This window comes from Mustelus asterias, chromosome 2 (genome assembly GCF_964213995.1).
Source record: "Mustelus asterias chromosome 2, sMusAst1.hap1.1, whole genome shotgun sequence".
In the NCBI taxonomy this organism is placed as follows: domain Eukaryota; kingdom Metazoa; phylum Chordata; class Chondrichthyes; order Carcharhiniformes; family Triakidae; genus Mustelus; species Mustelus asterias.
Genome location: NC_135802.1, coordinates 3,950,619 through 4,011,566, shown reverse-complemented (window position 1 = coordinate 4,011,566; position 60,948 = coordinate 3,950,619). Strand labels below are relative to the sequence as shown.

At 44.9% G+C, this 60,948-nt stretch overlaps 1 protein-coding gene across 2 annotated transcripts; it reads left to right on the top strand.

Annotated features, from left to right (window-relative positions):
* Window positions 1–512: 512 nt before the first annotated feature.
* LOC144504669 (repressor of RNA polymerase III transcription MAF1 homolog) lies at window positions 513–50,526 on the top strand. 2 transcript variants are annotated; one of them, XM_078230371.1, is made up of 8 exons: window positions 513–963; window positions 14,863–15,003; window positions 32,517–32,645; window positions 34,570–34,738; window positions 36,058–36,179; window positions 42,934–43,053; window positions 47,209–47,334; window positions 49,640–50,526. In XM_078230371.1, the coding sequence occupies exons 2-8, from the start codon at window positions 14,921–14,923 to the stop codon at window positions 49,659–49,661; spliced, it is 771 nt and encodes a 256-aa protein (XP_078086497.1). In that variant the 5' UTR covers window positions 513–963; window positions 14,863–14,920; the 3' UTR covers window positions 49,662–50,526. The 2 variants fall into 2 exon arrangements, with proteins under 2 accessions (XP_078086497.1, XP_078086506.1); XM_078230380.1 differs by having other exon boundaries at window positions 523–963; window positions 14,889–15,003.
* The last annotated feature ends 10,422 nt before the right edge of the window (window positions 50,527–60,948 follow it).

Below are 60,948 nucleotides of genomic sequence, written 5' to 3'. Positions count from 1 at the left end.
TGTGGAGGTTGTTTGGAGGCTCTGTACTCACTAATCCATTGGGAAGGAGCTGTGTGAGTCTGGATGTTTTTCTGGATTAACTGTCCATCCGCCCCCTCCGCAACACCCACACAGCGGAGTGCCTGTGATTGACAGCGTCCTCAGCCAGTCAAAGGCGAGATAGCCATGTCAATCACAACAACTGGGGGCGGGCTCGGAGCCGCTAACCAATCGCCTCGTTGGGATCGACATAATGAGATGCAGTGGGCGTGGCTAACGGGCGTTGCGCGTGAGCGAATTCAAATACCCGCCTCGTCAACGGCCACCCGGGACCCCTGACTGACAGCTCTCCCAGCCAATGGGAGCCAAGCCCCGCTCCCATTCGCCCTGACCGACAGCTCTCCCAGCCAATGGGAGCCAATCCCCGCCCCCATTCACCTTGAGTGACGGCACTCCTGCCCAGTTAGCAGGCGGAGGGAAGGTGGGCCTCGCCGCCATTGGGTGGGGTGGGGTTGATGGTAACCGCCCTCTGTCTATAAAGGTGGGACAGCGGCTGGGGGTCGGAGAGGCCGATCGATCGGGATCGGTTTGAAGAGGGTTGTGAGGAGGAAAGGAAAGCGGAGGGAGAAGCAGCAGCAGCAGCAGCGGCACTCGCAGCAGCAGGGTTCGGTGATTGTGTGTGGAAGCTCGGGCTGTGATGGTTCCCCAGGCCGCTCCCCGTTCCCGCCGCCCGGCCTCTTCGTGTCGCTGCGCCCCGCGCTCGCTCTGTTTCCACCCGCGGCACTTCATCATCATCAGCAGCAGCAGCAACTCGAGAACGGCGGCCACCGCCTTACCCTGCAGAGACGGCGCTTCGAGTAGGCCCTCCTCCGCCTGAAGAGAGCCCCAGGACACCGAGAGAGAGAGAGAGACAGACAACAGAGACCCCGACCAGGGAGGAGGCCCAGGCCGGCCCTGCCACTGCAACCCTTCAGGGTCCGCCAGGTAAGGAGCCCCCCCCAGCCCCGCAGAGCCTCAGTGAGGAGCCCGGGGCGCAGACACTGCCCCCTCTGTCTGTCAGGGACTGTTTACAATGACACTGATAGAGGGGTATCTACAGGGGGTGGGGGGAGGCTGCAGCATACAGCAGGAGGCCATTCGGCCCATCCAGTCTGCACTGACTCTGACAGAGTATTTTAGCCAGCCTGCACATTCACCATGACTAATCTAATCCAATCTGCAGATAAAGGCAATTACTCTTTGGGTGCAGGAATCTGAAACCAAAACAGAAAATGCTGGCGAAACAGCCAGGGAACTGGGGTTTGATTCCAGCCTTGGGTGACTGTGCGAGCTCTGAACAGACCAGCGTTGTCATATATATTAATATACAGTGAAAAATATTGTTTCTTGTGTACTATACAGAAAAAGTGTACTGTTCATAGAGAGGGAAAGGATAGGGTGTAGAATGTACTGTTAGTCATAGCTAGGGTGTAGAGAAAGATCAACTTAATGTGAGGTAGATCCATTCAAAAGTCTGACAGCAGCAGGGAAGAAGCTGTTCTTGAGTCGGGTGGCATGTGACCTCAGATATTTGTATCTTTTCCCCGAAGGAAGTAGGTGGAAGAGTCCGGGTGCGTGGGTTCCTTTAATTATGCTGGCTGTTTTGCCGAGGCAGTGGGAAGTGTGGACAGAGGCAATGGATGGGAGGCTGGTTTACTTGATGGATTGGGCTACATTCATGACCTTTTGTAGTTCCTTGAGGTCTTGGGCAGAGCAGGAGCTATAGTCAGTTGTGATACAACCAGAAAGAAAACTTTCTATGGTGCATCTGAAAGTTGGTGAGAGTCGTAGCTGACATGCCACATTTCCTTAGTCTTCTGAGAAAGTTGAGGCGTTAGTGGGCTTTCTTAACTGTGGTGTCGGCATGGGGGGACCAAGACAGGTTGTTGGTGATCTGGACACCTAAAAACCTGAAGCTCTCGACCCTTTCTACTTCGTCCCCTTTGTCAGCAAGGGCATGTTCGCCACTACGCTTCCTGAAGTCGATGATAATCTCCTTCGTTTTGTTGACATTCTTTGTGTGGGTTTCCCCTGGGTGCTCCAGTTTCCTCCCACGGATGAGAGTTAGGTTGATTGGCCATGCTAAATTGCCCCTTAGTGTCAGGGGGGTTAGCGGGGTAAATTGTTGGGGTCTGACAACATCTGAGGAGAGAGAATAGAGTCAATATTTCAAGTCAGGATGACCCATCAGAGCCTTTTTCTTGGGTCATCCTGACTTGAAACATTGGCTCTATTCTCTCTCAGATGCTGTCAGACCCAAGACCATAAGACATTGGAGCAGATTTAGGCCACCCTCAGCCCATCAAGGGCTCTGCCATTCAATCATGGCTGATCTTTTTCTCATCCCCATTCTCCTGCCTTTTCCCCATTACCCCTGATACCCTTATTAATCAAGAACCTATCTATCTCTGCCTTAAAGACACTCAATGACCTGGCCTCCACAGCCTTCTGCAGCAAAGAGTTCCACAGATTCACCACTCTCTGGCTGACCTGAGTTTCTCCAGCATTTTCTGTTTTCCGTTTAACCTGTACATCTTTGGAGTGGGAAGAAACTGGAGCACCTGGAGGAAACCCATGCAGACATGGGGAGAAGGCTGGAATTGAACCTGGGTCCCAGGTGCTGAAAGGCAGCAGTGATACCCATTGCTGCCAATGTGTGGCAGGGGGGTGGGGGAGATGTGATGTGCAGGCAGGTTAGAGGTTGATGAATAAAGAACTAAGTTTATTTATTAGTGTCACAAGTAGGCTTACATTAACACTGCAATGAAGTTGCTGTGAAAATCCCCTAGTCTCCACACTCTGGTGCCTGTTCGGGTACACTGAGGGAGAATTTAGCATGGCCAGTGCACTTAACAAGCATGTCTTTCAGACTGGGAGGAAACCGGAGCACCCGGAGGAAACCCACGCAGACACAGGGAGAATGTGCAGACTCCACACACAGTGACCCACTGTGCCACCGTGCTGCCCCTAGCTAGTAATGATTTTGCTGTTTGTACACAATACAATGATTAGTGTTGGTGATCCCAAACCAAGAAAACTCTATTGGTCGTGGTCAATTGATTTGAGATGTGTTTGGGTCTCCCCAGATGGTTTTGAATTCTGCTGACTGCACTTTGCCTGATTTTTAACCTCCCGTCTGCAGAATAAATTGCTGATTAAGTTGAATAAGCCCATGTAAACAAATATAAACGAGCAAAACTGCTGTTGGAAATCTGGAATTGAAAAATGAACAAACAACTCAGCAGATTAAGTAAAATGCAGAGAATAGAAGGGTTAATATTTCAGAAATTGCTGACAATGACAGGAACTCCAATGGTGTCTGGAGACCTTGAACAAAAATAGGAACTGTCAGTAACACTTATTGTCAGTGTTTGGAGTTTTAACAAGCACTTGTAGAAATACTGTAAAGGTAAGTGAATATTCGTCACAAACTGCAGCTAATTGTGGGCCACGAATAACTGGACTGAACATCAAACTGCAAGTCTGGCAAGCCTGCATCATCTTCACACTCTACAGTGGGGAGACCTGGATATGTGCTAAGTGGGAGAAAAGGTTGATCAGTTTCTGCCTTGCTGTCTCAGATATATCCTTGACATCTTTAGTGGGAGAAGGTCACCAGCTAAAGTCCTGGAGCATGCAGATTCTACCAGTGTACAATCCTTGCTAGGCTCTTTGGATGATGGCTACACACACAGACCTCTTGTACAGTGAAGTGGCCAGTGGGCTATGACCTCCAGGGTGTTCACACCTCCAGTGCAAAGATACCTGCAAGCAAGATATGAAGATGGTGGACATTGAGACCAGTAACTGCCAAACAATTGTTGATGGCTAAGACCTCAGCAGGCTGGTGAGATATTGGAAGAGGCAAGCAGAAACAGAAGCTCACCTTTCCAAGAAGATGACCCAGTGAAAATATGCCTGCACAACCTTGCCCCATAATTTGATTTATTATTGTCACATGTATTGCTATACAGTGAAAAGTATGGTTTCTTGCGCACTATATAATCAAAGCATACCATTCATAGAGAAGGAAAGAGCAGAATGTAGTGTTATAGCTAGGATGTAGAGAAAGGTCAGCTTAATGCAAGGTAGGTCTGTTTAGAAGTCTGGCAGCAAGGAAGAAGCTGAGTCAGTTGGTACGTGATCTCAGACTTTCGTATCTTTTCCTGATGGAAGAAGGTGGAAGAGTGTATATCCAGGGTGTGTGGGGGACCTTGATTATCCTGACTGCTTTTCCAAGGCAGCGGGAAGTGTAGACGGAGTCAATGGATGGGAGGCTGGATTGCGTGATGGACTGGGCTGCATTCAGAGCCCTTTGTAGTTTCTTGGCGTCTTGGTCAGAGCAGGAGCCATAACAAGCTGTGATATATCCAGAAAGGATGCGGTCTATGGTGCATCTATAGAAGTTGGTGAGAGTTGTAGCGGACGTGCTGAATTTCTTGGCCTCCTGAGAGAGAGATGTTGGTGAGCTTTCTTAACTGTCATGTGGAGGGACCAGGACAGGTTGCAGGTGATCTGGACACCTAATCTTGAAGCTCTCGACCATTTCTACTTCATCCGTGTTGATGTATATAGGGGCATGTCCTCCTCTCAACTTCCTGAAGTCAATGATTATCTCCTTCATTTTACTGACATTGAGGGGAGAGATTGTCATCGCACCAGTTCATCAGCTTCTCTCTCTCTTTCTGAACTCTGCCTCATTGTTTGAGATCCGACCCACTGCAGCGTGTCATCAGAAAATCGAGTTGGAGGGAAATTTGGTCACAGTCATAGGTGTATAAGAGTATAGTAAGGGGCTGAGGGCACAGCCTTGTTGGGCTCCAGTATTGATGATCATGGAGGAGGTGTTGCCTATCCTTACTGATTGAAGTCTGTGGCTTAGTAAGTCCAGGCTCCAGAACTGGGGGTCATAGTTTGAGGATAAGGGGTAAACTTTTTAGAACTGAGGTGAGGAGAAATTTCTTCACCCAGAGGGTGGTGAGTGTGTGGAATTCACTGCCACAGAATGAAGTTGAGGCTAAAATGTTGTCTGATTTCAAGAAGAAATTAGATATAGCTCTTTAGGTTAGTGATATGGGAGGAAGGCGGATCAGGATATTGAATTTGATCTGCCATGATCAAAATGAATTGCAGAGGAGGTGCGAAGGGCTGAATGGCCTGCTCCTGCTTCTAGTCTCTATGTTGTCTACACATAACACCCCCACAATAATATGCCTTCCCAGTCCACTGTCTTGTGCAGCAGAGAATGCATGAGTGGGGCTCCTGAGTGAGACACAGGCAATGCTTAACGCAGAGTTTGTTGTTTTGCAAGATGGAAAGCTTTCCTAGGTAGAAATACTGAGTAAAATATTCATGATCCTGGCTCTGAATGTTTGGGATTTTTATCTAGATTAACAAACGCTAGGGTATGATTGTAATGCTGTCATACACAGCCTTGACCAGAGCTGAAAGCAGTGTTTTCTAGTGTGAAGGTGTTAATAATTAAACCACCAGGGAACGAATGTTAGCAGAAGCTGTTTGATCTGATCGTGCATTAATAGGAGGTGGTTGTAATTCTGTTGAAAAATGAAAACCATCACATTAAAAGTGGGCAATGATAATCAACAGGTGCTGAGATAATGTTCCTACAGGACATGCATTTATAGCGACTAATAATACTGTTTGGGGGGGGGGAAGGACAAGCAGTGATGTCTCCAGTGGCTTTGGGGCAGTAGTACGTTCGTAAATGTTCTGAAATTGTTATCAGAAGCTGGTACTTAGCTATTCTTGGCACAGTACTGCTGAGAATGACAGCAATAAAACAATAAATGAAGTGCAAGTGTAGTCCTTGATATGTTCCTGCAAGTGTATCAGTAGGTGCAGTCGGTTTAGCTCAGTTGGCTGGATTGCTGGTTTGTGATGCAGTGACATGGGTTCAATTCCCATACTGGCTGAGGTTATTTGTGAAGGCTCTGCCTTCTCAACCTTGTCCCTCACCTGAGGTGTGGTAATCCATGGGTTAAATTACCACCTGTCACAGACAATGGTCCTCTGGGACTTTGCAGCCCTATAAAGCTGCAGTGATTGGGGCTATAGTTCAGCTGATAAGGTGCATGGAATCCACGGTAATGACAGTAAGATTTTATTACTTGCTCTCTATTTGACTGACAGTTGGTATCGCTATACCCCTTCGCATTTGTGTTGACCTGCCCACTGAATATTTGAAATGATCTGAATACAAAGAATTATTCTTGTGTATTGTTGAAGCTTCTTGTTTTGCACTCATCAAGACAGGCAAAAAGGATGCTGATCAATTGAGAAGTCAACTGCTTGCATTGCCATGAAGACCACATGCGTTTCCCAAGTTCCTGGGTAATTCAAAGAAGGTGCAAGACTTATTCCTTTTGGTGGCAGAGAACCCTGCAGATGTCTTTTCCAGCATGTGTTAATGAGCGTGTTACAAACGCGACTGATTATCAGTTAATGGAGCTATTACACACCCAGGATTGGTTCAAGTGCCGTCCAATCCTGGAATCATATCTAATAAGACTCTGACCTGGTGGTGACCCAGTGGACCCCAACACACAGACCCAGCCACCGGCTCATTTGTGACCACAACCACAGGGATGTCATCCACTTACCGGCCTTTGACCTGTCCATGCCAGAGCATGGTCTGGGTATCCACCAACTGGCAAAGCCAAACCGCAGTCCAACAGCGACCCGGAATACCTGACCGTGCAGACCCATCTACCGACGCAGGAACCACAAGCAAAGCAACAAATCCTCCATCCACACACTGACCAGAGCAAATAACTTCAGTGGACACAACTATACCTTAACACAAACTACTCTCTCCGTCTCCCAGGCTCAAAAAAGCAGTCGCTCCAGGAAACATGGAGAATGTGCAGACCTGCACACAGTCCCAAAGTCCCCCTCCCCAGCTTGCTGCTTGCAAATGTCCACTCTCTGGCTAGACAGATTTATAGCCAAACTCACTTTCCAGTGGATAACCATCCAATATGCCATCTGAAGTTAAGTTTTTTTGTGATATTACACTGAGGAAGCATGGGAAAATATTTGGAACAGAAAGTATTTTCCCACACTTTGTTCTATTTACAAGCTGCAGAGACCTCCATGGGGACAAAAGATTCAGCACAATCTCCAAAGTATTTTAGTCTTATCAAGCCTCTGGGCTCTTGGTTACAGAGCTTGCAAACACCAAGGAACTACCATCTTCGGGATAACTGCCATGTAATGATATGCCATTGCTTGCCGACAGTTTTGTACACTGAGCTATTTTGCTGTAATGTGAGGTGGTGATTTTCTGTAAATGCTTCCTAATCCTAGCCTCCAATGCCAAAGCAAAATACTACAGTTGTTGGAAATCTGATCTCTAAGAAACAAATGTTGGCAATACTGAAATCAAAATAAAAACTGCTGGATAAACTCAGCAGGTATGGTAGTATCTGTGGAGAATCAAAGATATCCTTCTACGCAGTCTGGAGTCACATGAGTTAGTCCAAATTTCCAGCAACCGCAGTATTTGGCTTTTATTTTCGATGGCAATACTGAGCAGTTAAAGCAGCATCTGTGGAGTGGAGAGAAAAACGTTACCAGTTCATCAATAGTCATGGGTGAGGTACCTGAAGATTGGAGAGTGGCAAAAGTTGTGCCTTTGTCTGAAAAGGGCTGCAGGGAAAAGCCTGGGAACTACAGGCCAGTGAGCCTCACATCTGTGGTGGGTCAGTTGTTGGAAGGTATTTTGCGAGATAGGATCTACAGGCATTTAGAGACGCAAGGACTGATTAAGGACAGTCAGCATGGCTTTGAGAGTGGAAAATCATGTCTCTCAAATTTCATTGAATTTTTGAAGGGGTAACCAAGAAGGTAGATGAGGGCAGTGCAGTTGATGTTGTCTACATGGACATTAGCAAGGCCTTTGACAAGGTACCGCATGGTACGTTGTTGCATAAGGTTAAATCTCACGGGACCCAGGGTGAGGTATCTAAATGGATACAAAATTAGCTTCTTGACAGAAGCCAGAGGGTGGTTGTAGAGAATTGTTTTTCAAACTGGAGGCCTGTGACCAGCGGTGAGCCTCAGGGATCAGTGCTGGGTCCACTGTTTGTCATTTATATTAATGATTTGGATGAGAATATAGGAGGCATGGTTAGTAAGTTTGCAGATGACACCAAGATTGGTGGCATAGTGGACAGTGAAGAAAGTTATCTCTGATTGCAACGAGATCTTGATCAATTGGACCAGTGGGCTGACGAATGGCAGATGGAGTTTAATTTAGACAAATGCGAGGTGATGCATTTTGGTAGATTGAACCAGGGCAGGACTTGGGTTAATGGTAGGGTGTTGGGAGAGTTACAGAACAAAGAGATTTAGGGGTACATGTTCATAGCTCCTTGAAAGTGGTGTCACAGGTGGACAGAGTGGTGAAGAAGGCATTCTTCACCAAGCATGCTTGGTTTTATCGGTCAGAACATTGAATACAGGAGTTGGGACGTCTTGTTAAAGTTGTACAAGACATCGGTAAGGCCACACTTGGAATACTGCGTGCAATTCTGGTCACCCTATTATAGAAAGGATATTATTAAACTAGAAAGAATGCAGAAAAGATTTACTAGGATGCTATCGGGACTTTGGTCTATAAAATAATGAGGGGTGTAGACAAGGTAGATAGTCAATGTCTTTTCCCAAAGGTAAGGGAGTCCAAAACTGGAGGGCATAGATTTAAGGTGAGATGTGTTCAGAGGCAATTTTTTCACACAGGGTGGTGTCTGGAACAAGCTGCTAGAGGTAGTAGTAGAGGCGGGTACAATTTTGTCTTTTAAAAAGCATTTAGATAGTTACATGGGTACGATGGGTATAGAGGGATATGGGCCAAATGTGGGCAATTGGGATTAGCTTGGGAGTTTTAAAAAAAAAAATAAGGGCAGCATAGACAAGTTGGGCCGAAGGGCCTGTTTCCATGCTGTAAACCTCTGACTGAGTTCAGGGTTATGACCTTTTTCATAGCTTTAACCATATGCTGGAGAAATGCTAGAGTCTATAAAAGAGGTGAGAACTGAATATTTAGAAAATGGTAGGATTGGGCAGAATCAACATGGATTAATGAAAGGAAAATAATATTTGACAAATCTATTGGAGATTGAAACATAAACTAGAAGCAGGAGGAGGCCATTCGGCCCTTCAAGCCTGCTCCACCATTCACTTTGATCAAAAGTAGTCAGCACGGCTTTGTCAGGGGCAGGTCGTGCCTTACGAGCCTGGTTGAGTTCTTTGAAAATGTGACCAAGCACATTGACGAAGGAAGAGCGGTGGATGTGGTCTATATGGACTTCAGCAAAGCGTTCGATAAGGTCCCCCATGCAAGACTTCTTGAGAAAGTGAGAGGGCATGGGATCCAAGGGGCTGTTGCCTTGTGGATCCAGAACTGGCTTGCCTGCAGAAGGCAGAGAGTGGCTGTGGAGGGGTCTTTCTCTGCATGGAGGTCAGTGACCAGTGGAGTGCCCCAGGGATCTGTTCTGGGACCCTTGCTGTTTGTCATTTTCATAAATGACCTGGATGAGGAAGTGGAGGGATGGGTTGGTAAGTTTGCTGACGACACCAAGGTAGGTGGTGTTGTGGATAGTTTGGAGGGATGTCAGAAGTTGCAGCGAGACATAGATAGAATGCAAGACTGGGCGGAGAAGTGGCAGATGGACTTCAACCCGGATAAGTGTGTAGTGATCCATTTTGGCAGATCCAATGGGATGGAGCAGCAGTATAAAATGAAGGGTACCATTCTTAGCAGTGTAGAGGATCAGAAGGACCTTGGGGTCCGGGTCCATAGGACTCTTAAATCGGCCTCGCAGGTGGAGGATGCGGTCAAGAAGGCGTATGGCGTACTAGCCTTCATTAATCGAGGGATTGAGTTTAGGAGTCGGGAGATAATGCTGCAGCTTTATAGGACCCTGGTTAGACCCCACTTGGAGTACTGCGCGCAGTTCTGGTCACCTCATTACAGGAAAGATGTTGAAGCCATTGAAAGGGTGCAGAGGAGATTTACAAGGATGTTGCCTGGATTGGGGGGCATGCCTTATGAGGATAGGTTGAGGGAGCTTGGTCTCTTCTCCCTGGAGAGACGAAGGATGAGAGGTGACCTGATAGAGGTTTACAAGATGTTGAGGGGTCTGGATAGGGTGGACTCTCAGAGGCTATTTCCAAGGGCTGAAATGGTTGCTACGAGAGGACACAGGTTTAAGGTGCTGGGGGGTAGGTACAGGGGGGATGTCAGGGGTAAGTTTTTCACTCAGAGGGTGGTGGGTGAGTGGAATCGGCTGACGTCGGTGGTGGTGGAGGCAAACTCGTTGGGGTCTTTTAAGAGACTTCTGGATGAGTACATGGGATTTAATGGGATTGAGGGCTATAGATAGGCCTAGAGGTGGGGATGTGATCGGCGCAACTTGTGGGCCGAAGGGCCTGTTTGTGCTGTGGCTTTCTATGTTCTATGTTCTATAGCTAATCATTGAATTCAATATCCTGATTTCCGCTCCCCAAAATATCCTTGATCGCTTTAACCCCAAGAGCAACATCTAATTTCTTCTTGAAATTGCACTGTTTTGGCCTCCCCTACATTCTATGGTAGTGAATTCCACACATTCACCACCCTCTGGGTAAAGAAATCTCCTCTCAGTTCTAAAAGGTTTACCCCTTGTCCTCAAACCATGATCCCTAGTTCTGGACTCCCCCACCATTGAGAATGTTCTTTCTGAATCTACCCTGTCTAACCCTGTTAGAATTTTATAAGTTTCTATAAGATCCCCTCTCAACTCCAGTAAATATAATCCTAACTGATTTCGTGTCTCCTTGTATGACAGACCTGCCATCCCAGGGATCAGCCTGATAAACCTTCGCTGTACTCCCTTTATAGCAAGGGCATCCTTCCTCCAATAAGGACACCAAAACTGCACATACTAGGTGTGGGCTCACCAACACCCTGTACAATTGCAGCAAAACATTCCTTTACTCAATGTCCTCGCTATGAAGACAATATACCATTTGCCATAAGGGGAACCAATAGCTGTGGTGTGTTTAGATTTTCTGAAGGCTCCCAGTAAGATCCCACAAGGGGGGTTAGTAAGTCAGATTGGAGCATACGGCATAGTGGGTAATATACTGACAGATTGAATTGGTTAACAGATAGAAACCAGTAGGAATGAATGGGGAATTCTCAGGTTGGCAGGCTGTGACTTGTGGGGCACTGCGAGGATCAGTGCTTTGACCCCATCTATATTAATGATCTGGATGTGGGGACCAAATGTAAAAGCAAATTTGCTAATGAGATATTCTCTAATGGGTGCACTTTGAATAACAAATATTCCATTGGACATGCAACTGGTGATTTGTTGTAGACTTAAACGGATGAAAATTATATTGGATGGTGGCTTGAGGTTTGAGATAAAAGCTTTTTGTTCGAGGACAGTTCAGTGGGAGGAAATAGGTGTTTCAAAATACATTTTGTAGTAATATGTGCTGTGACAGAGTTGGAAACCACTGCTTTAATTCAACATCTCAAAACAGTGTCATCACTGTTGACACATGATCGCAATCACATTTGCAGGCATGACCCAAGCCAACATCTGAGTAGCTTTGTTCTGAGGCATAGGTTCAATCAATGTCAATAGAACTGTGGAAATTTAACTGTTCAAGGTTTAGGATAAATACCAAAAGAGAAAATGCTGGAAAATCTCAGCAGATCTGTAAGGAGAGAAAAGAGCTGACATTTTGAGTCCAGATGACCCTTTGTTAAAGGATAAATACCATAGTTTGGGATGTAAATTAAGAACTTATCCATCTGTCATAAATCCAAATTGTGAAGTAAATAAGATCCCTTCAGTTGCAAGTGACACAGACTGAATCAGCTAGGAGTGATGGATTGTCTGCTTTTCTGGCAGAAGATACCAAAGTTTTACACCCCTCAATCTTGGTGTTTGAACTTCAGCTTGTTAACAGAGAAGCTAAATTTAGTTGCATTCCAATCTGCCCCAACGCAGCTACACAAACCAGTACTGGTTCAGAACAAGTGAGCAAAATCGGTATTTCTAGCACTGGACTCCATTCTCCAGCTAGCAAAACAAATCATATAACTTGTTCCTGGCATTTATTCTATGTTCTGCTTTAAAGAGCTCTCAGCTGGGGAGCTGATCCAGTTTAACGAGATTTATAATGTCACCCGGTAGACTATCCTGGGATTGCAAAGCTAGGCTCTTGGAATGTTGGTAACTTGGGAATACAAGATCTAATTTTTCATTTGGGAAACTGATCTTGCCACAGAATTTACATGGGCATTTAGTTTTTGATAACTTGGAGCAGAACCTCGTATGCACAGCAGGTCTGAGTGAAAAAGAAAAGTCCTTGACTTACTGGATGTTGATATCTCAACCTGACTTTCTTGTGTTCTCTCAAACTCCTGAATGTTCATAGTCCAAGAATTCCTACAGTGCAGAAAGAGGCCATTTGGCCCATCGTGCCTGCACTGACAATCCCACCCAGGCCCTATTCTTGTAACCCCACATATTTAACCTGCTAATCCTGACACTAAGAGACAATTTATCATAGCCAATCAACCTGACCTGCATATCTTCTGGGCACCTCCTTCCTGGCAGTCAAATCTTAAACCTGGAGCTGTATTTTTGTCTGCTCCCTGTAGTTCAGGATCCAGAATTCAAACAAAGTTGGCATCAATGGAAATTAACTCTTTGCTTCCAAGTGTTTTCAGACCTCCTGAGTGTTCCCAGCAGTTTCTAAGATACTGTTGAGTGGCTTGGGAGCCAACCACTGGTGTTTCATCTAAACCAGAGTGGATAATCATGTACTTTTTTCCATTACTTATTGATTGGTGAAAGGAGGTTACTGAAGTGCTTAACTAAGGTGGTGGTATTTGGTATACATGTGTATTTAAGTTGATAAGGCAGTGTGGTTGGGATGAGATGCACCCAAGGATACTGAGGGAAGCAAGTGGAAATGTGGTGACACTGGCTATAAGTTTTCAATCTTCCTTTGACCTGGGTAGTAATTGCAAACATTGCACTCTTGTTCAAAGTAAAGATAAACCTAGCAACTACAGGCAGGTCAGTCCAACCCCTTGCGTTGGGGAAGCTCCTTTCCTTTGCTTTGGGCAAAATAGTCATTTGAGGAAAGTCAGCATGGATTTAAGGGAGATTTGTGATTGCTTATGTTGGAGATGAGGTTACTGCTTTTATTGTGCTGTATGTGGACTTGCACCACAGTCAAATGTCACGTACAACAGACATGTGGGCAAATAGCCTGTAGGGCGGCATGGTAGCATAGTGGTTAGCACTGCTGCTTCACAGCTCCAGGGACCTGGGTTCTATTCCCAGCTTGGGTCACTGTCTGTGTGGAGTTTGTACATTCTCCTCGTGTCTGCGTGGGTTTCCTCCAGATGCTCCGGTTTCCTCCCACAGTCCAAAGATGTGCGGGTTAGGTTGATTGGCCATGTTAAAATTGCCCCTTAGTGTCCTGGGATGCGTAGATTAGAGGGATTAGCGGGTAAAATATATGGGGGTAGGGCTTGGGTGGGATTGTAGTTGGTGCAGACTTGATGGGCCGAATGGCCTCTTTCTGTACTGTAGGGTTTCTATGAAATGAAAATAGCTAAACTACAATGTTAGCTAACGTTGTACAGGGCTCAATTTCAAATCTTGCAATGATATCTTGGCTTGTGAATGGAGTATGATAGTGTAGAACTTCAAAAGGACGTAGAAGTTTGGTGCAATGGGCAGACACATGGAAGATGGAGCTTATTGTAGAGCAATGAGGTGACTTACTGTGGCAAGAAGATGTGGAGTGACAGTATAACAAAGGGTACGGGAACAAAGGAACCTGGGTGTATATGTGCATAAATTATTGAAAATGACAGGACAGATTGGGAGCATGGTTAGTAAAGCATAGTATCCTGGGTTTCGTTCGGGATGTGGAGTATGAAAATCAAAAACCGGTGTTGAACTTGTGCAGAACTGGGCACCAGGCATTCAAGAGCATGCTGTAATTCACGATGGCCTCTCACGAGGAGATTCAATCACATAGATTGGAGAGTTTAAGACTTTTGGAGAAGAGCAGGTTAAGAGGAGATTTGATAGTTATTCAAAATCATGAGGGGTCTGGATAGAGTAGACATGGAGTGGGGGAATATCTGTTGGTGGATGGATTGAGAACCAGAGGGCAGAGATTCAAGGGAATTGGCAAAAGAAGCAGTGGTGATGAGAAATGTTTTTGTGCAGAAGTGGTTAAGTATGTGCTGCTTTCTCTTGTGATAGAGCCAGGTTCTATCAAGACGTTCAAAGAAACTGGATTGTTATCTGAAAGAATGTGCATGATATTGTGGAGAAGGTGTGGAGTGGCGCCAGGTGAATAGCTCTGATGGAAAGCCAGCTTAAACACAAAACTAGATAGCTGCTGCCTGTGCTGTAACAAGTGTAATTTAAAGTTTATTTATTGCAGTGTTCATGTAAGCCTACTTGTGACAATGAAGTTACTGTGAAAACACCCTAGTTGCCACACTCCAGCACCTGTTTGGGTACAGAGTGGGAGAATTTAGCATGGTCAATGCACCTAACCCGCACGTCTTTCGGACTGTGGGAGGAAACCGGAGCGCACGGCGGAAACCCACGCAGACACGGGGTGAACGTGCAGACTCTGCACAGTGACCCAAGCTGGGAATTGAACTTAGCCTGTATGTCAACTATTGGCAGTAATCCACTAGCTCATCTGTATATGTGCTTGTTTTTGCAAAGTTAATTTCATGCTAAAGTGTGATAATCCGGTCTCTCTTTCTCTTTTTGGTGGGTACAGCATCAAGTATCAGTCTCGTTTTACAGACCCACGGGTGACGTAAATCAAGTCTTCCAAGATGAAGCTGTTGGAAAATACAAGCTTTGAGGCGATGAACTCCCAGCTTACCATTGAGACTGGTGACTCTCACATTATAGGGCGGTGAGTTAATCTTTCACTTATCATCTGATATGAGGTCACCAACAGTTTAAACTTGAATCAACTCTGCTCTGTGCATGACAGCAAGTTTGAATTGATAGCCAAACATGTTTCTAAATTGATGAAGTTTCATGTTTGTAATTATATTTGAACTGTAGCCCAGAATTATAGCCCATCCATATTTCAGAGCATGATTGATGCCGAATCTCCAGGAAAATGTGACTTGGGTAACTGCAGAAATTATTTGTACTGCTATAATTTGACTTTTAACGAGCATAAATAGAGCCGTAGACCATTTGGCCCTTCGAGCCTGCTTTAACATTCAGTTACATTATGGTTAAGCTCTTCTCAGGTACACATTGTGCTTTGGAAGATGTCCCCTCAGTTCTCTGCACAGAAGCTGCCTGCCCACAATTGTTTGGAGGGAGGGGGTTGCTGATTCTGAGTCTTCGTCCTGTATGTACTGGATGTGGTGTCACTGACCATGTGGCCCATTTTGCATTTTCCAAACACACTAACCAAGTTATAAATAGCATGAGAATTACAGCCTAAACAACCAAACACTAAAAGTGTCTGCCTTTCTTATCTTGCTGGCAAAGTTCACTGCTCCATCTAATCAACTAACCAGACAGATAGAAAAATGCTCCTGAGCTCTAGGTCTGACTTTGCACTGCCATCAATCCAACTCTTTAGAACATTGCTGGCCTGGGTGATATACACTTCAATTGATTCGTACCATAGTCATTCTCTGCAGCTTATTCTAATCAATCCTGCTGCAGATTTTGCATCAAATAACCTGAATGGGAGGATTGGATTAAACAATAGTCTATCAACCTTTATCACACTGGTATTAGTGTCTCTGAGATGAACGCACTGATTTCTGCTGTCACTTGAAGATTTATTAGACAAATACCAGGAACGGGTGGGTTGTCTTGGGAGGACAGGTTGCACAGTTTAGGCAGGTACAATTTTGTCTTTTAAAAAGCATTTAGATGGTTATATTGGTAAGATGGGTAGAGTGGGATGTGGACCAAATAATCTGGAGGTGTCCCCATTGACCAGAAACTCAACTCTCATAGATAGTCAGAGATTTACAGCATGGAAACAGGCCCTTCAGTCCAACTTGTCCATGCCGTCCAGGTTTTTCCACTAAGCTGGCACCAATTGTCTGTATTTGGTCCATATCCCTATCTTACCAATACAACTGTCTAAATGCTTTTTAAAAGACAAAATTGTACCTGCCTCTACCACTACCTCTGGCTGCTTATTCCAGACACCACCCTGTGTGTGGGGAAAAAATTGCCCCTCTGGACCTTTTTGCATCTCTCTCCTCTCACCTTAAACCTGTGCCCTCTAGTTTTAGACGCCCCAATCTTTGAGAAAAGATGTTGACTATCTACTTGATCTATGCCCCCCCTCCCCTTTATAGACATCTATAAGATCACCCCTAAGTCTCCTATGCTCCAGGGAAAAAAGTCCCAGTCTATCCAGCCTCTCCTGATAACTCAAAATATTAAGTCCCAGTAGCATCCTAGTAAATCTTTTCTGCACTCTTTCTAGTTTAATAATGTTCTTTCTATAATGTGACCAGAACTATACACAGTATTCCAAGTGTGGCCTCCTTAAAAGAGATACCAATGTCTCGTACAACTTCAACAAGACGTCCCAACTCCTGTATTCAACGTTCTGACCAATGAAACCAAGCATTCCGAATGCCGCCTTCACCACTCTGTCCACCTGTGACTCCACTTTCAAAAAGCTATGAACCTGTATTCCTAGATCTTTGTTCTATAACTCTCCCCCTACGCCTGACTATTAACTGAGTAGGTCCTGCTCCGATCTACCAAAATGCATCACCTCATTTATCTAAATTAAACTCCATCTGCCATTCATCGGCCTATTGGCCCAATTGATGAAGATCCCATTGCAATCTGAGATAACCTTCACTGTCCATTATGCCACCAACTGGGCTAGCTATATAAATATTATGACTACAAAAACAGGCTAGGGGCTGGGAATTCTGCAGTGGTTCACATGACTCTTCAAAGTTTGTATTCCTCCTACAAGGCGCCAGTCAGGAACACTACTTGACTGGGTGAGTGCAACTTCAACAACACTTGAGTTTGATTATCAGGGCAATGCAGTCTGCTGGATCATCATCCCTTGCACTACTGTAAACATTTCATTCACTCCACTGGCACACAGTGGTTGTAGAGTGTACCACTCACCAAGCTAATGGCAGTATCTTTCAAACTCATTGTTACTGAGAGCAGCAGCAGTCAATAGGCGCACACCATCCTGATTTGGACATACGTGACCATTCCTTTGTTGCTAGGCCAAAATTTTGGAGCTCCCTCCTTATAGCACTCTTGTCTGACCAATATTGGCCATTCAGCCCAAACTGTTTATTCATCCGAGTTCCTACTGTTAAAGAAAAACAACAAGGCACTTGAATTTGTCTATACAAGTCACTGCACTGAAGGAACTTTATATGAAGCTATTATAAGTCCTATATAACTATCATTGACAGTGTGGTTTTTTAAATCATTTTTAGCAATAGAAAGGAAATTGCTGTTTCCTCTTTAGATACAGTATGTTTTGTCAATCTACTATGTGAGGCTCAGGTGTTACTCATTTGTGCAATACATAATCTGATTGCCTTCCTGTTTTAGCCTCATTGTTGCAGCTGAAGTGAAAACAACATGCAAGGATGTGGTAGATTTGAACAGTTCAAAATGTCACTGTCATACGCAAGAACAAAATGAGGCAGTTCATAAGATATAGGAGCAGAATTAGGCCATTCGGCCCATTGAGTCCGCTCTGCCATTCGATCATGCCTGATATGCTCCTCATCCCCATTTTTCTGCCTTCTCCCCATAACCCTTCAACCCATTACCAATTAAAAATGTCTAACTCCTGAAATTTACTCACTGTCCCAGCATCCACTGCACTTTGGGGCAGTGAATTCCACAGATTCACAACCCTTTGGGAGAAGTAGTTTCTCCTCTGTTTTAAATTTGCTACCCCTTATCCTAAGACTATGACCTCTCTTCCTAGAATGCCCCACAAGAGGAAGCATCCGCTCCACGTCTACTTTATCCGTATCTTTTATCATTTCGTACACCTCAATTTGATCTCCCCTCATTCTTTACTCCAGAGAGTATCGGCCTAAACTGTTCAATCTCTTCATACGACAAACCCCTCCTCTCTGGAATCAATCTAGTGAACCTTCGAACTGCCTCCAATGCCACTATATCCTTCCTCCAAACAAGGAGACCAAATCTGTGCATTACTCCAGGTGCGGCCTCAACAATGCCTTGAATAGTTGCAATAATACTTCCTTACCTTTATTCTATTCCTTTAGCTATAAATGCCAATATTCCATTCACTTTATTACCTGCTGTACATGCATGCTAGTTTTCTGCCCTGGATGATCTGCCATTTATTTGGATCATTCTTTTGCTTCATAGATTTCCGTTGGACAAGGATATCAAACTGCCAATTCCAGTCTTAAGTTTCAATTATTCCCCACAGCCTTTTAGACTGGGGATTTCCATTAGCCTGTGTGTAGTAGCACTTCCTGATTTCACTCTTAAATGACTTGGCTCTTAAGATTGTGATGCCTTGTCACCTTCTGGAGTCCTCTGGCAGAGGTGATAGTTTCCTTGTATCAACCTTCATTATGAAAATCAATACTATGGCCCCACAGGTGCAGCAGGTAATCAGGAAGGTTAATGTACGTTCCCTTATTTCCAGGGGGTTAGAGTATAAGAGAAAGGAGTTTTGCTACAACTGTGCAAGGTATTGGTGAGACCACATCCGGAGTACTGAGTAATTTTGGTCACCTTATTTAAGGAAAGCTATTTCATTGGAGGGCCTTGTGAGGAAAGATTACAGATTGGGACTCGACTCATCGGAATTTAGAAGAATGGGAGGTGATCTCATTGAAATATTGTAGGATTCTTAAGGGGCTTTACAGGATAAATGCTGAGAGGAGGTTTCCTCTCTCGGGAGAGTCCATGACTAGATAGTAGTCTCAGAATAAAGAGGTGTCAATTTAAGACTTGCACGAGGAGGAATTTCTTGAGGATTGAGCGTCTTTTGGAACTCCTTGCCTCAAAGGGGGCAGAGTCCTTGCATACATTTAATGCTGAGAGATTTTTGATCAGTAAGGGAATCGAGGGAAAGAGCAGGAAAGTGAACGTGAGAAATGTTGGGTCAACCATGATCCTATTGAATGGTGGAGTAGGCTTGAGGAGCTGAATGGCCTCCTCCTGTTTCTATTATGGTCCTCAAATTAACTTGCTATAATTGGCATCAATACTTCTAGCAAAAGAACCAGTGCGCACTTCCTGGGAAGATGATTAAAGTAGTTTCTGTGGGAACTCTTAAAGGGAATTCAATAAATGCTTGAAACGGAAATATTTGCAGAGTTAATGAATGACCACCTCTGCTGTAAGATTCTTGTGACTTGGATGGACAAGAGGAGGAAAACATTCCTATTATGGCCAATACTGGACACTCAGTGGATGTAGCTGCACTACATGGCCATCTTCTGGTTGATAAATCCTGACTGAGCCAGCGATGCTGACATATTGTAAAACTTTAAAAAAAAATGTATGTTGACCAAGCCATGTAGTCAGTACCCACTCTTGCACTGCAGTCCCCCAAAAGGTAAAGTCCCTTGGTGCTGGAATTCTGCTGCTGGCAGCATCAAATGCCTCATAGAATTGATCCTTGATATCTGGGCATTGATGCATTAGGTTAGCTGAGATCATGCAAGGTATTAGAAGTCTCTCTCAGCCTTCTGTGGGATTCAATCATTGCGAATAAAATATTTTTATTTGTGAAATACTTGCTGCTTGGAGTTTCCTCCTCCAGAAGGCCATGTAGTGTTCTGTTCAAAGGATCCACTTTGAGTGAGCCTAGTTTCTTGCACAGCAGTGTCTGCATGAGTGAGATTTGTGTGCACCATCAACCTGTAGAAGGTAATTGGTAATGACCTTGCATTCCAGTTTGTAATACGAATGACTGGTGTCTTTGAATTTTACTTGCCTGCTGATAAGCAACCTGTTGATGACTCTCTTGGCTCCAGTCATCCATTGAAGCAAACAGGCCATAAAAGACCAGAGTTACCCAGGTATCAGGATCCCCTTTCTGGAAAGTTGCCTAATTAATGACATTGCTTCCTGTGGAACTCTATTCTGGATTTTCTATAGGGTTTACTCCATTGGCCTTCTCTCCTGAGACGCACTAATGGGCTATTACTGATGAGCTTTATGCACTCAGCTCTCTTTCACAATAGCTGTACTGTGAGCCAGCAGTGAGCACTGAAAGCAAGAGGTGACAAGCAGACCACCCACTGCGCTAACACATTTGATGCATCGCACCAACTGGAGAGCAACAAATCAATCTTTGAATCAGTGGGATAAAATGCGTGCCAGTACTCTTGTTCGCTTGTTTACAGGTGACATACCCTGTCATTTAGTTTGGTGTTTGTTATGACCCAGGCTGGAACCTCCAAGGTGTTTACAAAGTCATCCAAGACCATAGGTTTTGCTCTTTGAATTTGGCTAGGGTAAGCATAAAGTGTTTCACTCCAGATATGATTCAAGTATCCACTAGGAAACTTTTATCAAGCAAAGTTTATTTCAGAACACAGTTAACATATAATGTGAAAATTAGCAAAACTTTTACCAGTTACGAAAAAAGAACAACCATGATATTGTGTAAACCCTAACAGCTAAATATATCAATCCAATTCAAACAACCTCCCATTGTAGGCTTAGCACAGAAAGCAAGTATGCTCATGTGATGCTGGACCTTGCAGCTCGCCAACACCTGATGTGGATTACTCGGTCATAGAGGTTTACAGCATGGAAACAGGCCCTTCGGCCCAACTTGTCTATGCCGCCCTTATTTTTTTTTTTAAAACTCCTAAGCTAATCCCAATTGCCTGCATTTGGCCCATATCCCTCTATACCCATCGTACCCATGTAACTAAATGCTTTTTAAAAGCTAAAATTGTACCCGTCTCTACTACTACCTCTGGCAGCTTGTTCCAGACACAACACCCTCTGAACAAATTGCCCTTCTGGACACTTTTTTATATCTCTCCCCTCACCTTAAACCTATGTCCTCTAGTTTTAGACTCCCCGACCTTTGGGAAAAGATATTGACTATCTAGCTGATCTGTGCCCCTCATTATTTTATAAACCTCTATAAGATCACCCCTCAGCCTCCTACGCTCCAGAGAAAAAAGTCCCAGTCTATTCAGCCTCCCCTTATAACTCAATCCATCAAGTCCCAGTAGCATCCTAGTAAATCTTTTCTGCACTCTTTCTAGTTTAATAATATCCTTTCTATAATAGGGTGACCAGAATTGCACACAGTATTCCAAGTGTGACCTTACCAATGTCTTGTACAACTTCAACAAGACGTCCCAACTCCTGTATTCAATGTTCTGACTGATGAAACCAAGCATGCCGAATGCCTTCTTCACCACTCTGTCCACCTGTGACTCTACTTTCAAGGAGCTATGAACATGTACCCCTCGATCTTTGTTCTCTAACTCTCCCCAACACCCTACCATTAACGGAGTACTCCTTTTGGATGTTGAATTGAAAATGCTGAGGCCTTCCCAATCCAAGAACTTTCAGCACACTGACATCGAGACATTGCTTGCCTCTAGCTCCCAGCTGCACCTCACAGCAGAATTTTCACTCCAGGAAATGCTGTTTTCAGTCTGCAGTCCAAACAGCTACTGCCCAAAATGAAACCAAAACACTGGTGTTTTTTTCCTATGGGGAGGGGGGACAAGTCCAGAACCAGCCCCTGACCTGTCAATCAGGCTCCATCTAACAATTCCAAAAGGGTTATAGTATCCTGGGGTTTTATGTCCAAATTAAAAATCAACATGGTTCAATTATCCTGTTTCAGCAACAATAAAAGATAGATACAGACAGAACGCCAACAATAACACCAGGGGGAAACACACTGCAGAGAAACAAGATAAAAATACATTTCTTGAAGGCATAGTATCATCACACACTGATCTGTTTGTATTCTGAATCTGTTGAAACTGGCAGTGAGCCTTGTGCTCTGAATGTGGCTGATTTACACATGTCTTTACAATGCTGAGTCCTCACCACTTGCAAACCAGAACCTCATCTAAAGCCCAGTAAAATAACATAAGCAGCTCTTTCCATCTTTGGCATTGCTGTTAGTAAGTTGACTTGCCTTCCTAAGGGGATTAATGATCACCAGTGCTTAAACTCCCCCTGACAACTTATCAAGTGTGTACACCCCCAGTGTGACTCTGATAGGTGTTTATAGTTGGCCATCTCCAAGCGAAATGCCAGGAAGAGAATACGGACCTATGCTCGATGTTTGTTGATCTGCTCAAGGCCTTTCAGCCATGAGGGCCTTTGGAAGGTAATGGAAAAATTTACCTGCCCTTAAAGTTCATCAGTAGTTCAATAATTCCTTGCTGGTATGCTCATGCATCCTGGGTGATGGAGGTTTCAGCCCCATTGCAGTCACTAATGTGTTGAACAGGGCTATGTGCTAGCAGCAAAGACCAGAGTTTCCAAGGACATTGGGATTTGCTGTTGCCAATTACTGACTGCAGTAGCTGCTGATTCATGAGCTGGGCTTGTAATGCACCCTGGACTTGCAGGCACTTCAACAATATCAGCAAAAAAAACCTGTTCCATCTCGCCCAAAGTGTCAATTCAGGACCAGAAAATGTCAGTGGAGGATAAGTTTACTTATCTCTTTAGCACATGCACACTCTTGAGCTGTCTGTGTTGATCACGAGAAATGTTGAATTGCCAAAGCAAGTGTAGCCTTCAACGGCTTTGAACATAAGCATGGGAAAGGGGAGTGAGTCCAACAAGCAAACTGAGTCTGCACTGTAATAGCCTGCCCTCTGAGGGTTGGACTGTGTACCAGAGTCATGCCAAGAAACTCAACCACTTTCACTTGAGCTGCCATTTGGACCTTCTGGAGATCAGGTGGCAGGACAAAATAGCAGGCACTGAGTTGCTCAGCGGAGCTGGCATGTAAAACATCTACACTATATTGATAGCCACAACTTGGGCTGGTCATGTAGCCAAAATGCCTGACACTCACGTACCATATGGAGAACTCTGGGCACTATCCCGCCACTCAGAAGTACTATGGGGACACTTTGGAGGCTTCACTTGGGCGTTTAGATGAACACCCTGAGTCTTGGGAGAAGCTCGTCCAAGACCACTGCACTGGAGCAACCAAATAAGAACTGTTCCCTTTAAAAGCAATCACATCAGAGGCAGAGAGAAAACACAATCATGAGCCAGCACCTTGTCCAAAACTCAATCATCTATGGTAACTTGCCCAATTGCAGCAGATTCTTCTGGGCTCAAGTCACTTACGGACATAGCAAACACTGCAGGTGGTGAAAATGGCCATCTTCTTGAAGCATGAACAATAGCAGTAAACGGGTTGGGGAGGATGGTGAACAGGAGATCCAGCTGACAGTAGATATTTTACAGTGTTAGCTGATGGATGTTCAAAAGGACACAATCTTCTCATTTGCTGTGAATTGTTTTTTTGGGGAGCAGCTATGGCCAAGAAGCCTGCTGTTTGTGGCCACACTTTGAATACTTCATTGACTGACAGACTTGCTGTCTGAGAAGCTGAAGCATTAACTTTTTCCTCGCTCTTACCTGTGCTGTTTGTTTCCTGGTTGTCTGATTTCCAGAGTACATTGAATTGGTTTCTTGGATGTTTTTGAGTGGTGATTAAACTACAAATTTTTTTTGATTTCACTGCTCGTGCACTCCAGTCAGGCAGAATCTATCAAAGACATGGACTGGGAAGACTTCTACGTAAAGGATATAACGATGCTTGAGTATTGTTGAAAAAAGGCACGTCAAAGCTTTTTGCCCTGCACGCACCAGGGCATTCACAAGAATAACAAATGTAAACTGAGCACGAGACAATCTTTCTTTCCACTGATACTCCAGTTCTATACTCCCAAACAAAGGAATGAGGGAGGAAAAGAGATCTAAACACACCACCCACAAAGGACAGTGAGTGTGGAGTGTCTGTGTGGAGTTTGCACGTTCTCCCTGTGTCTGCGTGGGTTTCCTCCCACACTCCAAAAATGTGCAGGTTAGGTGGATTGGCTATGCTAAATTGATTTGATTTATTATTGTCGCATGTATTGGCATACAGTGAAAAGTATTGTTTCTTGCATACAATACAGACAAAGCATACCGTTCATAGAGAAGGAAAGGAGAGAGTGCAGACTGTAGTGTTACAGTCATAGCTGGGGTGGAGAGAAAGATCAACTTAATGCGAGGTAGGTCCATTCAAAAGTCTGACAGCAGGGAAGGAGCTGTTCTTGAGTCGGTTGGTACGTGACCTCAGACTTTTGTATCTTTTTCCCGAAGGAAGAAGGTGGAAGAGAGAATGTCTGGGGTGCGTGGGGTCCTTAATTATGCTGGCTGCTTTGCCGAGGCAGCGGGAAGTGTGGACAGGGTCAATGAATGGGAGGCTGGATTGGGCTACATTCACGATCTTTTGTAGTTTCTTGCGGTCTTGGGCACAGTAGGAGCCAGACCAAACTGTGATACAACCAGAAAGAATGCTTTCTATGGTGCATCTGTAAAAGTTGGTGAGAGTCGCAGCTGACATGCCAAATTTCCTTAGTCTTCTGAGAAAGTAGAGGTGTTGGTGGGCTTTCTGAACTAGTGTTGGCATGGGGAGACCAGGACAGGTTGTTGGTGATCTGGACACCTAAAAAATTGCTCCTTAGTGTCGGGGACTAGTTAGGGTAAATAAATGAGGTTATGGGGATAGGGCCTGGTGCAGACTTGATGGGCCAAATGGCACTGTAGGATTCTGTGATTAAGTGGGCATTGGAAAATGGTTAAGGGGCGGAAGTGATAGGTGCAGGAGACAAAAGGAGGCACAATTAAAGAAAAAATAGAAATGAAAAGTAGTGTGCAAGGTAAAGGGGGTTAAGTGGAATGATTGTCATGGCAAACTGACAACATGGAGTTAAAACAAAGAACTACTTGTATCCAGTTGCTAAAATATATCCAGATTAGACATTCCTCCAAGCAGTGCTTTCATTGAAAGACATATCTTGTGGACAAATGCAGATGTTGATTTTATGACAGTTCAGAAGGTAGTATCTAGCTCCTCACCACTGGCACCAGTTATTCAGCTGACCTGTCTTTGACAAGTCCCATTGTAAAGGAAACATTACCTTCCTGATGTTTCACAGCCCAGGTTGACAGTGAGGATTTAATACAGGTTTGTCTGCATCCCTTTCCGTGGAAGGCACTGTGTTCTGGGAGAGCTTCATCGTGTAGACCACTGCTTTGTCAAGTAACTAGTTTTCAAATGGAGATTTTGGTACTGTATCAGGTTTTTGTAGTCTTTTAACTAGGTAAATGATCCATGTGGTGCATTGGTGAATCCCCTGTCATTTCAGCAAGGCTAACTGGAGTTGAAACAAATGGGGGGAGGGGGGGGGAAACAAGATTGTACTGTGGGATCTTTCAATGTTACAGATTGAGAGAGGTTTAATGATGCTGAAAGAGGTAGCGCAGTCTAGTTGTGCCGGTCTTTTCCTTTGTGCGAGCAGTCTGAACTGATTGTGGTGTAGCTGTATCTTTTCCTCTGCTCATTGGCTGAGCCAGCTGATTTGCATACACGTCAGACAGCCTTGTTGCTAAGAGAAGCGAGCTCCGTAAATAGAAGCATTGCTTTGAGCCGGAGGCAGGTGAGGTCAGATTGCACAAGTCAGATAGTAACCGGCACTTGTTTCAGTTTTCAGTATCGGTTGCTGTTTGAATATTCTACATTTTGATTAGGCTCGGTATTGGATTTAAGTTCTGGATTAAGCCACTCTGGTACAACACTCTCTCTCTCTGCAAGAAGGCAGCAGAAAGCAGTCTGAGAGATGCTGAGTTTCTGAAGCATGCACTGAATCCCTTTTTGTGCTGACCTCATCCCCAACCACCCCCCCCCCCCCCCCCCACCCCACCACTTTGCAGGTCAGTCAGGTTTACCCTATAGAAACTTGCATGCAGGGTCATGTCCTTGTCCAATGGCAATGCACTTTGCAGAGTAAATGTTTAGCCAGTGGAACTGCTAGTTGTTCCAGTAGGCACCGTTCAGGATGTGATTGTAGGTGAGTCAGGATGATTGATAACTCATCGCTCATACCAGACAAATCTGCTTAACTAAGTTGTGGCTCGTGGAACAGGAGGGTCAAAGATTTTTTTAAAAAGTCACTTGAGGACAAGATACTTGTGGTACGGTGGGAATGGTGGACAGTGGTGCCCCACCAAGGGTCAAAGCTTGGACCACAATTGTGAATGTATGCAAATAATTTGGATATTTGATTTTGAGTCAAATTTGCCACATCTGGGGTGTGACGATGAGGCTGATGATCTACTGCAACAACACAGGCTTGCAGTGTAGGCAGCCAAGTGGCAGATGGGATTTTGGGAGAAGGGAAAGGGAGAGACCATATAGACTGTTCCAAAATGCGCAGAACAGAGGAACTTGGTGGTTGATGTGTGTCTTTGGAAGACCATTAATCTTTGAAGGTGGAAGGACGTATTCAGGGAGTGGTCAGCAAAGCATAAATATGTGGGGTTACAGGGATAGAGTGAGGGAGGTGGGTCTGGGTAAGTTGCCCCATCGGAGGAGCATCGATGTAGACTTGTTGGGCTGAATGGCCTCCTTCTGCACTTTCCTGATGGTGGGGGAGTTTGAGGGGTAAACCGTTAAGGACTGAGGTGGGAGAAATTTCTTCACCCAGAGGCTGGTGAATGTGTGGAATTCACTACCACAAAGTAATTGACACCAAAATGTTCAGTTCTCCCTCAGTGTACCCGAACAGGTGCCTGAGTGTGGCGACTAGGGGATTTTCAGTAACTTCATCGCAGTGTTAATGTAAGCCTACTTGTGACACTAATAAAAAAACTTAAACTTCAATTTCAAGAATGCATTAGATATAGCTCGGGACTCAATGGATATGGTGGCAGGGAGGAAAGGTGGGACCAGGCTATTGAATTTGATAATGAATGGTGGAACAGACTTGAAGGGCCAAATGGCCTACTGCTAACTTCTATGTTTCTGTGTAGCATGAAAAAGCTTGATTGAGGGAAGGGGGGAAACTAAACAGCTATTAGAATTCAGACAGGGAAAATCCCAGATTAGGGACCTAGGTGGAAACTTCTCACTCTCAGTAAAGCATCAGCTCAGGAGAGCGTTTCAGCCAGTATTGAACAGAACTCCACCACTGAGTCAGCTGACATACAACCTTCAGAAAATCTACTTCATATCAGCAATAAACCACCATCTGAAACACATCAGGAAAGCCATCTCCTCAATGTGGCAAATCAGCTGGACCAGACAGCATGCCAGCAGAAGCTCTCGAGGCAGATAGTAACACTTGGTGGATATGTTCTATGGATTCTGGATAAGAATATGGGGGGAGGGAAGGAAGAATTGATTTTCCTAACCCTAAGTGATAACTTCCCTCCCTCGTACTGTTTTCTCTCCCCCTTCTCCACTTTTAGTATTCTTTGTGCCAAGATTGAGATTGGGTCCTGGAGCAACTGTTTTAGAAGGCAGATTGCAAGAACAAAGAAAATTACAGCACAGGAGCAGGCCCTTTGGCCCTCCAAGCCTGCACCGACCATGCTGTCCGACTGAACTAAAAACCCCCGACCCTTCCAGGGACCATATCCCTCTATTCCCATCCTATTCATGTATTTGTCCAGAGGCCTCTTAAAACTCACTATCATATCCGCTTCCCTACCTCCCCCGGCAGCGAGTTCCAAAAGCTTTTGAACAGTTTCATGGTCCTGTTTACTTTCTAATGGGATGCGTGTTCCTCCAGTGTCTGACTTGCCTGAGCATTTTAAAAATAGATTGCAACATTTATGTAAGGCCACCGCTGAGGAGTATATTCTCATAACTAGAAAGTAGGAACATTCTGTCCCCTTTCCTCCCTTTTGCTGCACCCTCTGATCAGGGAGTGTTTGTTCAGAGGACTGTGCCAAATGCCAGAATTAAAGCTCTGGCCCTAGTCCTGGCTTCCCTTTATGTTTGGCCTTATCTAATATGTTGCTGTTTTAATCCCATCACTGCAGCATTAAAATAGTAGGTGCTGAAGTATTGACGTGCATGAATAGTGATGAAGAGTCAGATTGCAGGGTGAAGGTGTGCCAGTTGGCTGCCTTGACTCCCTCGTTTGTTTATAGTTCTGCTTGGCCCACTTTGCTGTGGATTGCTCTTGTTGCTTATGGTTATTTAGATCCTACCTTTTAACTCTTTGAGAACCACAGCAGTGCTTCTGTGTCAGAAAATGACATTGGATTACTTTTTTTTTTCAGCGATCTATTAGTACAGGGATAAAACCCTGGTGTAGGACACAGGGAAAGCAGCTGGGGTGTAGGGAATAGTAATTCAGAGAACATCCCGTATGAATTTGAGTTTAAAAGAAAAAGCGAGTATAATTTACAAGTGACCATGAAGCTGTAAAAGCCGCTGGTTCCCTGATGCACTTTGGGGAGGAAACGTGTTGACCATATAAAGGGCCAGACTACACAGTCTTTCATCAACATTGATTCTAAAATTGTCTTGACTAAGACACACTATTGTATCAAACTACTAACAGGTCAATAAAGTTGACAGACTGACTGCCACCTTCTTGCAAACTAGAGATAGATGATAAAGCAACATCTGTGTCTGGAATTTGGAGTGAGGAGGCGGGTGATGGGAGAAGTCCTGATGTGATTGCTATGGGGATGCAGGGAAACAGAAGGTGCATTTTCACTTTTGGACAGTACAAAGGAGTGCTTGGATTCGATAAAAATTGAGGGAGAACGGGGTTGGCTCAAGTTCAGGTGAAATGTTGTGACTGCTTTTGTAAAATTCTGTCTCCTTCTCGTGTTGTATTTATAGTTGCACAGATCCCTTTGTACAGCTGTTAATGCAGCTGTACATTCTGTTTTTGGAAAGCTGAAAAGACACACCAGTATGGGAATGGTCTAATGCTGCAGTGCATGTGTTATTGGCAGGGACGTTGGGGAAGGTAAGATATAAACATGCACTAATACCGGATGACCTTCAGTGAATGTTTGCGCTTCTACTGTGCCCACATTTAGTTTCTAGGTCACAACTTTCACAAGCCCTGTATGTGGTTGATTCCGCTAGGGTTATACAATGTGGGGAAGTTCAAAATATTGCAAAGAATTAGAGGTGTAATGCAATGCACAGGGACATCCAATGGCAATGTCATTAATTGATATGATCTTTGCCTGCTTCTGTCCTAATTACAGCTGACAAGCGCCTGGACTCAGACAAATCTCATTTGTTCCCCACCAACATCATGGGGACATCTTCAGGTTCCTTACTGTGTTCCCTGTGCAAGTGAACATCTGCAAATTATTTATTGTTATGGCAAATAGAGGAGACCCCCTCCTGTCCTCATGTACTGATCCGTCATTGCGCTATACTCTTCTTGACCTGCTGTGTCCAGACTGACTTTGACCTTCTCAATCTGTTATTAGGGTATAATTGCAAATCTATTTCTCCTCTCTTTGGAGAGCTGTTTCTCTCGAAGGGTAATTTGAGAGTTGAAAATCTGGTACTGTATTCTGGTGATTTTGATTCTAAAGTAGACCTTGGCTGGGCAATTGGAACAAGAACACTATGATGTGTATGATAACACATTAACACTGGGGACCCAAGGGAAACTAATAGGGCCAAATCAGAGGATATGTCAAGGTGATAGTGAGTAGCATGTACTTGAATATCGTGAAGAATCCTCAAGTTAATTAAAACAGCACTTAACAAATGAAAAGTACATGGCGTGCACAATGCATTTGATATAGGATTCTTAGCTGCTGTTCTGCCTGTACACTGGTTTCTTTTTCACCACCACCCTGATCCTCTATCTTTAAATATATACCTTCCAAAACAATAGGGGTGTAAAGGAGAGAAGAGGAGGATCAGTGTTTTGTTTTACTCTGTTCAGTGTAGAAGGATCCTGTACTACGTGGACCCATACCAGCTGTTTACATTGTCTCCTGGTGACCCCTGCTTAATCTGGCTGCAGAAATCCTTTTACATCCACCCGCAACATCATAAAAGTGAAAGTCATCCAAAGGACAGAAGTTTGTTCTTTCAGTTCAGTTCTTTCTGCCAGGTGTCTGTCACTGTTTTGGGTTAAATAGCACAGTTTGCACTTTGGATTGAAAACAACATCTGTGTTTTATAAACCTGTCCGTATTTAGTCAACATGTGATGCCAGCAAATGTGAAAGCTGCAGTCTCTCCTGCAAGAGTAGATGTTAATTAACCCTTAGTTTCAATAATTCATAGACACCATCCATTTCCACAGCTGAGCTCTGCTCTTTATCCAATTGAGCAGCATGGAGCAACAGACTGGGATTTCGCGCGAGTTCAGGTTCCATCACAGCAGTTTGAAGTCTATTGTATTTATACAAAGACAGTTTCAGCAAAAGTAACCAGATTTAATGTCCTTTAGCAAAGGAAAACTGCCAAACTGACCAGGTTTGGCCTATATTTGGGTCCAATCCAACTATAGGCTCTGACCTCCTGAGATAGCATAAATTATACTGCTGTAGCAAATCACTTGCAGCAGTTTAAGAAGGTGGCTATTTGGTCCTGTCCTCTGGAACTCTGTGTCCCCTTCCTCTGTTTTCAAAGCCTCTCCATAAAGAACTCGGTGATAACTTTATACATAAATATTATGTTAATTCTCCTGCTGTCCAGTTAATTCCCAAGTTTTAATCCATTAACCTTTTCTATTTGCTTGCCTTTGCTGACAATAATAAGTGTCAGTGGAGCTGTATGAGAGAGGGTTGTGATGTGAAATGTTGACTTGAAATGACTTGGAGATGGCGTTGATTCAACTGCGTCCCTTTCCAGTTAAGTGGTGCGCTCGTGCTCTTTTTTTCTCTCTCTCTCTTCACCCCCATCCCCCAACACACAAAAAAGGTATGAGTGACAGCTGGCAGTCCATCTATAATCACTTATTGACAATTGTGTTTGGGCAGTTTCAGTAGCAATTGGTTCAGTTCAAATTGAACCACTAGTAATGGATCCCTTGACAAATCTGCAAGACCTGCTGTTCAGGCTGGTTCTCCATATCCAACAGCGATGTTCTAGGAGAGAGTGACTTCCCCAGAAAAGTGGTTATGAACAGATGTCCCCACAGCAATGATGTGCTGCAACACTGATTTAAACCAGTGATGGGCCCAACTCTGGATCTTGTCATTTGCCACATGAAATCTTTTACTGTGAAGATGAACAATGAGACGATGGGAGAAAAGTCTCCTGAATGATGTCCAATGTGACGGTGATGGTGCCACAGTCCCTGTTTTCCACTTCTGCTAAAGTAAATTTAACTTTGTTTCAAAGTGAAAAATTGACACATTTATTTCTGTCTGCTGTCTATGCCCCTCATAACTTTATACATCTCAATCATGTCCCTCCTCTGCTCCAAGGAAAACAATCCTAGTCTATCCAAACTCTCTTCATAACTAAAACTCTCTGGCCCAAGCAACATCTTGCTGAATATCCTTTTAATTTCATTCCCGCATCCTGCTTGAACTATCACTTGCCTTTACAGTGTATTTGTCTTCGTCATATGTATTTATTTATTAGTGTCACAAGTAGGCTTGCATTAACACTGCACTGAAGTTACTGTGAAAACCCCTAGTCACCACACATCAGCACCTATTCAGAATCACTGAGGGAGAATTTAGCATGGCCAATGCACCTAACCAGCGCATCTTTTGGACTGTGGGAGGAAACCGGAGCACCGGGAGGAAACACATGGGGAGAACGTGCAGACTCCACACAGACAGTGACCCAAGCTGGGGTTTGAACTCTGGTCCCTGGCGCCGTGAGGCAGCAGTGCTAGCCACTGTGCCACCGTGATGCCCAAAAACAAATTTGATGGGTGGCCTACTATATTTAAGTAGGCTGGCTAACTAGAAATAAAAACATATTTAACTCCAACAATATTCTACATGGTGAGCTGTGAAAGGAAGCTAGCTGCCATATGAGCCCTGGCAGAATGGTGAAATTGAGCAGAGTTGATCTATTTTTAATGTTGTTTAGAAGCTGCAGGTATCATTCTATTTTATTACTTACACACATTTCCATTATCCTTCCCAAAATTCTGCTGACTGCTGTTCTGGTGCTCTTTGGAGGGAGGGAATGTGCTGGGAAATAAATCTAGGATAATGAGGCAAGTGTGACTTTCGCTGAGACGTGTTGGTCAGTGCTTTCTTTGTTTGCTCTAAGTTGTGTGTTGCATGTCTGTACAGGTTACCCAATTCATCCCTTTAAGATACCATGCAAAAAAAAACTGCACATTTCAGTGAATAGGCTGCAAGCAAAGCAACATTAGAGGGAGAGAAATGAAGAACTCTTACATTAACAAGCTCTATTTTTCCTCTTTCCCTAAAGGATAGAGAGCTATTCCTGCAAAATGGCAGGGGATGACAAGCAGATGTTTAAACAGTTCTGTCAAGACGGGCAGCCCCATGTCCTGGAAGCCCTTTCCCCACCTCAGACGACTGGAATTAGCCCAAACAGGTGAGTAGAACCTTGCTCTGGAGAGAAATCTCTTTTTAAAAAAAAAAAATACCCAGTTTCTTTTTTTAAATTCATTACTAGGACATGGGCATCACTGGCTAGGCCAGCATTTATTGCCCATCCCTAGTTGCCCTTGAGAAGGTGGTGGCGATCTGTCTTCTTGAAATGCTACGACTTTGTAGTGATTGATACAACTGAGTGGCTTGCTGAAGTAAATTTTATTTATTAGTCACAAGTAAGGGTTACATTAACACTGCAATGAAGTTACTGTGAAATTCCCCTAGTCACCACACACCGGCGCCTGTTTGGGTCAATGCACCTAACCAACACGTCTTTCAGATTGTGGGAGGAAACCGGAGCATCCGGAGGAAACCCACGCAAACACGGGAGACTGTGCAAACTCCACACACAGTGAACCAAGCCGGGAATCGAACCCGGGGTCCCTGGCAGCAGTGGTAAGGCCATTTCAGAGGGTGGTTGAAAGTCAACCTCTTCCAATAGAGGTCTTCATTGCAAGAACAAAGAACAGTACAGCACAGGAAACAGGCCCTTCGGCCCTCCAAGCCTGTGCCGCTCCTTGGTCCAACTAGACCGTTCGTTTGTATCCCTCCATTCCCAGAATGGTCATATGACTATCCAGGTAAGTCTTAAACGATGCCAGCGTGTCTGCCTCCACCACCCTACTTGGCAGCGCATTCCAGGCCCCCACCACACTCTGTAAAAAAAAAAAAAGTCCCTCTGATATCTGAGTTATACCTCGCCCCTCTCACCTTGAGCCCATGACCCCTCGTGATCGTCACTTCCGACCTGGGAAAAAGCTTCCCACTGTTCACCCTATCTATACCCTTCATAATTTTGTACACCTCAATTAGGTCTCCCCTCGTTCTCCGTCTTTCCAGGGAGAACAAACCCAGTTTACCCAATCTCTCCTCATAGCTAAGACCCTCCATACCAGGCAACATCCTGGTAAACCTTCTCTGCACTCTCTCTAAAGCCTCCACGTCCTTCTGGTAGTGCGGCGACCAGAACTGGACGCAGTACTCCAAATGTGGCCTAACCAGCGTTCTATACAGCTGCAACATCAGACTCCAGCTTTTATACTCTATACCCTGTCCTATAAAGGCAAGCATACCATATGCCGCCTTCACCACCTTCTCCACCTGTGCTGCCACCTTCAAGGATTTGTGGACTTGCACACCTAGGTCCCTCTGTGTTTCTATAGTCTTGATGGCTCTGCCATTTATTGTATAACTCCCCCCTACATTAGTTCTTCCAAAATGCATCACTTCGCATTTATCCGGATTAAATTCCATCTGCCATTTCTCTGCCCAATTTTCCAGCCTATCTATATCCTGCTGTATTGTCTGACAATGTTCATTGCTATCCGCAAGTCCAGCCATCTTCGTGTCATCCGCAAACTTGCTGATAACACCAGTTACACCTTCTTCCAAATCATTTATATATATGTATATATATATCACAAATAGCAGAGGCCCCAGTACAGAGCCCTGCGGAACACCACTGGTCACAGACCTCCAGCCGGAAAAAGACCCTTTGACTGCTACCCTCTGTCTCCTATGGCCAAGCCAGTTCTCCACCCATCTAGCCACTTCTCCTTGTATCCCATGAGCCTTAACCTTCTTAACCAACCTGCCATGTGGGACTTTGTCAAATGCCTTACTGAAATCCATATAGACGACATCCATGGCCCTTCCTTCATCAACCATCTTTGTCACTTCCTCAAAAAACTCCACCAAATTTGTAAGGCACGACCTCCCTCTTACAAAACCATGCTGTCTGTCACTAATGAGATTCTTTATTGATTCCACTCTGATTTTGTGTCTTAATTTCCATCTCCGAAGAGGTGAAGAGCCCACAACTTTTTTTAAAGTAACTAACTCTTGCTGTCTGTCCTTGATTTTAGGTTGAGTAAGAGCCAAAGTGGGGATGAAGGAGAGGGACCGCTCTGTGACAAGTGTAGCCGCAAGACACTGTTCTACCTGATAGCTACACTCAATGCATCGTTCCGCCCAGATTATGACTTCAGCACAGCTAAAAGCCATGAGTTCAGCAAAGAGCCCAGTTTGAACTGGGTAAGTGAATATAACCGAATTGATTCTGGGACTGTTGGTTTGAAAATTAAATTAGCCAGAGGAGTAGTAGCTTGGGGTATATTTCCGTTTACTATTGCACTTATTGAGACTTTTTTAAGCTAGGATTCTTGTCTTACCTAAGTTATGGTTTTCTCCGTGTTGAGCTGTGGCTTTGGTTATTAGTGAACTACCCTGCAGCAGAAATAGGCAGCGTTATTGTCAGGAATGAGTAAAGGAGCTGTAAAGATTATGGAGTTGATGGTATTGTAATGTTGTATTGTGTCTTTGCTGCAACATGACTAACATAACAGTCCAATAACACAGTATTTTCTTGCTGACTGCTCTTCTTGGCAGAAATCTATTCTCCTTTTCAATTTCCTTTTTTATTCATTCGCGGGACAAGGGCGTCACTGGCTGGTCAGCATTTATTGTCCATCCCTAGTTGCCCTTGGTCAGAGGGCAGTTGAGAGTCAACTACATTGCTGTGGCTCTGGAGTCACAGGGTGGGGGGGGGGGTTCTTTTGGAATAATCATGTCAGGCTTTCAGCAACAGAGGGCTGAGGTGGGGTAACATTGAGATGGAACTGGATGGTCTTAGTCATGCCACAGATTGCAGGTTGACAGTTTGTCAATACCAAGGTTGTGAATAGTTTGGTTTGACCCAAGGCAATTGCTGGAGAAGAGATGGAGTTCAAATGAAAGCAAGACTGCTGATCATGGCAATCTGAAAATAAAAACAGCAAGTGCTGGAAATACTCAGCTGGGGGAGTCCGATATTGCTACTACAGAGCCTATCCAAAGAAGAGTCAGGACCACAACATCACTCTGTTTCTCTCCACAGATGCTTCCAGACCCACTGAGCTTTTCCATCACAGATCTCCAGCATCCAATGGGCAGATTTCCCAGTTTGAAGACATTTTTTCTTTCATCCCTTGATTTGTGCACCAGGGGCAGTAGCAAAAGTTTGTGAATTTTGGGCTAGGGGGTGTGAAACCTTGGAGGAAGTTTAAAGCATTGGGCTAGGAAAAGGGAGGGAAGTGGCGGGGGAGCTGATTGGGATGGTCTTAATGTCAGTGACAGAAGAGCTACTCCACTTGAAGCTGAGGAATGGAGTTTGAGACAGTGATTTGGAGTAAAGGAAAGAAGCTGTGGTTCTCTTTGCACATTCTGCAATAGAGAGCAATTTGACAGATGAAAGCGGGACCCTAGATTACCGTGTGGCTCCCTGAGACCTGATGGTGACTAGCTAAACCATTATCTGCCCTATCCATTCAATGTTCCACAGGTATCTCTGTTATAATGTTGTTTAATTTGTTTAGGTGGTGAATGCTGTCAACACTAGCCTGTTTTCAGCTGTTGGAGAGGAGTTTAACACACTGAAGCCTCAACTTTGGGATGCTGTTGATGAAGAGATCTGTCTGTCAGAGTGTGACATCTACAGGTAATACGAAAAAGGATTCATTTCACAGGCATTTACATGCCTGTTACTTTTCCCTCAGCTTGGCTCAATTAGAAGCTGTCGTGCCTGTCTGAAGGTCTTGGATGCAAGCCCTACTCGAGTACTTGACCAAATCTAGGCTGGCACTTGCATTGTAAGAGGTACCCATCTATTGAGTGACAATAACTGAAGCCCTCTTAACCTGACCAGTGAATATAAAAGCACCTTGCATTATTTGAGGAGCAGGAGAATTTGTGACCTATCCAACCGTTTTTCTTCAACCAACATCTCCAGAAACAGAATAACATAACTTGTTGTTGTTTGTGGAGTCTTGTGTTGTGCAAATTAGCTGCAGCATAACTGACATTTTAATGTAATTATCCTTGCATATTTCATACTGTACGTTAACGAACTTTGCCCTTCTCGACCAGGCTGATTTTTCTAAAACTATAAATGTTGTCTATTGAAGAAAAATAAAAAATTAGTAGACCATTTGGCCCTTCTGCCTGTTCCGCTAATCAGTATGATGATGGCTGATCCTCTGCCTCGACTCCATACCCCGTGCGTACTCTTGATGCCTTTAGAGTTGAGAAATCTATTTCCTCCTATGTATTGAGTAACTTGGCTTCCACATTCTTCCATGGTAGAGAATTTCACAGGTTTGCCACCCTGAGTGAAGACATATCTCCTCTCAGCTACCCTGTATCCTGAGACACTGACCTGCTGTTCTAGACACACCAGCCAGAGGAAACAACATCCTTGATCCAGTTTGTCCAGCCCTGTCAGAATTTTATACATTGAGATCCCCCCTCATTCTTTTAAATTCCAGTGAATACAGGCCCAGTCAACCCAATCCCTCCTTGTATGACAATCCAACCATCCCAGGAATCAGTCTGGTGAGTGTTGGCTGCACTCCCTGGATGGCAAATGTATCCTTTCTTAGAGGAGACCGAATCTGTACATGTACTCTAGGTTTGGTCTCACCAAGGCTCTGTAAAGTTGCAGGAAGACATGCTTGCTCCTCTACTCGAGGCCACTTGTAATGAAGACCAACATACCATTTGCCTTCCTAACTGCTTTTACTTGCATTCTTGCTTTCAATGCCTTGTGTACTCGGGCACCCAGGTCGGTTTGTACATCATTTCCCAATCTATCAGCATTTAAATAATACTCTGCCATTCTGTTTCTCTGTCCAAAGTGAATGTCGTCACATTTATCCTGGGCATTGAGTGATTATTGAAGTTAAGAGGTAAAGCACATATTTGTCTGCGTAACTACCTGGAAAAAAATCATTTATATGTCGTGACCCGTGGCATGGTGGAACGAGAGACAGAGTGCACTCCTTGCATCTGGGTTCTAACAGCTAGTGGTACATTGCATTTGAATTAGGGAGAGGGAAAAATAGGATTTATGCTCTTGGACATTGTCTAGTGACCTGTGCAAATAAGAATTCAATTAAGGCCTGTGACTTGAGTGCCCTAAAGTGGCTGTGTGTTTCCAGTATTTTTTCTATTTTAGCTGTCCATCAGGATGTATTCCGGATGTTACAGGGTATAAACAGCAAAACCTGTTTAGAACTTTCACACTTCTACAAGAAGATATATTTGATAATGGGCTGAATTCTGCAGTTTTCTGATGTTTGGACTGAATTGCTTGGACACTATGGGCTGGTTTGTACCTGAAAATTTGAGTTGGATTAAAAACCTGGTATTTTACTGGAAGGATTAATTATATTGAGATTTTGGGTGGCATGGTGGCACAGTGGTTAGCACTGCTGCCTCACAGCGCCAGGCTCATTGTTCCACAGGAGCAGGCTGAGGGTAAGGGAGTGTGTTTCTGCATTTGATTTATTTATTTATTTTTCAGTTAAATTTGTGTTAAAAATCGGAGCTTTTTTTCCAAAACGAAGTAGGTCCAGGAGAAGCCTGGGAAGGTTTTTGGAGGGTTTAAAAGCAGGCCGCACTTTTGAGCGGGCAGCGTCGGGAGCGGGCAGCGTAGTGAGTGGGGAGCAGAGTGAACTGTAAGGGCTTTGGCTCACAGGGCTTCGGTGAGGACAGGCAGAGGCAGGGTAGGGTTTCACTTTTAAATTACACTAACTTATACAAGGTAAATTGGTATGGAGGGATATGTAATGTGCTGTTTCTGCATGATGTGGGAGCAGGTGGACCCCAGGGACCATGTCTGCAGTAAGTGCTGGTTGCTGGAGGATCTCCAGCTCAAGGTAGATGAACTGGACTCTGAGCTACAGACACTGAGGCTTATCAGGGAAGGGGAGAGCTATCTGGATAATGTGTATAAAGAGAAAGTTACGCCCCTTAGACTGACTAACTTAGCTGGGGGTCAGGGACAACAGGGAGTGGCTGCGGGTGAGGCGGGCAGTGGGGGGGAAGAAGGCGGGCAGTGGGGGGGAAGAAGGCGGGCAGTGGGGGGGAAGAAGGCGGGCAGTGGGGGGGAAGAAGGCGGGCAGTGGGGGGGAAGAAGGCGGGCAGTGGGGGGGAAGAAGGCGGGCAGATTGCAGGAGGTAAAGTCCCAAGAACCTCAGCCCTTAAATCTGTGCAACAGATTTGAGGTTCTTGCCACCAGTGTAGATGGGAAAAATGACTGCGAGAAGGACGAGAAAACTGTCGGCAGTACCAGGGTGCAGGGTGCTGCTGCAACGGAGAAATCAAAGAGAAATGTAGTAGTAATTGGGGATAGTGTAGACACTGTTCTCTGTGACCAGGATAAGGAATACCATAGGTCGTGTTGCCTGCCTGGTGCTCGGGTCCAGGATGTATCATCTGAGCTGCAGAGGAATCTGGAGTGGGAGGGTGAAAATCCAGTTGTCGTGGTCCATGTAGGTGCCAATGACATAGACAAAACGGGAACTAAGGATCTGCAGAGGGAGTACAAAGAGCTAGGGAACAAATTAAAAAGCAGAACCAACAAGGTGGTAATCTCTGGATTACTACCTGAGCCACACGCAAATTGGCGCAGGGTTAATAGGATTAAGGAGACTAATGCGTGGCTCAAGGATTGGTGTGGGAGGAATGGGTTCAAATTCATGGGGCATTGGCACCAGTATTTGGGCAGATGGGACCTGTATAGATGGGATGGTCTCCGTTTGAACCGTGCTGGGACCAGAGTCCTAGCGAATCGTATCACTAGGGCTGTAGATAGGGCTTTTAAACTAATTTATGGGGGGGAGGGTGCAGAGGTAAGAGGAATTACGAAGTCAATGGTAGAGGAGAGGGAGCGAGTGCAAGTGAATGAGGGCATTCAAGTAGTTAAAGGAGTAGAGGGCGAGGGAGAGGTTGATAGCATTTCATCAAATCGGGTCCAGATAAAAGCTGGAATAAAGACACTTTGCCTGAATGCACGAAGCATTCGGAACAAAGTTAATGAGTTGATGGTGCAAATCAGCACAAATGGGTATGATCTAGTGGCCATTACAGAAACGTGGCTGCAGGGAGACCAGGACTGGGAGCTGAATATCCAGGGGTATCAGGCATTTGGGAAGAATGGACAGGAAGGAAAAGGTGGTGGGGTAGCTGTTAATAAAAGATAATATCAGGGTAGTAGTGAGGGGTGACATAGGCTCTAAGGAACAAAACGTGGAATCGTTATGGGTAGAGATAAGGAATAGTAGGGGGAGAAAGACACTAGTAGGCGTGGTCTATAGGCCCCCAAATAATAATGTTGAGGTGGGGAGGGCTATAAACAAGCAAATAATGGATGCGTGCAAAAACGGAACGGCAATAATCATGGGGGACTTCATATTGATTGGCTGACTCAAGTTGGAAGGGGTGGGATGGAGGAAGAGTTCTTAGAATGCTGTCGGGATAGTTTCCTTGAACAGTATGTTATAGAACCGGCGAGGGAACGAGTTATCTTAGATCTGGTAATGTGTAACGAGGTAGGTAGAGTTAAGGATGTTCTTGTGAAGGACCCTCTTGGGTCAAGTGATAACAATATGGTTGAATTTCTGGTACAAATGGAAGAGGAGAAAGTAGGGTCCCATACCAGTGTCCTCTGTTTGAACAGAGGGAAGTACGATAGGATGAGGGCTGAATTGGCTAAGGTGGACTGGGAGAGCAGACTGGTAGGTAGGACAGCTGAGGAACAGTGGAGGATTTTTAAGGAGATCCTTTTCAGTACTCAGCAACAATATATTCCGGTGATAAAAAAGGACTAAGAAAAAGGATAACCAGCCGTGGATAACGAAGGAAATTAAGGAGAGTATTAAATTAAAGACCGATGCGTACAGAGTGGCCAAAAATAGTGGAGAATCGGAAGATTGGGAAAACTTTAAGAAACAACAAAGAACGACTAAGAAAGCAATAAAGAAAGGAAAGATAGGTTATGAAGCTAGGCTAGCTCTAAATATAAAAAATGATAGGAAAAGCTTTTACAAATATATAAAAAGGAATAGAGTGGCAAGAGTGAATGTTGGACCCTTGGAGGACGAGAGGGGGGATTTAATAGTGGGAAATGAGGAAATGGCTGAAACTTTAAGTTTTTTGTGTCGGTCTTCACGGTGGAAGACACAAATAGTTTACCGAATATTAACGATAGAGGGTTGGTAGAAGGAGAGGTACGCGATACAATTAATGTTACCAGGGAGGCAGTGCTTGGTAGACTAACGGGACTGAAGGTGGACAAGTCCCCGGGCCCGGATGGAATGCATCCCAGGGTACTGAAAGAAATGTCAGAGGTAATAGTGGATGCGTTAGTGGTTATTTATCAAAATTCGTTGGATTCTGGGGTAGTGCCGGCGGATTGGAAAACGGCTAATGTTACGCCGCTGTTTAAAAAAGGAAATAGACAAAAGGCGGGTAACTACAGGCCGGTTAGCTTAACGTCTGTAGTTGGGAAAATGCTGGAATCCATCATTAAAGAAGAAATAGCAGGCCATCTGGATAAGAATGGTTCGATTAAGCAGACGCAGCATGGATTCATGAGGGGAAAGTCGTGCTTGACGAACTTGTTGGATTTTTATGAAGATGTGACTAGTGCGGTTGACGGAGGGGAACCGGTGGATGCAGTGTTTTTGGATTTCCAAAAGGTGTTTGACAAGGTGCCTCACAAAAGGTTGCTGAAGAAGATTGGGTCACACGGAGTTGGGGGTAGGGTGTTAGCGTGGATTGGGGATTGGCTATCCGACAGGAAGCAGAGAGCCGGAATAAATGGGTGCTTTTCTGGTTGGCAGATGGTAACTAGTGGCGTGCTGCAGGGATCGGTACTGGGGCCTCAACTATTTACCATTTATATAGACGATCTGGAGGAGGGGACTGAGTGTAGGGTAACAAAGTTTGCAGACGACACAAAGATAAGTGGAAAAGTGAATCGTGTGGAGGGCGTAGAAGGTCTGCAGAGAGATTTGGACAGGTTGAGTGAGTGGGCGAGGATCTGGCAGATGGAATATAACGTTAACAAATGCGAGGTTATTCACTTTGGAGGAAATAGCAAATTGGGTTATTATCTAAATGGAAAAAAATTACAACATGCTACTGTGCAAAGAGACCTGGGGGTCCTTGTGCATGCGATGCAAAAACCCAGTTTGCAGGTGATGAAGGCAAATGGGATGTTGGCCTATATCGCAAGGGGGATAGAATATAAAAGCAGAGATGTCTTGCTGCATCTGTACAGGGCATTGGTGAGGCCGCAGCTGGAATACTGTGTGCAGTATTGGTCCCCTTATTTGCGGAAGGATATATTGGCCTTGGAGGGAGTACAGAGAAGGTTCACCAGGTTGATACCAGAGATGAGGGGTGTTGATTATGAGGAGAGACTGAGCAGATTGGGTTTGTACTCATTGGAATTTAGAAGGCTGAGGGGGGATCTTATAGAGACCTATAAGATAATGAAGGGGCTGGATAGGGTAGAGGTGGAGAGATTCTTTCCACTTAGAAAGAAAGCTAGAACTAGAGGGCGCAGCCTCAAAATAAAGGGGGGTCAGTTTAGGACAGAGTTGAGGAGGAACTTCTTCTCTCAGAGGGTGGTGAATCTCTGGAATTCTCTGCCCACTGAAGTGGTGGAGGCTACCTCGTTGAATATGTTTAAATCACGGATAGATGGATTCCTGATCGGTAAGGGAATTAGGGGTTATAGGGATCAGGCGGGTAAGTGGAACTGATCCACTTCAGATCAGCCATGATCTTATTGAATGGCGGGGCAGGCTCGAGGGGCTAGATGGCCTAATCCTGCTCCTATTTCTTATGTTCTTATGGGACCCGGGTTCAATTCCTGGCTTGGGTCACTGTGTGGAGTTTGCATGTTCTTGCTGTGTCTGTGTAGGTTTTGTCCAGGTGCTCTGGTTTCCTCCAACAGTCCAAACATGTGTGGGTTAGGTGGGCTGGCCATGCTAAACTAGCGAGGGTAAATGCAAGCGGTGATGGGTATGGGGCCTTGGGTGGGACTGTGGTTGATGCTGACTCAATGGGCTGCATGACCACCTGCACTGTGTGATTCTATCTTCCAAACCCTGGAGCCAGCCAAGTGGATCTTTCTGGTCCTCTACATCCAACACAGGATGGGCAGGGACAATGTACCTATCCTAATAAAGTCAGTCTTCGGGATGAAAGCGAATGCTGTAATATGTAGATCTGGGCTCTTTGAATATGTAGATGATGTGTGTGAGACACATTTAAAATGCAAGATGTAATGACCCTCACTGTAGTGAACTTCAGCCATAGGCTTGGTCGTCATTTCTTTTCATGCAAGTCAGTTTATTAAGTGATTTTTTTAAAAAATGGTGTGTGGATTTACTTCCTTTCAGCTACAATCCAGATCTGGACTCTGACCCGTATGGTGAGGAGGGTAGTCTTTGGTCTTTTAACTATTTCTTCTACAACAAGAAGCTGAAAAGGATAGTGTTCTTCACGTGCCGTTCAGTCAGGTGAGATTTGTATTTAATATTGTCAAAGTGCTCTTATTGCGAGTGATCAGTGTGTCCTATTTGGAAAAGGGTGTCTCTTACTCTTGGAGTCCATATTTCAATTAAATAATTCAGCAGCAAGCTCTTGTAAGTTTAAACCAAAAGTTATTTATCACTCACTTGCCCTGAATTAACGCACCATGCACAAACATACAAATTGTGCATTTTTTTAGGAATTGCAGACACTTCAGTCTCTTTGGTCTTCGATGTGGCAGTCCTGTGGTCTCTTAAATGGGAGTCCATTAACGCAAAGATTCAGAGCATATTGTGAAGCTTCATGTCAAATATCTCGGAGGTTGGTTCTCGAGTGAAATTTGAAAATGAAACTTGAGATGCTTAATGACAACTGATGGTCTGCTGTGTCTGGTGGCAATAAGGGTGCAGTCGCTGAAACAAAGGTTAAATAAAGGGCATTGAGTATAAAAATTGGCAGGTCATGCTGCAGCTGTACAGTAGTGAGGCCTCATTTAGAATACTGTGCACAGTTCTGGTCGCCACACTACCAGAAGGATGTGGAGACTTTTTGGAGAGGGTACAGAAGAGGTTTACTAGGATGTTGTCTGGTCTGGAGGGTATTAGCTATGAGGAGAGGTTGGATAAACTCGGTTTGTTCTCACTGGAATGACGGAGGTTGAAGGGTGACCTGATAGAGGTTTACAAAATTGAGTGGCATGGACAGAGTGGATAGTCAGATGTTCTTTCCTAGGGTAGAAAAGTCAAGTACTAGGGGACATAGATTTAAGGTGCGTGGAGAAAAGTTTAGAGGAGATGTGCGAAGCAGGTTTTTTTACATAAAGGGTGGTGAATGTCTGGAATGCGCTGTCCAGGGAGGTGGTGGGAACAGGTATCTTAGCGGCATTTAAGGGGTAACTGGATGAATAGATGAATAGGATGGGAATGGAAGGTTACAGATTCCAAGTGCGTATGGTTTTAGTTTAGGCAGGCATCATGATTGGTGCAGGCTTGGAGGGCCGAAGGGCCTGTTCCTGTGCTGTACTGTTCTTTGTTCTTGTTCTGAGTTCATGGCATGAGGGTATGGCATGGATAGAAGATTGGCTGGGTACCAGGCATAAATGGTTCTTTTTGGCAAATGGAGTGTGTAGCTGAGGAAATGGAGTGCAAATCTGAGTTGGGTGAGTGGGGAGTTTGGTGAAGGAGGTCTTTGATTGTTTTTCTTGATCTGTAGGAATTGGTTTCTTTATTACAGGAGCTGAGTATCTGACAAGTGGTTCGTCTATTTCATTCCTGAGGTTTGAAATAATAGACAAATTGGTAAAGTTAATTTAAAAAATAGATATTAAAAAACAATATTAGTGAATAATGTAATTAAACACATTAAGGATGGCAGGACTGGTGATGTGTCCGGGCTCCAGCATCTCGGAGCTGGGTGCCAGTGTGCTGTAGGGTAAAACACATTTGCAGTAAGTGTTTGTAGCTGGAGGAGCTTTGTCTCAGAAATCGAACTGGAGGCTGAACTGCAGACTCTGCGGCACATTGGGGAGGGAAAAGTTACCTGGCTGCTTTGTACCCAGAGGCAGTCACAGCACTTTGGATGGGGTCTTGATTTAGTCATAGAATCCCTACACTGCAGAAGGGTGCCGTTGGGCCCATCAAGTTTGCACCAACCACAATCCCATCCAGGCCCTATCCCCGTAACTCTCCTTATTTGCCCTGCTAATCCCCCTGACACTAAGGGGCAATTTAGCAAGGCCAGCCAATCTGACCTGCACCTCTTTGGACTGTGGGAGGAAACCGGAGCACCCAGAGGAAACCCACACAGACACGGAGAAAATGCAAACTCCACAGTGACCCAAGCTGGGAATTGAACCCAGGTCCCTGACGCTGTGCGGCAGCAATGCTTGCCACTGTGCTACCCCTAGTCAATGGTTTTGGGGGGGGGGGGGGGGACTGTGATTTAGGCAAGTAAAGGATTGGCTTGAATGAGGGGAGCAAAGGCATGGTAGCTAAATTTGCAGATGAGACGAGGGTCGGTAGGGACATACATTCTGAAGAGGACCAAGTACATTGCAGATAAATATAGCTAGGTTGAGTGACTGGGCACAGATCTGGCAGATGAAGTATAATTTGGAAAATGTGAAGTACGCTTTGGCAAGAAGAAGAATAAAAAGTGTTACTTTAAACGGAGAATGACTGCACCTGGGAATCCTGCACAAGGCTGGAGGTGTTCTTGAGCATATGTCACAAAGTCGGTGGAGTTGTGGACAGTGCGGAAGGATGTTGCGGGTTACAGAGGGACATAGATAAGCTGCAGAACTGGGCTGAGAGGTGGCAAATGGAGTTTAATGCGGAAAAGTGAGGGGTGATTCACTTTGGAAGGAGTACCAGGAATACAGAGTACTGGGCTAGTGGTAAGATACTTGGTAGTGTGGATGAGCAAAGAGATCTCGGTGTCCATGTGCATAGATCCCTGAAAGTTGGGACCCAGGTTGATAGGGTTGTTAAGGTGTATGGAGTGTTAGCTTTTATTGGTAGAGGGATTGAGTTTTGGAGCCATGAGGTCATGTTGCAGCTGTACAAAACTCTGGTGCGGCCGCACTTGGAGTATTGCGTACAGTTCTGGTCGCTGCATTATAGGAAGGATGTGGAAGCATTGGAAAGGGTGCAGAGGAGATTTACCAGGATGTTGCCTGGTATGGTGGGAAGGTCTTATGAGGAAAGGCTGAGGGACTTGAGGCTGTTTTCGTTAGAGAGAAGAAGGTTAAGAGGTGACTTAATAGAGGCATATAAGATGATCAGAGGATTAGATAGGGTGGACAGTGAGAGCCTCTTTCCTCGGATGGTGATGGCTAGCATGAGGGGACATAGCTTTAAATTGAGGGGTGATATAGGACAGATGTCAGAGGTAGGTTCTTTACTCAGAGTAGTAAGGGTGTGGAATGCCCTGCCTGCAACAGTAGTGGACTCGCCAACATTAAGGGCATTTAAATGTCATTGGATAAACATATGGATGATATTGGAATAGTGTAGGTTAGATGGGCTTTAGATTGGTTTCACTGGTCGGTGCAACACCGAGGGCCGAAGGGCCTGTACTGCGCTGTTACGTTCCATATTAGCATGCAGGTACCAGGAAGGATAATGGAATGCTAACCTTTATTACGAGAGGAATTCAACATAAGTAAGGATGTTATAGTTCAGTTATGCAGGACATTGATGAGACCACATCTCAGACTGTATACAGTTTCGGTCTCCTTATTTAAGGAAGGATCTTGGATTTCAACTCCACTTTCCCACTGCCTCTCTACATTCCTTGTACCCTGAGACCAATATATGCTTTTTAAATTCCCTCATGGGAAGGGGAGTCACTGGCTAGGCCAGCATTTATTGCCCATCCCTAATTTCCCTTGGAGGTGGTGGTGAGCTGCCTTCATGAACTGCTACAGTCTCCGTGGAAGGGGTTCCATGATTTTGACCCTGCGACAGTGAAGCAACGGTGATGTGATAGTGAGTGACTTGGAGGGGAATCTCCAGATCGGGGTGTTCCCAGGTATCTGCTGCTCTTGTCCTTCTAGATGGAAGTTGTCGTGGGTTTGGAAGGTGCTGCCTAAGGAGCCTTGGGTTGCTGCAGTGCATCTTGTAGATGGTACACACGGCTGCCTCTGTGTGTTGGTGGTGGAGGGAGTGGATGTTTGTGGATGGGGTGCCGATCAAGCGGGTCTGCTTTGTCCTGGATGGTGTCGAGCTTCTTAAACCTCTGGGTCTGAAGCACCAATCCCAAAGGTCAATTCCTTTCTGAAGCAGGAATAGAGAAGGCTTGGAATAACACTTTTCTCACGCTGCATCGATTTTGTGTGTACACGCGCAATAGGGCATTGTATTTCAGAAAGATCACATGCTGTCATTCTTCAGCTTTGCATTCCACCCCCCAACCCCCGGCCACTCCTCACACCAATCCGAGTTGCAATAGTTTGAGCGTCCCTGTACTAGGGTAACAAAGTACACCTTTGTTATAATAATGAAGTACTTCACTAGCACCTTGCCTCTGTTGCTCTGAGCACTGCAGAAAATGAGCGGACGAGAATTGGAGCAGGATCACTTGCCCAACTTGAAGTTTATCTTGTATACTCCATCTAACTCTCTCTCCCCTTTGGTATCCAGTGGCTATTTGTACAGTCAAGGCACTGAGATCAGCAACAACTTTGACATGGATCTGGAAGACGAAGTCCTCTTTAGTCAGGATGAAGAAGATGAAGATGAGGAAGCAGAAGCTATTGAAGAGACCAGGTTTGTCAAATTGAGGTGTCTAACGGGAAGCTGATTTATTTTACACTGTTGAACATTCACACTGAGCAGACTTCCCCCGCCCACTCTGCTTTCCAGGAGACAGTAGGCCCCTTGCTAACTTCCCCTACCTGACCTAACCTCGTGCTGGTCATACTGATTAGAGTTCCTACACTCATATATCTTGAGTGATTTAGCTAACTAAACCCAGACAGGGTCAAAACTGTATCCTGCTGACTGGTCAGTCTGAGCTTTGACAAATATAGAAACATACAATATTTATGGTGTAAAAGGACAGCATTTGGTTCAGGATGTCTGCCAGTCACAGAAATCCAGCTCGACCGTAGCCCTGTAGATTACAGCATGCAAGTGTTAATCGAAGTATTGTTAAATGGCATGAAGGTTTCTGCCCACCACTGTTTTTAGGTAATACTTTCCAGGCCCCACCACACTGTGTGGAAAATATACTCCATCTCCCCTCTAATCTTTCTGCTAATTACTTTGTGTATCCCTGGGTTATTGAGCCCGCTCTGCCTAGCTGCTCTATCTAGGTCCCTCAATCCTCCTCTTCTTTCCATAACTAAGATTGACCAAGAGGGATTGAGAATAGAATGACTGTTAAAAAGGAGCCCAAAGGTCATCTGTCATGTTAACAGAGATGGTGAGGATGATACAAATCGCCTGCAACAGGGCAGAGCTGGAGTTTAATACAGAACTGAGGTGACGAAGGATAGAGGTAATATAGACTAAATGCCAGGTCTGAAGATGTCCAGGGACAGAGAATGGCTGTAAGCATATGGGATATATAAACAGAGGGATTGTGTACAAAAGCAGGGACGCCAAACTTCTCTACTTTTCCCTACTCTTTCCCTCACCTTGAACTTGCATCTTTCCCTAGTTTCTTTTCCACTTCCTCCTGGCCCTCTCCAAGCTCTGCTTGTCCATGAAATTCACAGCCTCTTCCCTATTCCCACTAAACTGCTGGTCCACCATCTTCCATTCCTGGCCCCAGTGTTAGCTGATATTGGAAGCTGTTCTTCCCCTCTCCTTTTCTAAATCCTGTGTGACTGTGACCAATGTGGACTCTTCCTCTTCCTCTTTTCCTCGATGTCCTTGCAGCCTTTGGCACAATTTGACCACAACATCATCTTCCAAAGCCTTTCCACTGTTGTCTAGCTGGGTGGGATTGCTTTCTCCTGGATCCATTCTTATCTATCCAATCACAGCCAGAAAGTCACTCGCAATGGTTTCTCTTCCGGCTTTTGTACATTGACCTCGGTGTCATCCCAGGACCAATCCTCGGCTCCCTCTAGTTTCTCATCTACAAGCTGCCTCTTGGTAACATCATCCAAAGCCACAGCATTAGTTTTCATGTGTAAGCTGGTGACACCCAGCTCTGTCACCACCATCTCTCTCTCTCACTGCCTCCACTGTCACTAAATTATCAGGCGGCTTATCTGACATCCAACACTGCCTGGGCAGAAATATCTCCCATTAAATATCGGAGAAACAAGTTTTTAGTCTTGCTCCAAACTCCATCCTTCCCTTGGCAACAGACTGAGATTGAGCCAGGATCACAACCTTGGTGTCATATTTAATCCTGCATGAACTTTCAAACTCCCATTCCTGCCATGTGTGGCCAATAAGAGTTTTAACAACACCAGGTTAAAGTCCAACAGGTTTATTTGGTAGCAAATGTCATTAGCTTTCGGATTTTTGGCTAATGGCATGTGCTACCAAATGAACCTGTTGGACTTTAACCCGGTGTTGTTAAAACTCTTACCGTGTTTACCCCAGTCCAATGCCGGCATCTCCACATGTGTGGCCAGCACAGTGGTTAGCGCTGCTGCCTCTCAGCACCAGGGATCCGGGTTCAATTCCCGCTTGATTCACTGTCTGTGCAGAGTCTGCACGTTCTCCCTGTGTCTGCGTGGGTTTCCTCCGGGTATTCTGGCTTCCTCCCACAGTCCGAAAGACATGGGGTTAGATGCATTGGCTATGCTAAATTCTCCCTCAGTGTACCTGAACAGGCACCGGAGTGTGGCGACTAGGGGATTTTCACAGTAACTTCACTGCAGTGTTAATGTGAGCCTAATTCTAATACCACTTAAACTTAAATTCCAAAGTTTGTTATCTGGCTCTTATTCTGGATAAGATCCAGAAAGGAATCAGTGTTTGTATACCTGTACCTTAGCAAGGAGCCAGCACCTTCTAAGATGGAGATAATTGTTAAGGGGAGCGGAGCATTTGGATTTTTTTTTTACAACAAATGTTGATTAATGTGCGTGAACCTTTTTTCTTTCCTCAGGTACCAGGCCGTGTGTGTCTAAACAGTGAGAACATCATCCATCCTTCATGTCTGCTTCCCCTCGCCTCCAGACTGCAGTTGTGTGAAGCTGAAAGACCAACACTTCCCTCATTTTAAATCTCAGGCATTGAAACTTTTATTTTGACTTTGGTGCACACCTGTTAGCAGACTCCTAGTTCCGAGAGGATTGCACCAGGAACTATCAGGAGGCCTTTGGTTTGAAAATGACTGCTTCCAGTCCCTTGACCCAGGATTACCAGAGTGGATGTACCTGTTCTTTTGACTCCATTGCTGACATTCATTTCTTGTTATATATGTTGTGCAGCATGTTTAGGAAGCCAAGTGAACAAGCTCTTGTCTTCTGCAAGCAGAAAGTATGAACACATCAGTGTATTCCATGGATCAGGGTCAGCTTTGCACTCAAGATCTCAGCTGTTGTCAAGGATTTGACCTTTTTTGGGACACAACTGAAAATCAACGTACCATCAACTTCTGGCAGATCCCACAAAGCACCCCCCCCACCTCTGAGCACCTGGTGGTCCGTGCTACTGGTTTTTAGCTGGTCTGTAGATGGCTGATTGCAACAGACTAGATCAGGTTTCACACCTCCAAGAACAACTATTAATCTTCACCTTGTTTTGCTTTGAGTGTTTGTGCCCTCTGTGAAGCTCTTTATAACCCTCCCTTGCCCCATTTAGAAGGGAGATAAAACCTCTCAGGCTTTCCTTATTCAGCAGGCTAAGTGAAGATTTGATTTTTGCTATGCCTCCATTCTGGTTCTAAATCGGAGCTTGCAACGTGGCAGAGCCCTCATGTCTCATCCTGAGAAGCTGTTTTTAGAGTTAATTTTTTGGTTTATAAAAATAAATTGTACAATTGTACATTGAGTATATTGCTCATGTATAATTTTTATTTTTGTGACAATGAAGGCATAACTTTGGTTTTGAAAGAAGGATGACAGTTGCAGTTGAGGTCGTGTAACCTGTATTGAAGCTTGACCTCTCATGCAGGGGATGAGCAAGTGTTTCCATTAGTCAACAGGTGAACCAATTCAAAATGGATTTGGACCACTTGCAAAGTGAGTCCCAATTTCCTGCTTTCTTCAATTGGAACTGGGCAGCAGTGATGGGATGAGACTGTGAGGCAGCCCTTAATATTGGGCTGTTCGCCTGATCAGAATCTTGTTACACTCATGGTGTTTTACCATCGTCTTGTTGTCACGCCTTAAGGATGCACCAATTTGAGTTCCCTAGCTTTCCCAGCCTCTAGTGTGCCCAATGCCCAGATGTGTTGCATAATCCAGTTTGCAGTCCATTTGACTGGGTATAATGCAAGTTAATTGTAACAGTCATCTGACTTCATTATTGCAATACAGTGAGGGTGGAGTTACAGGATAGAAGGACAGAGGGAAAATGCACTATCTTTGAATTTGGCATATTCTGCTGTTCTGGATGGGGGCAGTATGGGCAGCAGAGACTTAAGTTTCATTTATTTCCACTTTCACCATTTGGGGGGGACACAGATTTCTATTAGTCTAGTTTTAAATAGAAACTTGCTTGTTCTGGATACACTGCCCTCCCTCCCTATCTGAAATGGTATTCCATTTTTGAGTGGTCTTTTCAACAAATCCATTGCAGTAGAGGGCGGTGTAAGAACACAGATCAGAGTGGATTGTACTGTACAGCCTCTCGAGCCCGCTCTGTCATTCAATACAAACATGGCTGACATCAACTCCAATTTCCCACCCATTCCCCATACCCTGTCGTTCTGAGTTTAAAATTACGTCCAACTCCGCTTTGAATATATGATGAAGCATCCACAATCCTCTGGGATGGAAATTCTAAAGATTCACAGTTGGTGGGTTGAACCATGTGGGTGGGAGTCGGATTGTATCTCCCATGGCATATCCAGGTATACCTGTATCCATCGCATTACATTACAAAGTGAATTGATTCAAAAGCTTACTAACTCACAATCTGAATACAGTCAAATCTGCTTGGCCAATTGCTTTCGTTTACCAGCCAGTAAATAATGAAATTACTATTTGTTGACTTGATGGTGCTCTTGTCTTTGCTGTTTTCCCCCCATCCCCCTCCCCTGATGCTTCACCTATGAGAGGTTCTTCTGGGATTAGGGAGCTGGGAAAGCCTGCATCCCAGATACAGTTCCGAAGCTCAAACCTGAAACCATCTTCAGTTATTGTTTTTGGAGCGGTCTTGGAAACTTTGCACTTTTCTTTCTGTATATAAGGTTTATAGTTTCCACAAGATTGTCAAGATCCTGGATGCTCCCAGTATTCGTAGAACAGAACCATGGAACGGAGAGGCAACATCATCACATGGAGTGCCAGAGTTGGGCTTGTTTAATATATTTTAAAAATAAATCACCAGCATCATTGAACATGTCCATTTATGGCATCCTTCCACTGGGGCAAAGGAAGTGAGGACTAGATGCAGCACACGGGTTTGATTACACAAGTAACTGGTGTTTGTGTAAAGCAATGTTCAGCTAGCTCCTTGAATTAGTGATGGGGCGAGCTATATTTAACTGTACAGTGCACAGACCGGTCTCCCACTAAACTAATTTTCTGCTGTAAGGCAACATTTTTGTAAACCAGAAGTATACTGGGTTGCGGTGCTTGTGATTTTTATTTGTGTGCGCGCGCTGTGGTTCATTCTGTCAGGGAGACCATACCAAGGCTAGTCCATAGGAATTGCTAGATAAAATAACACCAGTCCATCTCCTTCAGCTTCTACCATCCTGATAGTTATATGACCCAATGATAATAGAGTTGCTCACTAGTCAGAGCAGTCCATCTATCTGAGTCTACAGCAGACAACGACAGGGGGCAAGGAAAACCTGTTAGCTGCACACCCCTACACTCGCATACATCCTGAACCAGTGGGTGCCACAGTTGTAAGAAATAAGGTTCTGCTCCAGTACTGTTTTGGGTACCACTGGGCACTTGTTTAAGATGGCGCACATGTTTCTTTTTGAAACTTTCAAGAACTTTGACCTGATTCTCCGTTAATCTGACAGTGATTTTTAAAATGTGAGTAGAGTTCTGGGGCCTCGTTCTGGAAGATTGAATGTATTCTCTCGACTGTTTCACCTGGCTTGGAGAATCTCCTTTTTGTCTCAGCCTTGATGTGGTTGGTTACATCTTTCCCTGCTGGTCAGAAGGTAGTGGGTCCAAGCCCCATCTGGCCTGGGGTTTACAAGTTAAATGTGAAGGAGGCCCTTAGTGGCTTAATTTGATTAAATCTGTTCAGAAAGCAAACTATCTCTGGTACCTGATTCTCGATGTGAGTCCGGCATCTGAAAGTTGTACAACAGCTCCTTGCAATTATAGATCAATCAGTCCATTCAAGGTAGTCATTGGGCCAAAATCTTCTATTAATCTCCAGCACACAGCAGTGTCCACTGATTCTACTAAAATACCAGCATACAGGCTCTGTATTTGCAAGGAAAAAGAGGTCCTTTGGAGGATTATCCCTACAATTAGCCATTGTCTCTTACAAATATTAATTTACTTCTGTATCTGTGTGTATTGGAAACCAGCTACAGGAGGTTTGGGCCTTGAGTTTTTTAATTTCAAGGTTGAGCTTTCTGTCAATCCCCAATAACCCAAACGTGTCGCTTCCTGCAAGTCTACACAGACTGCAACCCTGCCTGTCTTGGAAAACCCAGCGACTACCTGTTTGACCATCATAGGTGACAGATGGGGAATGTGGCAACCCGTTTTGTGGTGATGTGGCCAGTATTAAAACAACTGACCAGAGTGAATCACCCGCTCTAACATTCTTCACTATCGGTGAAGGTGCGTAGGTCCCAGAGCTGTCATCGTCATAGAATTAAGTGGGCTTCAGAGGTACAACGAAAGACATTCATATAAAGTTAAGGAGTACTTCAGAATTACGAAATGGTTTACGAGAGAAACTTCAGGAGAGTCGGTAACCAGAGACACATACAGTTGACTTATCTCCCTGCTTTATGGGTTTTGTGTTAGAACCTGGACTTGTGCCCAAAAGAGTGGTGGAAGCAGATTTGACAATTTTTAAAAGGCAATTGGATCTCTAGATAAAGAGAAAACACTTGCAGGGTAGTAGGGCCCAATAGGTAACATTTTTGAGTGCTGCACAGGCTTGATGGGCCGAATAGTCTCCTCCTGTTCTCTAATCCCATAATGAATGGGTTCAAATCACAGTCTGACACTCAGTCTGAATCTTGTCGTCTTTGACAGACAGTAACTGCGATGCACCCAACTCCCTTTATAAAAAGGATGGAAAATTGATTCAGAGTTTCTTTATTGCACTGATTATTTAAGGGCTGTGTCACTTCATGCTTGAAACTTTTCTTTAATATATATATCTTGTGCTAGTGTTAACTTTCATGTTTTACTCTGGTCTTAATATCTTTTCACAAATAAAATCTGCTTTGCTTGCCAAAATGGAATGGTAGCTTTATTGTTTAGAAAAACAAATTCTTAAATTTCTTAGTATTAGAGTCGCCAGCAGATCTAAATCCTTGCCAAACATTGGTGAGGTCCCGTTGGTAATATTACAGTCAATTTGGGAAGGATGTCAAGCTTTAGAAGTGCAGAGCTGATTTTTAAAAAAAAAAAATTCATTTGTGGGACACGGGCGTCGCTGGCTGGCCAGCATTTATTGTCCATCTCCAGTTGCCCTTGAAAAGATGGCGGTGGCAACTGAGTGGTTTGCTCGGCCATTTCGGAGAGCAGTTAAGAATCAACACTTTGCTGTGGCTCTGGAGTCGCATGTAGGCCAGAGCAGATAAGGACGGCAGATTTCCTTCCCTAAGGGACATTAGCAAACCAGATGGGTTTTCCCTAGAATCATAGAAATCTTACAGTGCAGAAGTAGGCCATTTGGCCCATTGAGTCTGCACCAACAACAATTCCACCTCGGCTGATCTCCGCAACCCCACTAATCCCTCTAACCTACGCATCCCAGGACTCTAAGGGGCAATTTAGCTTGGCCAATGCGCCTAACCCATACATCTTTGGACTGGTTTCAGTGGTTTCACGGTCATCAGTAGAGTCTTAATTCCAGATATTTTTCGTTGAATACAAATTCCACCATCTGCCGTGGTGGGATTCGAACCCGGGTCCCCAGAACATTAGCTGAATTTTTGGATTAATAATCTAGTGATAATACCACTAGGCCATCGCCTCCCCTGACTAGAATGGTATTGAGGACAAGGGACTTCAGTTATATGAAGAAATTGAATATTCTCATCGGAGCAGAGAAGACAAAAAGTTGAGGTATTCAAAATCATTTTTGATTGCATAATTAGAATTTGGATTTATAGTGACAAAAGAACCCGTTTTTACACCATTATGGTATTTGTATGTCCTGTCTGAAAGTTTGGGGGAAGCTGATTTTAATTATGTTTAAAAGAGAATTGGATAGATAGTTTCACTGTTGCTGGGTCCAAATCCTGGAACTTCCGCCCTGACAAATCTGTGGCTGTACCTTTACCACATGGACTGCAGATGTCAAGAGGCTGTTTGCCACCACCTTCTCAAGGGGCAATTAGGGGCAGGCAATAAATCCTGGCCTATCCCATGACCCCAAATCCCATGAACGTTTTTTAAAAATTGTAAAGCTATGGGAAAACAGCTGGAGAATGGAGGTATATTGATAGTTTTACCACCCCCACCCCCCATCACAAAGAGGCCAGCACCAACATTATGGGCAGAACGACCTCTTGTGCTGTTTGGTTACAGATGGCTTTCAGTCGAACTGTCTGAAATCTATGTTGCTATCTCTCAGATCCCTACAACCAGGGGATGATCCAGTGGATCTGTGCACACTCATTCTGAAAAATTATTCAGAGTTAAACCACAGAAGTAGGAACGTTGGTTCCATTTAGTTGTCATTTATATCTGAAATAACGAAACGTGAGCCAAGTCCTTGAGTTTGTTTTTGGCAGTGAACCTCCAGCAGAGGGACTTAGGAGCAGGTACAGCCCAGATTTACCAGAATGATAGTGGAGGTTCTTTCATATGGTCCCAGTTCTTTTTAATACAGGAGACATGACTGCCAATTAGAGTTAACACAGCAAAGTCTGACAAGTTGCAATGAAACAAATGAGTGGACTGGGTAAGAGAAAAGCTTGTGGTGTTTCTATGATTCCACAAGCTTTTCTTTTACCGAGTCCAGTTCATTTCCTTTGATCTTTGTTCCAATTCCTACTCCCATGTGCTGGGTGGGGGGGCGGGGGGAATTGCTGCTTGATGCATTGTCTGATGGTCCTGGCTTCACAGAGATGGAAGGGGAAAGGCCATTTTTACCACTTCAGTGCACATTTTCTTCTTTATTCCTTCCTGGAATGGGACCAGCATTCGTTTCCCATCCCTAATTGCCCCTGAACTGAGTGTCTCACTCGGCCATTTCAGTTAAGAGTTAGCCACATTGCTCTGGATCTTGGAGTCACATGTAGGTCAGACTGGGTAAGGACAGGAGCTTTCCTTCCCCAAAGGACATTAGTGATCCATATGGGTTTTTCCGACAATCGACAATGGTTCCATGGTCATCGATAGACTTTATTCCAGATTTTTGTTGAATTCAAATTTCACCATCTGCTTTTGGGTAGCCTGGGTCCTCGGAGTATTATCCTGGATCTCTGGGTCACTAGTCCAGTGCCAATACCACTGTGCCACCGCAACCCCCCTTCATCCTCGGACCTTGGTGTTGTCGGTGATTGCTTTACTCCCGTATCAGGGCCTCCATACGTGGTTAGGCACGATATCACTGATGATGCTAAGTGTCCCATACCTTAAACATTGGAAGAAAACCCCACCCTCCCCACACACTGGCTGTTACAAGAGTTCACAATGGGGCCCAATCTGTTAATGCTTTCATGTGCTTGTATCCAGGTAAATGCCTTAACAATTATAGTGATCATTTTAGTTGTTACTAAAGGTGTAATTAGATTCCTCATCTGTTCTATGGTAAGCTTCCACCATCAGTTTTCATATTTTGAATCCATGGAAAAAAGCAAAAATCAACAAATTCCAGTGAAACTATTGAGGCCACTTCATTGAATGTTTTTTTAATTCATTCGTGGGACATGGGTGTCGCTGGCTGGTCAGCATTTATTGCCCATCCCTAGTTGCCCTTGGAGGGCAGTTGAGAGTCAACCACATTGCTGTGGCTCTGGAGCCACATGTAGGCCAGACTGGGTAAGGATGGCAGATTTCCTTCCCTAAAGTGAACCAGATGGGTTTTTCCAACCATGGTTTCATGGTCATCAGTAGAAACATAGAAAACTACAGCACAAAACAAGCCCTTCGGCCCCACAGGTTGTGCCGAACACATCCCTACCTTTTAGGCCTACCTATAACCCTCCATCCTATTAAGTCCCATGTACTCATCCAGGAGTCTCTTAAAAGACCCTATTGAGTTTGCCTCCACCACCACTGACGGCAGCCGACTCCACTCACCCTCTGTGTGAAAAACTTCCCCCTGTACCTACCCCCTAGCACCTTAAACCTGTGTCCTCTCGTAGCAGCCATTTCCACCCTGGAAAAAAGCCTCTGAGAGTCCACCCGATCTATCCCTCTCAACATCTTATATACCTCTATTAGGTCTCCTCTCATCCTACGTCTCTCCAAGGAGAAAAGACCGAGCTCCCTCAGCCTATCCTCGTAAGGCATGCCACTCAATCCAGGCAACATCCTTGTAAATCGCCTCTGCACCCTTTCAATCTTTTCCACATCCTTCCTGTAATGAGGCAACCAGAACTGAGCACAGTACTCCAAGTGGGGTCTGACGAGGGTCTTATATAGCTGCATCATTATCCCCGGACTCCTAAACTCAATCCCTCGATTGATAAAGGCCAGCACACCATACGCCTTCTTAACCACCTCCTCCACCTGCGGGGCTGATTTTAGAGTCCTATGGACCTGGACCCCAAGGTCCTTCAGATCCTCCACAGTACTAAGAGTCTTTCCCTTTATATTGTACTCCTTCATCCCATTTGACCTGCCAAAATGGACCACTACGCATTTATCTGGGTTGAAGTCCATCTGCCACTTCTCCGCCCAGTCTTGCATCCTATCTATGTCCCTCTGTAACTTCTGACATCCCTCCAGACTATCCATAACACCACCAACCTTCGTGTCGTCGACAAACTTACCAACCCATCCCTCCGCTTCCTCATCCAGATCATTTATGAAAATGACAAACAGCAAGGGTCCCAGAACAGATCCCTGGGGCACACCACTGGTGACCGACCTCCAATTAGAAAAAGACCCATCTATACACACTCTCTGCCTCTTTTGGGCAAGCCAGTTCTGGATCCACAGGGCAGCAGCCCCTTGGATCCCTTGCCCTCTCACTTTTTCTAGAAGCCTTGCATGGGGGACCTTATCGAACGCCTTGCTAAAATCCATATAAACCACATCTACCGCTTTCCCTTCGTCAATGTGTTTAGTCACATTTTCGAAGAACTCCACCAGGCTCGTAAGGCACGATCTGCCTTTGACAAAGTCATGCTGAGTGTTCTTGAGCATACTAAACCTCTCTAAATGCTCATAAATCTTGTCCCTCAGGATCTTCTCCATCAGCTTACCAACTACTGAGGTTAGACTCACCGGTCGGTAATTTCCTGGGCTATCCCTATTCCCCTTCTTGAAAATAGGAACCACATCCACAATCCTCCGGCACCTCTCCCGTCTCCATCGACGACGCAAAGATCATCGCCAGAGGCTCTGCAATCTCTTCCCTCATCTCCCACAGTAACCTGGGATACATCCCATCTGGAGCCGGCGACTTATCTATCTTGATGCCATTCAAAGATTCCAGCACAACCTCTTTCTTAAAGTCCACATACTCAATCTTTTCAGTCCACCGCAAGCCCGCAGTACATCCACCCATGTCCTTCTCCTCTGTGAAAACCGAGGCAAAATACTCATTGAGCACCTCTGCCATTTCTACTGGTTCCGTACAGACTTTCCCGCCTTCACCTTTTATAGGCCCTATTCCTTCACGTCTCACCCTTTTACTCTTCACATATTTATAGAATGCCTTAAGGTTTTCCTTAATTCTACTTGCCAAGGCCTTCTTGTGACCCCTTCTGGCTCTCCTAATTTCCTTCTTTAGTCCCTTCCTACAAGCCGTATACTCATCTAGATCCCTATCTTCGCAGGAGTAGGCCATCTGGCCCCTCGAGCCTGCTCCGTCATTCAGTAAGATCATGGCTGATCTTTTTGTGGACTCAGCTCCACTTACCTGCCCACTCACCATAACCCTTAATTCCTTTACTGTGTGTACGCTTTCCTTTTCTTCTCGACTAGGTCCCGCACAGCTTTCGTGCACCACGGTTCCTTTAACCTACCAACTCCTCCCTGTCTGCTCGGAACATTGTCCTGTAGAACCCTAGACAGACATTCCTTGAAAAACTGCCACTTCTCTTCAGGGGCGGCACGGTAGCACAGTGGTTAGCACTGCTGCTTCACAGCTCCAGGGTCCCGGGTTCGATTCCCGGCTCGGGTCACTGTCTGTGTGGAGTTTGCACATTCTCCTCGTGTCTGCGTGGGTTTCCTCCGGGTGCTCCGGTTTCCTCCCACAGTCCAAAGATGTGCGGGTTAGGTTGATTGGCCAGGTTAAAAATTGTCCCTTAGAGTCCTGGGATGAGTAGGTTAGAGGGATTAGCGGGTAAAATATGTGGGGGGAGGGCCTGGGTGGGATTGTGGTCGGTGCAGACTCGATGGGCCGAATGGCCTCCTTCTGCACTGTAGGGTTTCTATGTTTCTAGATTTCCCCGAGAATACCTCCTTCCAATTTACTCCTCTAATTTGCTGCCTTATGTCTTCATATTTCCCCTTACTCCATATAAACGCTTTCCTAGCTCGCCTGATCCTCTCTTTTTCCAATGCAAGCATAAAGGAGATAGAGTTATGATCGCTATCCCCAAGATGCTCTCCCACTGAGAGATCTGACACCTGTCCAGGCTCATTGGTCAGTATCAGATCAAGTACAGCCTCTCCTCTTGTAGGCTTGTCCACATGCTGTGTCAGGAAACCCTCCTGAACACACCTAATGAACTCCTCCCCATCCAATCCCCTTACCCATGGGATATTCCAATCTATGTTTGGGAAATTAAAGTCTCCCATCACAACAACTCTGCTATTATTGCAACTCTCCAGGATCTGTTTCCCTATCTGTTCCTCCACCTCCCTGTTACTATTGGGCGGCCTATAGAAAACTCCCAGCAAAGTGATCGACCCCTTCCCACTCCGCACTTCCAACCACAGAGACTCAGTAGACAATCCCTCCACAGCATACACCTTCTCTACAGCTGTGACACTGTCCCTGATCAGCAGTGCCACTCCACCCCCTCTCTTGCCTCCCTCCCTGTCACTATTGGGCGGCCTGTGTAGGGGCACATCCACCGGGGTGCTCTCAATCACCCGAGCTTTACCCTTCCTGGCCGTCACTCACTTGGCCTCCACCCGTGGCCCTGGTGTGACCACCTGATGATAGCTCTTGTCTATCACCTCCTCATTCTCCCTTAACAGCCTAAGATCCTTGAGCTGCAGTTCCAGCTCCTTAACACGGTCCCTCAGGAACCGCAGCTCGACACACCCCTCACAGATGTGGATGTCCGGGAGGCCAGGTGCCTCCAGGACCTCCCACATCCTACACTGGGAACAACACACTGGCTTCACACTCATATTTGCCCCTTTATACCAAGGTACACAGAGAAAAGTAAATAAGAATGAAAAATTCACCCCTGCTCACCCTGTCCCCTGAAGCCCTGTGAGCCAAAGCCCTTATAGCTCACACTCTGCTTCCCACTCACTCCCCTGCCCGCTCCCGATGCTGCCCGCTGTGTACTGCAGCCTACCTTTTATACTTCGCGCGCTTAAAAGACCCTTCCCAGACTCCTTAGCAGCCCACTTCCGGTTTTCAGTTTAAAATTAAGAAAAATACTACTCGAAAAATAAAGCCTACTGCTGCTCCTAGTTCTTATGTTCTTACGTTTGAATTTAGAGAAACACAAGCAATTTTTAAAATAGACAAGGGATTTTCATAGTATCTTCATTGCAGTGTTAATGTAAGCCTACTTGTGACACTAATAAATAAACTTAAATTTGATTTACACTCTCTTAACTCTTCAATGTCATCAACATCCTGAGGATTACCATTGATCAGGAACTGAACTAGACCAGCCATACAAATACCAGAGCGGGTTAGAGGCTGGAAACCTGCAACGAATAACTCACCTTCTGACTCCCCAATGTCTGTCCACCATCTACTCAGCACAATTCAGGAGTGTGA

Excerpts from the sequence above, each read along its gene's own strand:
- LOC144504669 (XM_078230371.1), top strand. The coding sequence starts at position 14,921 with ATGAAGCTGTTGGAAAATACAAGCTTTGAGGCGATGAACTCCCAGCTT. Across the intron at positions 34,739-36,057 it reads AAGAGCCCAGTTTGAACTGG|GTGGTGAATGCTGTCAACAC; the intron begins GTAAGTGAATAT and ends TAATTTGTTTAG. Across the intron at positions 47,335-49,639 it reads GAAGCTATTGAAGAGACCAG|GTACCAGGCCGTGTGTGTCT; the intron begins GTTTGTCAAATT and ends TTCTTTCCTCAG.